This window comes from Phragmites australis, chromosome 11 (assembly GCF_958298935.1).
Source record: "Phragmites australis chromosome 11, lpPhrAust1.1, whole genome shotgun sequence".
In the NCBI taxonomy this organism is placed as follows: Eukaryota; Viridiplantae; Streptophyta; class Magnoliopsida; order Poales; family Poaceae; genus Phragmites; species Phragmites australis.
Genome location: NC_084931.1, coordinates 2,405,284 through 2,477,372, shown reverse-complemented (window position 1 = coordinate 2,477,372; position 72,089 = coordinate 2,405,284). Strand labels below are relative to the sequence as shown.

General features: G+C 45.3%; 2 protein-coding genes, 1 long non-coding RNA gene and 2 pseudogenes across 3 annotated transcripts; 2 read left to right on the top strand and 3 right to left on the bottom strand.

Annotated features, from left to right (window-relative positions):
- Positions 1 to 6,136: 6,136 nt before the first annotated feature.
- Positions 6,137 to 6,730, bottom strand: LOC133885039 (agamous-like MADS-box protein AGL80). Its single transcript, XM_062324669.1, has one exon. It carries the CDS (start codon positions 6,728 to 6,730, stop codon positions 6,137 to 6,139), a length of 594 nt encoding a protein of 197 aa, XP_062180653.1.
- A 15,156-nt stretch (positions 6,731 to 21,886) lies between these two features.
- On the top strand, positions 21,887 to 23,548 carry LOC133885228 (chitinase 10-like). Its single transcript, XM_062324905.1, has 2 exons — positions 21,887 to 22,480; positions 22,800 to 23,548. The coding sequence occupies exons 1-2, from the start codon at positions 21,960 to 21,962 to the stop codon at positions 23,167 to 23,169; spliced, it is 891 nt and encodes a 296-aa protein (XP_062180889.1). The 5' UTR covers positions 21,887 to 21,959; the 3' UTR covers positions 23,170 to 23,548.
- A 12,812-nt stretch (positions 23,549 to 36,360) lies between these two features.
- Positions 36,361 to 37,965, bottom strand: LOC133885033 (uncharacterized; annotated as a pseudogene).
- A 1,604-nt stretch (positions 37,966 to 39,569) lies between these two features.
- Positions 39,570 to 40,445, top strand: LOC133885702 (uncharacterized). Its single transcript, XR_009903252.1, has 2 exons — positions 39,570 to 39,687; positions 40,175 to 40,445. It is a non-coding gene; the product is annotated as an uncharacterized LOC133885702 (long non-coding RNA).
- Positions 40,446 to 52,604: 12,159 nt separating this feature from the next.
- Positions 52,605 to 54,294, bottom strand: LOC133885809 (chromatin structure-remodeling complex protein BSH-like; annotated as a pseudogene).
- Positions 54,295 to 72,089: the final 17,795 nt, after the last annotated feature.

Below are 72,089 nucleotides of genomic sequence, written 5' to 3'. Positions count from 1 at the left end.
ACGCTGAACCTCCTTGAGTCGAGCCGGGGGTCACATCTGCTCGATGGCCCGGATTTTCTCTGGATTGGCCTCGATTCCTCGGCTGGAAACCAAGAAACCGAGGAGCTTGCCCGCAGGTACCCCAAAGACACACTTCTCGGGGTTGAGCTTCAGGCGGGTGGTGCGGAGACTGTTGAAAGTCTCGGCAAGGTCTTCGAGCAGGGTGGCACGGTCTCGGGACTTGACCACGAGATCGTCGATGTAGGCCTCGATGTTGCGGCCAACCTGCGAATCAAGAGTGATGCGGATAGCACGCTGGAAAGAAGACCCAGCGTTGCGCAAACCAAAAGGCATCGACACATAGCAATAAGTCCCCACCGGAGTGGTAAAAGCAGTTTTTTCTTCATCCTCTACGGCCATACGAATCTGGTGATAACCAGAGTTTGCATCTAAAAAACACAAAAGATCACATCCCACGGTTGCATCTACAATTTGATCTATGCGGGGCAAAGAAAAAGGATCCTTGGGGCAAGCCTTGTTTAGATCGGTGTAGTCCACGCACATGCGGAGCTTGCCATTGGCCTTCAGGACGATAACTGGGTTTGCCAACCACTCGGGGTGGAGGACCTCTCAGATAAATCCGGCGTCAAGGAGCTTGCTGACCTGCTCCCGGATGAACTCCTGGAGCTCGGGGGCCTGCTGCCGGACCTTCTGCTTCACCGGGCGTGCGTCCGGGCGCACAGCCAGGTGGTGCTCGATCACCTCCCTAGGGATCCCGGGCATGTCGAATGGCTGCCATGCAAACACGTCGGTGTTAGCCCGGAGGAAGGCGACGAGCGCACTTTCCTATTTGCCACCCAAGTCATCGCCGATTCGGACGACCTGGGAGGCGTCTTCGCCCACCACGACCTCCTTCGTAGAAACGGAGGCGTTGGCAGCGAGTCGGGGTTTGGATGAAGAGGGGTCCCGGGCCCCCTGGACAACCTTCGGCCTCAGCTCGCGCTGAGACCAAGGCCGAGTATGACTGCTCGGCGCAGGAGACGGCGCTGCTGGTCTCGACGAACACGGAGATGGGGGCCCGCTGGGCCCGGCATCTTGACCGTGAGGTACGCGTAGTGTGTGACCACCATGAACCGAGCGAGCGCCGGGCGCCCGAGGATGACATTGTAGGGGAGGGGGAGCTCCACGACGTCGAAGATGACGTTCTCCGTCCGGAAGTTGTCCCGGCTCCCGAATGTCACGGGCAACTCGACCTGCCCGAGGGGCAGGGAATGCCCGGGCGTCACCCCGTAAAACGAGAGCAACGGCTTTAGGCGCTTAGAGGGCACCTGTAGCTTCTCGAAGGCCTCCTTGGAGAGGAGGTTAAGGCCCGCTCCCCCGTCGATCAGCACTCTGCTGACCTTCACATTACAGATGGTGGGGGACACTACCAGGGGTAGTCGCCCCACGCCTGCAGTACTGGCGGGGTGGTCGGCCAAGCTGAACGTGATCGGAGCGTCTGACCACTTCAGGGGCCTTATGGCCTCTTCGCTCGGGGTCGCCGAGCACACTGCGGCGGGAGGAGGGCGTGTAAGCGCCTCCGTCGATAAAGGCAACGGTGTGCTCAGGCTCCTGGAAGCCGAGTTCTGTGTTGTTGGGGGCGGCTTCATCGTCGCCATCCCCGCGGAGCTTGTCGCGCTCTCTTTAGCGCTGCTCGACGAGGCCCTTGACTGTGCGGCACTCCGTGAGGTCATGTCATCTGATCTGGTGGATCGGGCACCATTTGCCTGGCTCGGGCCCTGCAGGAGCGGGGGCCCTTGCTGGAGCGGGAGCCCGGGCGGGAGCCGGAACCCTTGCGGGAGCCGGAGCCCTTGCGGGATCTGGAGCCCTAGGAGGGGCTCGGACCGGGGCTCTCGCGGGCGCGGCCGTCTGTCGGCGGCCGCCCGGCGTGCTTGCCGACGGTCGGGCTCTTGGGCCGGCCTATGGGTGAGGCCCTGGGCTGGCTCGACGGGGACAACCTCGCGCCTCCTTCTCTTTTTCTTTTCCCGCCTATTGGAGCGGGAAGAACCTAGTTGATCGGCGGCGGGGTGCTCAGGGCGCGGAACGTGCCAAGCCCGAGCTTCCGCCGCCTTAGCGCACTTGTCGGCCGTCGCAAAAAGTTCCGCGGTGGTCTCAACCTCGTGCGTGCCTAGCTTCTCGAGCATCCGCTCGTCACGGACGCCCTGCCGGAAAGCAACGATGACAATGTGGGGGGTTATCCGCGGGATAGTGTTGCAGACCTGGCTGAAACGCTGAATAAAGCACCGCAGCGTCTCCCCCTCCTACTGCTTGACGGCATGGAGGTCGCACTCCAGACCGGGGCACGTGAATGTACCCTTAAAATTTGCCACGAACTGGTGGCAAAGATCATCCCAGGAGCTGATAGACCCTGGGGGTAAGTTCATAAGCCAAGAGCGGGCGGAGCCCCTCAAGGCAACATGAAAGTAGTTGGCCATCACCTTTTCACTGCCACCTGCCGCCTGGACAGCGGTGGTGTATATCTGAAGGAACTCGACGGGGTCGATGGACCCGTCGTACTTCTCTGGCAGCTCAGGGCGGAACTTGGTGGGCCATTTGACCCGGCGGAGCTCACTGGTGAAGGCACGGCAGCCGGTGCCGTACCCTGTGGCGCGAGCGGCGCCCTTGGGCGGTGAATGCCGGCGAGCCGAGGAGCCCCGACGATCGCAGGCCGGCAAAGAGGAAGCCTGGTCCTCAGCTTTAGCCTCCTGCCGGGTCTCCAGCTGGCGCTTGAGAGTGACGCGCGCGTCTTTGATGCCCCTCCGCTCATTGAGGTGCAAGCGGAGGTCGTGGGCTTCGGAGGCGGCCAAGGGGGCGGCGCTCCGCCTAGAGGCTCCCCGGACAGCACGAATGCCACCTGACGATGGGCCGGTCCCAGCGGCGTCACGCTGGGTGGTGGCACGGGAACTCCCAGCCAGCACCTGGCGGCGGGCAGTGTTGACCAAGGCAGCGACTTCCTGGAGCCAGCGGCCCTCCGGGGTTTCCCCCGCCGCCTGGACTGGCAGATGCCTGAGGAGAGCGTGCGCCGCAAGCAGCGCACTCCCTGGGCTGGCCTCGCCGAAGGTGAGCCTACGCCGGAGCGGTGCCCGGCGCCGCCCGAACGCGGACCTGGCGGCTGGAGTTTCGGCTACCGGTAGGGGGTCGAATGGTGCACCGGTGATGGTTTTTTCTTCGTTGCCCTTGGTTTTTTCTTCGGCCCTCGGGATGTATTCAGCTATATCTGCTTCTGTGCCGCCGGCTGCTTTAAGTACCCGCCGGCAGCAATGTGCCCCGAACGGGAGGGAGGGAGCACGAGTTTCGAGACACCATAAATGGAAAGGGCGTCATCATTTCCTCTGGGTGAAGTGACCGGGGGTGGAAAATGCGTCACACGCTTGGTCATCCGTCACAATAAAGGCCCTGGCAACGGACTCCGTGGGGTGGGCCCACCGGGCAGCCGCAGAGCGACCCGGCGTGCCCGCCCTGTCTTGTTCCCCTGCCACAGTAGCGCGGCAGATGGAATGCCTCGGTCCTTCCGACGTTATCCTGAGACGGGCCGGATGGCACGGGACGGGACCTGTGCAATTAATGACCCCACGCCTCTCTGCCAGAACGGGGCAGGAACTGACGCTGAGCGCGGCGGGAGCAGTTGGAGATGACAGGCCACGCACGCTCTTTAAATGCGGCCTCGGGCCCTTGACTGGCTGACACCTCATCGGTCGGCCCCTCGGGGGCCTCTGCTAGGGGGCTTTCTGGGTCGTCGGGGTACCGAGTGCTCGGGGGTACTGTTCACCTCCCCGAGCACTCTCTCCCGAGAATGCTCCTTCTTGTCCTCGGGGAACCGAGTGCTCGGGGGTACTGTTCACCTCCCCGAGCACTCTCTCCCGAGCACTCTTGTACGGATCCTCGGGGAACTGAGTGCTCGGGGGCTGCCGCACGCAGCCCTGAGCACTCTCTCCCGGAACTTAGTTCTCCTGGTCGTCGGGGGACTAGGGTGCTCGGGGGTGACCGTACACCTTCCCGAGCGCTTTCTTCCCGGTACTTAGATTTCGTGGATCATCGGGGAACTGGGGTACTCGGGGGCCACCGACTACAGCCCCGAGCGCCCTCTCCCGGGACTTGATCTTTCTCACCTCGCGGGAGAGACTCTGCGGGATGGCGCCATGTGGCGGATGGCTGGCCTGGCCTCGGGATTTGGGGACCCCCGGTTCCTGATACACCGACAACTGCTGACTGAAGGCTTTAGCTGGCAGTGATAATCGGTCCCCGATCGACATTTTTTGCCAAAAAAACTAATTTTTGGCCTGACCAGACACACTCGTGCTGTCGCAAGTCACAAGTCACAAGTCACAAGATTTTCGCTTGAAATATACACGCATGCGGTTCGTGGTACTCAAACCCGGGACCTCTCAGCTTACGCAATATATCCTTACCATCCCACGATAGAAGTACTACTGATAACTATAGCATATGCAATCTTTTTATCTCTTATGTCTGAAACTTCAAATGATTATTTGGATATCTAAATGACTTGAAATGAAAAGTTTTTAACCACAAAGTTGTAGATCTCATCAAGGGCTATAATTTTCATATAGTCTCTATCCTTTTCTTATGAAAAAGTTATGATTTTTTAAAATAAATTATCGTCCATTATCGCTGTCAGTTTGTAACATGTTATGAGTTATGAACCGATAGTGATACCCATTATCAGCGTCGGTTCATAATACGAATCGACAGTGATACTTGATAAACTATCTCTATCTGCTTTAGCCACGAGCCAAAAATGATAGTGAAGCTATCATTGCTACTATCATTGTCGGTTGTTAGCTTTAGCAGTTAGTCATGATTGAGCTAGGCATCTCTGCCAGTTCGAGCCATTGACCGGTAGTAATGATCCTTACCACTGTCGGTTCATAAGTTACATTAGCTGATTCTTCCCACGTAACTTATAAATTGGTAGTGATGCTTTATAACAGCTGGCGTATTAGGAACTGGTAGTGATGCTCCATTACTGTTGATAGGCTGACATATAAAACTGGTTTTGTAGTAGTGAGGTATTTGAAATAAGAAAACTTGCATGTGTTAGACTGAAAATAATATGGTTGTAACGTTTTTTTTAAAACCCCTCAAAACTGCATTTTTTTTAATTTTCTCTAAAAGGTATAACTGATCTGTTGTCGCTCTGGACACACTTCCACAGTTCCACTACTATCTTTCTTTACGTGTTCACATACACCATCGTATGACATGTGGGACCGACCTCACCACTGTAAGAGTTTTCTTGTCATTTCTCATTTTTTTTCCGGCTTCCTCGGTGTAGCCAAAACACTAGGGCTACACTTGTGGTTGCCACACTTGATAGGGCACATAAACTTCACCATTAACTGGACAACAATTTATTTCATTACTTGTAACAGAGGAGTACACCTCAGTGTTAAGTGTAATCGACATAAAATGGTGTGGAACAAACAAAGTTCAAATATTTGAAAATTATCCCGCTCATGCAATTTATATATATGCATAACACAATATGCATATTATTGGTAACACTTAAAATGAAGTAATAAACTTCACCCTTAACGTGGCTACACTATATTCCATTAATCATGAATAGAGGAGTACACACCTCAACATTAAGTGTAATGAACATAACATGCATGGTGTTGCACCAACTAATCAATTTAAAAAATAAATAAAAATCGCGCTCATTTAAGGTGACAACACGTTAAAATCCCAACCTACTATACTGTGGAGAAAACTTTGTAAAGCATAACTTCCATATAATTCAAATTCAAAATGCATAAAGCCCTATTCTAAGGACCCTGACTCGATTATTGATAACGACTCCGGACTGGAGTACTGGACACGACCCTTATCTTGGGACTCTCACCATTAATACGGAATGAACTAGACTAAAGCATAAAATGGACTGTTATGCATGCGTAACAGGTAGGCGTGCATGCAGCCCTTCATTTCGGAATTCTGGCAGGGAGAGCTGAGATCGAAGCCCTTTTGACATGGACACGGATCCTCTGCTGTTGCTGTATAGAGGCTGACACTAGGTCAGAACTTACATGTTAGCTTCTGTATATTACTGCAGAGGATTCCGATGCATGGGCTTGAAGAGACAGTGCTTGCCGTCCTAGTCCATGGGCGAAGAAGCTGGAGCAGAAGGAGGCGCCGCGGTCGGCAGCGCAAGCGGCGCGCCCTCCACCATCGGCGCCACCACAAGTGGTGGACACATTGGTGGTTCTTGCGATGCCGTCACCAACTCAGCATCCCGCGGTGGCCGCAGAAGCTTTGCCGGTGCACCCTCCGAGCAGAGGAAGTTGATGCGGTCGGTAGCGACTTTCATGCGCGTCTCCAGTACCGAGTTGATGTCGGCAAGGAGCTCAGGGGACATGTCGTCGATGTTTTGGCCGCAGCCCAGCATGAGGTCGTGGATGATGAGGTTGATGTCGCGGTCGCGGTTGGCGATCTTGTCGTTGTCCACCTCCTTCCTCAGCTTCTCGATGCGCTGGCGCAGGTAGCCCTCGTAATCAAGTGTGCTCCTGTCCTTGGAGGAGTCAGGTAGGTTTGCGTACCTGTGCAGGATGTCCGTGGCCTCCGGCACCGCCGGCCAGACCGTCGGCTCAGTCTCGCTGGGGCCGTGCATCACCACGGCCACGCGGACGTCGCAGAGGGCGGCAAGCTCCTCCGCCTTCGCGAGCAGCGTGAAGCGGACCTCGGAAGTCATGGCGCAAGAAACCCTCAGGAGTCGGGACGCAGGAAAAGATTGTGGTTGTTGTGAGAAGGATGAGGGAGAGGGGCTCGTTTTATAGCTGATTGGGCTGATAAAAATGGAAAGGTGTAAGGGCTGAGATATCAGATGATCCGAGCATAAATGTGCAAATAAAAAAAATTCTGGCTGGATACAACTGGATACATCTATCTACATCTTAGACATGGATGCGTGGTACACAAAAGATGTTCATGTCACGTGAATGTGTCATGAAAAAATTATAAAAATGCTAAGACTGTTAATAGAGAAATGCTCCTTGCACTCATAGATCGACTTATGTGTAAGTGTGTAAGACATACTACCACTCATCCATCATTGGGATCGACATGTCCCATTTTCAGCATCAACTTTTTTATCTTGGTGCAATTTTTGTTTGTCTTAGAGAACGACCCTACTTGATGAAAATGGAAAGGAGTCGTGGCTCAAAAAATGGTAAGTTGTAAGAGGCTGAGATATGAGATGAGCACAACATGATTGTGCAAATAAAAAAAGCTTTTTTTCTGGCTGGATACAAATGGATACGTCTACCTGCATCTTACCTGGACACGTGGTACACAAAAATGTTCATGCCACGCGAACGTGTCAAGAAAAAAACTTTGAAAACTGTTCAGACTGAGAGGAGCGAAATGTTCCTTGCAGGCATATATAGATCGGCAATGTGTTGGTGTGTGTAAGATCACACGACAAGCTGCCACACACATCCATCCATGAGGCCGACATGTCCCATTTCCATCCATGAGTAATTGGGTACCCTTTGTTACCTTGGTGCAAGATTGTTCGATTTTGTAATGACCCTACTTGTTGAAACATTTGGCACAATGGGTTAAACTAAATGTGTCATATATGCTCTGTTATTGATTTTAACGGCTTATGACATAATATATATTTTTTTAAGTAGAAACAATCTCGGGTTATATGCCACAGTAAAAAAATTCACAACTCTCTAATATGTCATCGATATATCTATGACACGTGAAGCCCACCTCAGTCACTGACAGTGGCCTATTCGGGATTTAGGTTTTATTCAGTGGTATGAATTAATCTCTATGAAATAGCATCCCTGGTAGCCGACTAGCATCTGGAATCTTGCTTGTCGAATTATGACGCTGATAAATTAAAGTCAAATTAGAACTACTTTAACTAGAAATACTTTACGAAGCTGTATTAGTAGTGATTTGGAAATTAAGACAATTTGCCTAAATATGTTTGTTATTAATTATGGAAATAGCACGGGAGCCTAATTGTAACCGTAACAGCCCATCGATAAAGGCTTTGTGCATCAAAAATGTATTTGATTGCGTAAGAACTATGTACTACAAATCTTTTCTGCATATCCTTTAATTGTTAACATGCATTTTGCAGTCTATGAGTCTATGACCAGTATGAATTTTCTAGTAAAAATAAAACCTTACAAAATATATATCAAGTGAGAGTTAGTTGAGCTGAAAAAGTTAGTCCCATATGCGAATTTTGTTTTCTGTTCTCCTGTTACTCGTAGTGTAAAAGGTCATACGAAATTACGCGTGTAAAAGGTTATTTTTATAAACAATTACTTATGTGAACCATCTCTGATAATGAGATGATTATCATAGACATTTTACATAAGAAATTGTCTATGTAAAATGTCATTTCTAGAAACGATTTCTTATGTGAACCGTCTCTGATAATGAGATATCATTTCTAGATGCGTGAACAGCCTCTGATAATATATAATAGTTTATTTTAAAAAATTCATAATTTTTTATACGAAGTTGTATAGGCACAAACTTTATATAAAAATTATAGCCCTCGATGAGATCTACAACTTTGTAGTTGAAAACTTTTTTATTTAAAATCATTTAGATCTCCAAATAATACTTTAAAGTTTCAGACATAAGAGATCAAAAGGAGTGCATATGCTATTGTTACCACACGTCCTATTAATGCAAGCAACTCAAGAACAAGGAGAAGAAAAATAATACTACCAACTCCACCATCTCCAACAAGATCAACAAGAAGAAGAAAGATGACAAGGTAGTGACCTACAAGGTTGGAATGCAAGATAGGTGAGGGACCAACTATTTGGATGCCCAAGGATTTCATTGATACATGCATGTCCAAACGACTGCATATTGTATCGCAAAGATTTTATAGAATTGGATGCATGTCTAGTGTGCACACCAACACAATACAATTGGTGCAACAATGATGATGACGTAGGGGTGAACCGTACAAAGAAAATACCCCCGCTAAGGTGGTGTGGTATTTTCCTATAATTCATCGTTTGAAGCGATTGTTTGCAAACAAAAGACATGTCTAGTTGATGAGATGGCACGTCGAAGAGCGCAAAAAAGACGGAATACTCAGACACCTTGCTGATGGTATGCAATGGAGGAATATCAATAGAAAATATAAGAAGACATTCGCACATGACGTGAGGAATATAAGGTTCGGTTTGAGTACAGATAGGATAAATTCTTTCAGCAACATGAGCAATAATCATAGCACATGATCTGTGACTCTATGTATCTACAACCTTCCACCTTATATGTGTATGAAACGAATGTACCTTATGATTTCATTGCTGATTAAAGGGCCGAGTCAACCTGACAACGATATCGATGTATATCTCAAACCATTGGTTTAAGATCTTCTTAAAATGTGGAACGATGGTGTATGGTATGTGATGAGTACAGACGTGAGAACTTCACCCTACGCGTAATATTGTTCGTAACAATCCAAGATTGGCATGCTCTTGGTAACCTATTGGGACAGTCGGTAAAAGGATACAATGGATGTGTCTAGTGCTTGGAAGATGTGACCAGTGGCTGAAGAACTCTCAAAAAAAAATTACATGCGTCATTGTAGGTTTCTTCACCCAGATCACCCGTACCACATCAAGGCAAGAGCTTTTTAAGGGACAAGGGACACTGGTCAAGCTTCGAAGATTCGCATAGGAAAATAGGTATTTGAGTTGATAAAGAATATTAGAGTTATCCTTGGAAAGGGACGAGGTAGTACAAAAACAGTTCCTATGTGGAAAAAGATATCAATATTTTTGGACCTACCTTATTGGTAGGACCTGGAGGTCCGACACGCACTCAACGTCATGCATATCGAGAAGAACTTGTTTGATAGCTTGATTGGTACCTTACTAAATATACTAGGCAAAATAAAAGATACACTCCAAGCACAGATGCACTTGAAATATATGAAACTCAGGAAGGACCTACATCCTGAAGAACCGGACAACGGGGGAAAGTGGCTACCTACGGCTTGCTACACTCTGAGCAAGGAAGAGATACACAGCTTGGGAAGTTGGTTGCATTAAGTCAAAGTTCTGTCCGGATACTTCATCAACTTAAGGAGACTAGTATCGATGGAAGATTTAAAATTAGTTGGCATAAAGTCTCATAATGGCTACGTGATGATGATACAGTTGCTTGCAGTTGCAATAAGGGGAGTTCTACCGGAGAAAGTCCGAGACCCGATCATAAAGTTGTGTTCTTTCTTCAACGCGATCTCACAAAAGGTCATCGATCCGTTAAAACTAGAGAAGTGCAGGATGACATGGTCCGTACTCTGGCTTGGGATGTGTTTCCCTCCATCGTTTTTTGATATGACCCATCTTGTTGTTCACATCGTAAGAGAGATAAAGATCTTTGGCCCCGTATTTCTTCATCAGATATACCCTTTCGAGAGATTGATGAGGATTTTGAAAACACATGTTCATAACCGAGGTTAGTCGAAAGGTTGCATTTCCACTAAGTGAGGAACCGAGGAGGTCGTTGAGTTCTGCATCGACTACATGAATCTCAAACCGATTGGTGTGCATATATCTCGCCATGAGGGGAGGCAACAGGGGATAGGAACGATAGGTGCAAAATTAATCCGTACCATCGATTGTGTTTCCTTCACTCAAGCACATTTCGTAGTTCTGCAATAATCAGTTGTAGTGGACCCATATGTCAATATGCACGTGAACATGCTACACACCACAAGCTTAACAAAGTCAAAGGATTGGATCGCAAGAGAGCACATAGATCATTTCGGTGATTGGTTATGTAGACACATGATGGGTAAGGATACAGAGGATGCTCAGCTGAAACTGCTTGCTCATGGACCGTCAACTACAATTTTGGCATTCCAAGGATACGACATCAATGTATATACATCTTATACGAGAGCACAAGATGACAAGAGCACAAACCAAAATAGTGGTGTACTTATCGATGCCTATGACAGCAATGGCAATAGGGAGACCTGCTATGGATTCATAAAGGAGATTCAGGAGCTCCAGTATGGACCGTTGAATGTCCCTCTTTTTCGGTGCCAATGGGTCAGACTCTCAGGAGGAGTGAACATCGACAATTATGGTATGACTACTGTGGACCTCAAACTCGTTAGTTACAGAGAAGAATCATTCGTAGTTGCCAATGATGTTACACAAGTCTTCTATATAAAGGATCCAACTGACAAGAAGCACCACGTGGTTCTTCAAGGAAAAAGAATGATTGTCAGAGTTAAAAATATCGTCGACGAGGAGGACTATAATAAATTTGACGACCTCCCTCCTTTTGGAGAGAATGTCGACCCAAGTCAAATAGAAGACACCGAGGAAGCTATTTACATACACCGTCATCATAACAAAGGTCTAACCGTTAACTGAAATTTTTTTTGATGTATTCATTAAGGATTTGCTTAAATTTGTATTAACTAATGACATGTTGTTTTGTACTATTTAATTAAGGATATATAATTTAATGTAAATACTATTTTAATAAACTATATCAGTACTGTAAAAATACTATACAAAATATTAAGAATATGCTTTAATGTAAATACTATGATTCAATAAACTACATGAATAAACTTAAAAAATACCTCTAAATATTATTTTACTAAACTGTAAAAAAATACCTGCAATCATTGACAGTTGTAATATAGAACCGGCAGTGAAACTTTTCAGTATAAATTTGGCGCCCCCAACCCTTAGCCACAACACCCAAAATTTCCAACTCTCGCCGCCCCGATGCCCAGTGCCCAGTTGCCCCGGTGCCCCGCCATCCTAGTTTGTGGCTGCCCCGACACCCATTCATCCCGGTGCCCCACCTCCCCGATGCCCGTCCGCCACCACAATGCCCTAGTGCTCAGTCGCCCCGGTTGCCTCTCCTTCACCCCTGTAGGATTCTAGTGAGGTATCTTCTCTTTGTGGACTTCGGCCGAGCTATCCCGACTTCGCACAACAAGATGTGATTTAATAATATGTGAATTGTATGAAATTTGATTCAATGAGGTCAATGTGATTCAAATTTGGAGAACTGAATTGGAGATCTGAAATTATCTTCGAATGTGATGCTTAGTTTGTACAAGTCTCATTCATTGAAAATTTAATTTGATATTGAATTTGCACCAAAAAATTTGGAGAACTGAATTGGAGATCTAAAATTGTCTTCAAATGTGATGCTTAGTTTGTACAAGTCTCATTCATTAAGAATTTAATTTGATATTGAATTTGTACCAAAAAAATTGGAGAACAGAATTTGGGATCTGAAATTATCTTCAAATATCATGCTTAGTTTGTACAAGTCTCATTCATTGAGAATTTAATTTGATATTGAATTTGTACCAAAAAATTTGGAGAACTGAATCAGAGATCTGAAATTGTCTTCAAATGTGATGCTTAGGTTGCAAAAGTCCCATTCATTGGGAGTTTAATTTGATATTAAATTTGTACCAAAAAATTTGGAGAACTGAATTGGAGATATGAAATTGTCTTCAAATGTGATCATTGGCCTTAATTTCATATTTGTAATTTATGTTCACATTTAACACAATGGCATGCATATATCAAGTGAAACTCCCTGTGGACATTGTGGTGTCAATCTTTAGTCTTAGTTTTTATAAATATTTTTTTTTGCTATCATGAAGAAGTCCATAAGATGGAAATTTGTCTGTAGGAATGGCACCTCGAAAAGCAAGTCGCCCCTCCTCGGACAAGGGTGCAGCCTTGGATGGAGATCGGCATGCGAACATGGAACAGATGAGAAATGAGAGCCCAAGTAGCGGAAGCCTAAGTGAGTATCTCAACTTGGATCACCCTGATGATCTAGAGGTTTAGACCTCAACTGATGCTACAGATGGTCAGACATCACAAGATCAAAGAAGGCATGGCTGAGGTCCCAGCAAGTTGCCTACAGGACGCTTTGTCATCAGTGAGATTGGCAGAGCAGGGAGCCTTTGAAGTCATCAAATATAATGAGGCCTGAGAAAATTAGTGTCCGACAATATATTCATAATTAAATAGGGGTACCTTCGAGATCAGAGATCGGGCATGAAACAAGACACACGATGTATACAAATTTGGCCCCCGATTGGAGTAATACCCTGTGTTATGTGTGGATGTTGTCGTATATTGATTATCTTGAGTATGATCAATGTGGCTAGACCTATTACAATAGAGAAGATTAGATTTAGGCTAATCTAAGGTTAAAGTCATTGAGCATCTCCAATTGGTAGGGTCTTGGTGTTGCTTGCCTTGAATTACGTACACGTGGATCGTTCCTTCCTTCCTTCCGGGGGTCTAGGTCCCCGCTTTATATAGGGGTCGACGTATCATCTCGGATCTAGCCGTAGTCAATAGGGAATCCTTTGTCTTGTCGGCCAAGGTAAATCAGATGAATCCAACCTAGATACTAGTTGTACTCGAGTCGGTTAACCCGATCAAGAACTTCCTAGTATATGTCTTTAAGAACTCCAAGTATACCGGGTCCCGCAGATTTGAGTCTACAATATCCAAAGTAATTATGGTGTACTCCTTATGCATATATACTCTATAGTTAGATATTCGACAGTATCCCCCTAACTCAGCTCAGTAGGGAGAGCTTCCACAAGTGCCCACTCTAGTACCACCAAGTCTAAGCTCGATCGAGTAAGATAGATCTAGCTTGCGGATGAAAGAATCGAGCAGGAAAGGCCCTATTCCAAATATCAAGTGGAAACAAAATTGGACCGAGCGCCCTGCTGTTGTCCGCACTCGAGACTCAGAAAGGCTTGAAACTTGACTTACCGACAAAGAGAAAACTCCAAAATTTGAACCATTGGGTATAGGTGCATTTAATGTGCACGGATGAGCATGCAAAGATTCACACGATGCCATCACCCCACCTTTCATGATGAATGAGGTACCACAGTGAAGGGAGTGGTTACCAAAGAGATAGTAAGTTCCTGGTTATGTATCCGTATGAAGCTGGATTTTAGCCATTCTTTCATCCTCTCGCCATCAATCTTCTCCAACAAGCCTTCATATTGCTCTGACCAAGCGTGCGATGCCTCACAAAAACCTATCTCCATGGCTTACAGCCCCTCTGTGAATGTCGCCACTCCTTCTTCGCCTGAAAGGAACCTCGACATGATGGCCAATGACAAGACAAAGGGATCATTCCTCCTTGCGTGCTGGGCAATCTCGACAATTGTGGTGTGGCCATGAAGCTCCTAATAGATGCCTGGTCAGTCTTGATAATGCAATAGTTGAAGCTCCAGGAACTTGAAGCTGAAGGGATCATTCCTCCTCGCGTGCTGGCCAACTAGAGGCCGGCATCGGGTGAGGAATTCCCCTCCTACCAATTTGATCATGAGATTGTAGTGTTTGAATCATTTTTCCATCTCTCAAAGCTGACTTGAAGATCAAACTCGAAGCTCTCAATGAGGCAATAAAAGTCATCAAGAAGAAGGATAAAGGGTTGGAAGAACTCAGGGGTGCTTTAAAGAAGGTAGAAACTGATTGGGACACCATGGCTACTAGTTGGGATTCTGCGATTTTAGCACTTCAAAAGCTGAGGGAGTAGACCCTTGACCACATGAACCAGTCAGCTTCCATCAACGCTAAGACTATGCTTGATCTCCTCAAGAGCTACAACCCCAATCTCGACACATTAGTGGTGATGGTGGGGTTCGAGTGCCCTACAGAGGAGGCAGCGGACATTATTCAAAGCGTCAGGCCCCCCTATCTTCATCGAGTCTTTAGTACTTAGATTGCCTGATGATGAGAGTGAGGGCATTCCTTCTAACTGATCTCCTACAGTTCTCAACTTGAAACATTTGAAAACTTGTCCGGTGATTTGGGGATATCTATAACATTACTACTTGCTTGTCTAGTATGTTATTGCCTACTATTTCCTTGTCGATAAAATAGAGTTAGCATAAGTAGATGCAATACTGATTAGTATGTGTTACGACCATCCTCGGAACTGGCTAACTGCATATCTATTGGCACCTTAAAGCTCAACTGGAGACATCATTAAACGTATTGGCCTTCGAGTAATCACTCGAGGTAACCAAAAGAGTAAGGAAAAGAAAACTAATGCAAAACTAGAAAAAGAGATAACATGATGGTTTTTGCAAACTTTATCCGACTTGCGTACTTAGCCAGTATGCGAACATGAACTCAATAGAGAACACATGTGACCGACTAGAACTTCAGAACCTTGTGGACAGTTAGGCGTGAGATATGGGACTGGCAATCTCTGATGCCGTTATGCCTTATGAGGTGTAGTTATCTGTCATCGACCTAACACATGCCTCGTTTGGTTTTATCCAGTAATATTTGCAAAAACCATGTATTTACAAAATATGGTATTACTATGTAGCCCCTGCCTCTCTGGTCGAGAAGAAGATTTCCCGATTGGAGAGTAAAAAAACATACCTGTATCATCAAAAATATATGATGTAGCCCCTGACTCTCTACTCGATGACTGGTTCGAGTGGAGACTAAAGCCATATCATCGGAAGTATGCGATGTAGCCCCCGACTCTCTATTTGATGTGATAATCAAGACATAGAGTAGAGCTATAGCATCAAGAAATGCCCGATGTGACCTCTGACTCTTCGCTCAATGACTGGATTGAGTAGAAAGTGGAGCATAAGCGCTGACATTATGCAATATAGCCCCCGGCTCTCTAGTTGATGTGATAATCAAGACAGAGAGTAAATCATAAGCATCGAAAATATATGTTGTAGCCCCCGACTCTCTACTCGATGACTAGATCAAGTGGAGTGCAGAGCATAAGCATCAACTCATTACTTTCGACCACATGCTCGAAGGCACCAGCCCTGAGGATATGGCTGCAATTATGTCATGGTCATTGAGTGAAGTCGAACATCTGGGTAGGTGAACATTAAAATTTCATTCCCATTTGTGCTCATTTTCACCGCAACTCCTGATTCGATGTTCCATAATGACGCAGCATCCTGCCTTGTAGGGATTTGACATGTCATAATGTCTTGGCGATGTTTTGGCTTCCACCTGATGCACTAGCCTGCGAATACCATGCAACCAAGGTGACCTCAAAATCATAGCTAGTGTTATCAGATCTTGACAGTTTCACGTATACAGTTCGACCCGTTCCCACGACTATAAATAGAGGGGACCCGAGGATGTCCGTGTTCACCCAAATCTCCTTCCGTTCTTCCTTGCGCATTGCTCAATAGTGCTTGTAGATTTTGAGACCAGGGCCTCCACTCCACCATCGTCTCCCAAGCAATGCCAGGAAAATGAAGTAGTACCTCTTTCTCCAAAGCCTCTCACCATGGTTTCATCGGGAACCATCATCATCTCCTCTGACGAGGAGGAGTCGAGTGTGGGACCTAGGAGAAGAAGATGCAGAATATCCGTCGGAGGTCATCGACCCTTCACTCGGTGTCGAATATCAAACTATAGGGTATATACGCGTAAGGAGTCGAGTGAGGGACCTAGGAGAAGAAGATGCAGAATATACATCAGAGGTCGTCGACCCTTCATTTGGTGCCGAATATTGAATATCAAACTATAGGGTATATGCACCATATACGGATAGGTACCCCATACACATGCTTAATAAATCCGGACCTGAATCTACAGGACTTGATACACTCTGAGATTTGGAAGACACATACTAGGAAGGTCTCAATCGGGTTATCCAACTTGAGTATTACTAGTGTTCAGGTTGGATTCATCTACTTTGCCTTGGCCGACAAGATGAAGAAATCCCTATTAACTATAGCCGGGACTAAGGTGGTGCCAGGACCCCTTTATAAGGTAGGGACACTGACCCCCGGAAGGGGAACAACTTATGAACCACGAGATAATCTACGCGTACGCAACTCGACGCAAGTAAGACCAAGACTCTAGAAATCAGAGATACTGGGTGACTTCAACCCTAGATTAGTCTAGATCCAATCCCTTCCATTGTAATAGGTCTATCCATATTGCTCATACTTGAGACAATCAATATACAACAACATCCACACAGGACGTAGGGTATTACTCCAACCGGAGGCCCGAACCTGTATACATCATGTGTCTTGTTTCCTGCTCGATCCCTGATCTTGAAGGTACCCTAGTTTAATTATGGATATATTGTTGGGTACTAATCTTCAATAGTTGGCGCTCCAGGTAGGGGACTTCATCTATTTTTTAGAACCGATCATGTCTAAGGTGTGCATCCGTGTCGGATTTTCTGACACCGACTTCTACGATCTCTTCGAGTCGGCGATAGTCATCTTCGCATCACCGCGGGTCTGAGATCACCTTCAAAACTATGGTGTACTACTGGGACGATCAAGGTGGACTAATCCACACTAGTATCATTTAGTTTAGCCCATTGGACATATACCGCGAGGTGGGACAGCTCGACTGGGATCCCAAGGAGCCTACGTTCTTGTTGAGATAATCAGGTAAACCCTAGTATTCGACAATGACTTGTTGTTGGGACGCATCTCGATCAGGTGATGCCTCCACCAACAACAGCTCCAAGATCGAGGAATGAACTCCCTCGGAACAGCGATAACAGAGCGACATCAGCTCAGCCACAGCCAAGCATTGCAGTAGTGTCTTTGGTACTCCAGAACCCAACGTTCAAGGTGCTCATTCGATTCTAAGATCCTTTCATGGATTGGATATGAAGAATCCTTTAACCCAAATGGTCAACCAGTTGAAGACTTTGCTCAATGCGGCTCAAATCTAGGCTACTCGAGCAAACAACCCTAGCGACTCTAGGCACCCTAGCTGACAAGGTGCTTGTTTGAGGAGCCACGAACGCAGACATCCTTGGGTCGAGGGATCACAAATGGGAAGCTCGGGTGGTCGAGCTCGAGCATAGCCCTGTAGGTAAAACTATAACTGCCCCATCCATAGGGGCAAGAACCAGGAAAACTTGAGGATCTGCATCCCTCATGATAGGCGTGACTTACGGCAAGTGATTGACAACCATCATGAGGAACACCATGAAGACGATCGTCGTTATAACGACCGCAGATATCCAGGATAGAACGGTTGATGTGACTCCCCTGTTCAAAGGAACATGCATGATAGTCCTCCCCCATCTCCTCCTGAAGACTTCGACGGAGGCTGCGAAGCCTTCGTACCTGAGTTCCAATCGCTACGATGACCCAAAAAATTCAAGGTGGGTCTGATCCATAAGTATGATGGAAAGATCAACCCCAACAAGTGGTTATAGATTTACACTGCCGTTATTCGAGCGGTTGGCGCCGACAACAAGGTAATGGACAATTACCTGCTAACCACCCTCGATGGACCTGCAAGGTCCTAGATGCTGAACCTACCACCCAACTCGATCCGATCATGAGCTGAGTTGAAGGATCAATTCATCGGCAACTTCCAAGGTATGTTCGAACGCCCGGGAACACGACCTCCACCAGCTGAACCAAGGCAATGATGAATCTCTTTGGGACTTTATCTGAAGGTTCAACGATAGGATTAATACGACCCCGGACATCTTCGATGGGTCAGTCATCATCGCCTTCAAGAGAGGCATCAACGACTGGGATTTGGTCGGGAAGCTGGCTAACCAAAAGATCCAGATAGTCAAAGAACTCTTCGAGCTAGCTGACAAATTTGCAAAGCGCGTTAAAACCCAAGCACATGCTAAAAACCCTCAGCCTATCAAAGACATACCCGAGTCTTTCAAGAACCGAGGGGGTGAAGAGCAAATCCGGTGAAAAGCATAAGGGTCCAGACATGACCATAGCCGCGGTCAATAGGAGCAAGTCACATAACACCGAAAACAACAAGGGTCAGAGCCACGATGGCAGGAAGTGGTGTCCCATTCATCGGTCCAACCAGCACGACTTTGACGAGTGTCATGTTACCAACAAGAAGCTTGAAGAGAAGCTCAAGGATGTTATTGATGACTATCATAGCAAACAGGCCAAGCCAGGCTCTAATGAGGATGAGGCCGAGTTCCACAGGGCCGATCAGAACTTAGCACACATCTTCGGAGGATCCACCATGTACAAGTCCAAGAGGTAGTATAAGGCCGTCGAAAGGGGAGTTAACCTGGCTCTAACTGGGCCTCCACGGTATCTTAAGTGGTCGAAAGTCCCGATCACATTCGATCAAGCCGACCACCCAGCTATGGTTCCACACCCAGTTTGGTACCCAGCCATGGTCTAGCCTACTATCCTCAACATCAAGGTTTTCCAAACCTTGGTTGACGGGGGCAGTTCACTCAACCTCATCTTTGCTAAGATGTTAGACAAGATGGGAATCCAAAGGTCGGAGCTCAAGGAAGGAGCTGAGCCTTTCCATGGCATAACTCCCAACTCATCGACCATGCCCCTTGGTCAGATCGAGTTGCTGGTGACATTCGACGGGCCTGACAACTTTCGCACAAAGAAGCTAACCTTCGACGTTGTGATCTTTGAGATAGCGTACAATGTGATACTAGGCCATCGAATGCTGGGCAAGTTCATGACCATGGTGCATTATGTGTACCAGATGCTCAAAATCCATGGTCCCAAAGGGGTCATAATTGTCAAGGGAGATCAATGTGCAGCGGTCACATGTGACAAACAGAGTTTGGAGTGGTCGAGCACTTATGCCGAATAACGACTACCTCAAGAGGCATAGAGTCAAAGGCGTCAAGCCACCAACAAAGGCAAGGATAGTGCCAAGGACTCCAAGCTCTTGAGTCTCAGGGATACTCCTTCTAATGTGATGGGGAAGCATTTGGCCATGGTGGCATGCGTGCCTCTGTTAGCCTCGATGGCAAGGGCGTACGAGCGAACGAACTCACTCGAGTCCGAACCGCCCTTAAACTTAGGGAGCTTTGGGGTTTGGAACCTGTCTGGGAAGGGCTCGGCCTACAGGCTTGGCTATAGGGGTGAGTTGGAGTCTGGGAACAGAGCCTCACGCCAACAGGCCCAAAGCTCTGGTGCCTACAGACTGACCAGAGGCGGTACTAGGGGACGTCAAGGGGCGAAGATGACGCCCTCGCTGGCCCCCGGAGGCCGGGCCACCAACAACGTTTGTCGTTATGGGAGCAGCCCTAGTTACAACCACAGTCTGCTATGCGGCCCGCAGGGCAACTTGCAGCTCCTCCAGTTGGGCCTGAAGAGCTGCCCCATGTGCCTACTAGCTTGTCGTGGTGACATGTACAGCTGCGGCCTCAGCCGTAACCCCCTAGGGTGCAGTAAGGTTGTCGCCATACTACTGCTGAAGGACTTCCAAACCAGCGAGAGTGGACTCGTCATCTCCCCCGGTTGGGGCACCGGCATTGGCATAATGCATGTTTGGCCGCAGCTGCCATGCAGACTTCCACACAGGCGTCGCCATGGAGCCAGCCATTTGGTTCGCCGCCTTGGTGGTTTTCTTATTTGTGGCATCTTACCTCTCCGAGTGCTTTGCTCATGATCCCCACGAACGACACTAGCTGTTGACGGAAGAAAATATCTTCCACGAACAGGGTGCGATGAGAGCAAACCCACTGGAATGACTCAAGCTTGGAGAGCAAACCAAGAGGAAGAGAATGCCTAAGGTGATGAAGAAAAAATCCCCCCTTGGCACAGTGGCTATGGTCAGTATTTATATTACTATTCAAAGTGTAAGTGTATAAGCATACCCCTACAGGGTTGGTAGAGACATAAGTCGTCACCGCACCGCCGGGCCCTAAGGCTAGCCTGGTAAAACATTGTCCAAGCCCAGGTAAACCTTCAACTACACTAATGACATCACTCAACCGTGGCAGTGACCCTGACCAGCATGTGATTGCAGCGCTCGGTTGGTTATCAGTTACAGTGACTGTCCCATCCAGTTTGAAGGGTCGACCTCCAACTGCCTTGACATTAAATACCGATCACTTCATGGCAGGTAGTTGGGGACCGGTGGGCCCCCCATCCCGCTGGTCTACAGAGGGGTCGCTCGCTCCCCCATGGCTCCAAGGGTCTTCGGCCTCTGAGGTGGGCGGCGGGGGGCCCTGATGGCGACCCCCAACATTTGTCAAGACTAATTTACATATATCATTTTCATATTGCCAAAGTAATATCTTAAAAGTTATTGATAATCAAAGCTTCATAAGTTTGACCCTACCTTGTCTAAAACATCAAGTACATGTGACTTTATGGAGTAGTTAACTGTTTTTTAAAGTCTCTCAAAAAAAATGTGTAAGGTACGTAATTGCATCGATCGTTTGGATATGTTATGCTAAATAAATGCTAATTGAATCACTGACACTTCCGTGGCAAGATATGATTGCCACAACATGTCACCTGTTAATGGCTTGTTTGGTTTGAGGAATGGGTTGGTGATGGATCATTTGATTTTAATTTTGAACCTAATTTTCTTGTTTTGTTTGAGGAATGGGATGGATTGATCCACCGTCACCTCATTCCTCATAATCACATTTCTAGTGTCATCACGAGGAATGGAGGTCATCTCACCTAAATTCGTGATATAATCTCATGATTGGCCATTCCATCATGAATGAATTGACTCCTCAAACCAAACACTAACATAAGTTGACCATACAATCAACCGAGCAGCCCATGCATGCATGCCGGGACGCCATTGACCTAGCCCAAATTTCAAGGGTCAGCATTAGACTTCATATCGCATCGAACCAATTCAATCAGGCAAAATATTATTCTGGATCGAGATCAAGTCAACTTTGCGTTGGAGATTAGCCAATGGCGCGCGCCGCCGATAGTACGTAGCCGTTATCTCGGTCCGGCCGCCTCGCCCCGCGCGGCTGGGATGCTTCCACGCACGTGCACGCCGTGTTCTCAACTAGATCGTGCTAACCACGCATCACTTTGCATTTGCAGCTGCATGCGTACTCTTCTCTATATACACTCTCACCGGCACGTGCGCACACACATACATGAACGCATTAAACACGTCCGCCGTGTTCGTGCCCTTCAGGACTTGCTAATGGCGCGCCGGGTCCTCCCTGCCATCGTTCTGGCCTTCACGCTGGCTGCCTCGTCGTTCCTCTCCAACGCCGGCGTCGCGGAGGCGGCGTGGTGGAGGTGGGATCGCTTGTTCCCTATCTGCGGCCACGGCCACGGCCACGGCGACGGTCACAGCCGGGTCGCGTCAATCGTGACGGAGGACGTATACCGTTCCTTCTTCAAGCACAAGGACGACGCCGAGTGCCCTGCCCACGGCTTCTACAGCTACACCGCCTTCCTCCGCGCCGCCGAGAGGTTTCCCAAGTTCGGCGCCGACGGCGACCAGGCCACCCGGAAGCGCGAGGTGGCGGCCTTCTTGGCGCAGATCTCCCACGAGACGACGGGAGGGTGGGCGACCGCGCCGGACGGGCCGTTCGCGTGGGGGCTGTGCTTCAAGGAGGAGATCAACCCGCCGATCAACTATTGCGACGCCAACAACACGCAGTGGCGATGCGTTCCCGGCAAGTCGTACCACGGCAGAGGACCCATCCAGCTCTCCTGGTACGTGCCAAAAATAGTCTTCCTCCGCTTTTCTTTTCCGGCGACATGACGAACACTGCAACAAAGAGAACTGTACAGATATTCTGAATACGAGTGAAAAAGAAAACCCTTTGGGCTTCTGCGGAACACGAGAACTTCACAGGGTTCTTATGGAAATTGTTTTCTTTTTGTCAAATTCCTGCATTCCAAATGTGGCCTTACTTCTCTGCTAGATCATATGGCTGGACTCGAGCTTAAGATCTGGCGTAGTGTCATCGTTGACTTTTTATTTAGAGCGTGTCATCGTTAACTATGTACATGGAAATGGGTTGGGGTGCAGGAACTTCAACTACGGGCCAGCAGGCAAGGCCCTGGGCTTCGACGGGCTCAACAATCCGGAGCTGGTGGCCAGCGACCCGGAGGTGTCGTTCAAGGCGGCGCTATGGTTCTGGATGACGCCGCGGGCGCCCAAACCGTCGTGCCACGGCGTGATGGTGGGGCGCTACCGGCCCAGCGCGGCCGACGCCGCGGCAAACCGGACGGCGGGATTCGGGCTGACCACCAACATCATCAACGGCGGGCTCGAGTGCGGCCGCGACGACGTCCCGCAGGTGAACGACCGGATCGGGTTCTTCCGCCGGTACTGCGGCCTCCTCGGCGTCGACGTCGGGCCCAACTTGGACTGTGCTCACCAGCAGCCCTACTCCTAGTCCTAGCTTGTGCTGTGCTACTAGACATGCATGTCTCTCTCTGTTTTACTTTCTCTTACCAACGATAAATAAAGTTGGGGCTGCTTACAAATCGGATGAAGAAAAAAAAAGCATTTGAATCCAATCGACTTGAAAGAACGTGCTATGGAAGCATGAGTGCTCAGGACAGGTGAGCATACATCTGACGTTGCCACATTGAATATCAGAGTGGCCGACAAGTGCCATCCATGCAGGTAATGCCCTGGTACTCTACGTAAATAGGGTATTTGGTTGAGGTGATGGATCCTGGAGCCAAACAACTTGGTTAGGTTTGGCGTTAGGATAGGACGATGACCTATCATCACTCCACTCCTCAAACCGAACACTCTAAATATGTATGTCTCGGTTTTTAGTAAGTATGAACTCGGTTTCATGTGACCAAAATGAGGCCTTTAATAGACCAAAGTCATGGCCCCCATTTATAGAAAGCAGCACAGTACACATTGTATTCATCATACAGATAAACCATAAGCAGAGAGAGATCAGAGGAATAAGACGACCTCTAACTCACAGCTATAAACCACAACCAACGAAAACTAAAGGACAACAAGCGCAACGGCAAAGATCTAATCTGAAGATCACCAAAAAGACAGATAGACTAAAAAGCACTAGGACTATCCAATCCCAGCAGGTAGTCTAGCGACCAAGTGTTGCTGTTGATGTGCGTCCACCTCCACCTTGATTCTTTGAATCATATCATCTAGCTTCGCACGATCAGACGCCTTGGCCAGCACCTTCCACCTCATCATGAATGAGATTGCTCGGTAGATGATCGCCTGTGAAGAGGGGTAGATTTTATTGAAAAACAAAATCATTACGAGTTAGCCAAAGAGTCCAACATATAGTGCCAAGAAGAAAAATTCGAAGCATATTCTCTCTAAAACTTCTATAATCAAGAAATAACTCTCTAAAAATCACCAAAGAATCTGGCACAGAAAGCCAATGTAAAGCATCTCTGCAGACACACCAAACAAACTTTGCAATAGGGCATTGGAACATAATATGGTCTGCAGTCTCTCTAAGACCATAAAGTTCACACTATTCACCGCCCTTCCATCCTTTATTGATCAGCAGAGGGAATCATATTTTTGTGAAGGGACCGAAGAAAAATTCTAATCTTTAAGAGAAACTTGCATTCCCAGATCTCCAACATCCTCTTATCTCTAACTCTGAAAAAGTAAGATGTCTGTAAAGAGATGAAGTACTGAACTTCCCAGAATTTTCAAAAGCCCAAATGAGTGAGTCTGGTTCATCAGACAAACAAATACTACTTGTGAGTGCAAGCAAGGTATCCCATTCTTTCACTTCTTGAGGGCCAAAGGATCTTATAAAAGTGAGATTAGTGAAATCCTGTACAAGCACATAATGAACTGTTGCTTCTTGTTGTAAACAGATATTGTAAAGCTTCTCACATTTGATTTTAAGAGGACATGAGTCCAACTAAACATCTAATCAGAATTTGATTTTCTTTCCATCCCTCAAGATGTAAATCAACCCCAAGGCTGCATAACTTTTAATAGAATGCAAACCCTTCCAGAACTGTGAACCTCCAAACTTACTATTACCATAAAACCCTCTATCTCCTAAATATTTCTTCCTCAAAAGATCACAAACTGGGTCCCTATCACCTCTTTCTAATTTCACAATCCATTTGGATAGAAGGCAAATATTCATCACTCTAGTATCAGTAAAACCTAGTCCACCAAACTCTTTTGGACTGGCTAACACCTCTCACTTGATCATATGATACCTCTTCTTCTGACCCTGATCATGCCAAAAGAAATTTGATCTCGAAGAATCCATCTTTTTATGAATAGCATCTAGTAACAGATATAGCCTCATAGTGTAATTAGGAATAGAACTCAAACAGGATTCACTCAGAACAGTTTTACCACCAGAGGAAAAATACATGCACTGTCATGTGCATATTCTCTTTTCTACCTTCTGACCTACAAACATCAAATCTCTTATTCTAAGATGATTATCACTCATAGGAATTCCCAAGTACTTTATAGGTAATGAACCCACTTTACAGTTCAACATGTTAGCCACTCTAGTTTGTTCCCTACCAGAATCACTCAAAACTATCACCGCACTCTTCTCATAATTGATTTTCAATCCAGACATACTCTCAAAGTAGTACAACAAAAACTTTGTATAAATGATTGATTGATCATCCAACTCTAGAAGAATAATTGTGTCATCTGCATATTGTAGGTGAGTAATTCCCCCAGGAACCAAATGAGGAACCAGACCTTTTATTAGACCCTCTTTTTTGGCATTATTGAGTATAGTGTCCAGAGCATCTCCAACCAGATTAAATAGCAGAGGAGAGAGGGGATCACCCTGTCTCAACCCTTTGAAAGTTCGAAAATAAGCTCCAGGGGAACCATTGATATTAATCCCAACTCTACCACCCTCAACAGCTTGCTTGGTCCAAACAATCCACTTATCTGGAAAGTTTTTCCTTCTCAGCACTTCCTCTAAAAAACTCCATTGCACCTTATCGTAGGGTTTTTCAAAGTCTAGTTTCAGAATAATTCCAGATTTTTTTGGTCACTCTAAGTTCATGCAAAACTTCATGCAGGATGACAATCCCATCTAAAATCTGCCTCCTAGGAATAAAAGCAGTTTGAGACTTGCTAATAATTTTGTCAGGTTGAGGAGTCAACCTCAAGTTCAAAACTTTAGAAAAAAATCTTATAATCCACATTCAACAAGTAGATAGGTCTATATTGTTTAATATTATTGGACCCTTTTAATTTTGGAATCAAACTAATCAAACCATAGTTCAATCTATGAAGGTTAAATTCACCTTTATAGAACAAATCAAACATCTCTACCAAGATATATTTCAATTGCCCCTAAAACTGTTTGTAGAAAGCCACTGAGAAACCATCAGGGCCAAGAGCTGAACTTGATTTCATCTCTTTAATAGCCTTCTCAACCTCATCAGCCAAAAAAGGTTGTATAAGACTAGCTGCCTCCTCAGGTGTTAAGGCTCCAATATCAGACCAAATATATGTAGCTAGAGTCAGACCATCTCTATTTTCCCTTCCAAGATGTGTGCCATCCCCGACGCCTTTTCCACCAAAGTATTGCACGCCTAACGAACGACTGAACCTAAAGACTCAGCATGAACTCGCATGCCTCAGTCCACTACGATGCGCATGATCAGGAAACAAATTGATGGTGCTCTGATAAAATGGAACACCGACACCAAACTAAAACATAAGCACAAGTTTACTAACAATTTCATCCCCTAAACCTTGTGCTTCTCACTAACCTGTGTGATTCCAAGTCGAGCACGTTGTCTCTGAAATTCCACATGCCCGAGTGGTTTGGTCTGGATATCTGCTAGTTGCCCTTCACTCTCCACAAAGTCTACCTCAACTTTGCCCTCCTCAATGCATTCCTAAATGAAGTGATACCTTGTTTCTATATTCTTGCTTTGGTCATGAAAGACTGGATTTTTACTGAGGGCAATTGCAGACTTTGTTGTCGATCTTCAGAGTAAAAGCATATGGTTTCTCGTCCTTCAGCTCAGCAGTAATTGTGGTAGCCAAACTCCTTGACAAGCTGCTATTATCGCTGCAATGTATTCTGCTTCGCATGAGGACAATGCTACAAAATTATGTTTCTGAGATTGCTAGCTCACTGGATTTGCGCCGAGGAGGAACAACACACAGTTTGTGCTCTTGCGTGTATCAACATCCTCAGTGAAGAGATCGATGACGTCCTAACAGAGAGGGGGTGAATTAGGACACTTAGAAACTATTCGGCTCCAAAAATAACACAAGATAAACCTATATCAATTTCTATCTAAATTTGCTCTAGGTTTATCTAGTGTGTCTACTCTACCGATAAAAGCGCTTGCAACTTATCTAAGAAGGTAAATTGCAAGTAAGTAAATGTGGAAACGTAAATAAGGTAGAGAGAGCAAACTCTGCACAAGTAATTTTTATCATGTGGTATCGATGGAATGAATGCCACCCCTAGTCCACGTTGGAGCTCCACCAAGGATATGCTCTCGGTCGGTACCCAGTCACAGCTATTGAGCCACAAAGTTACAAAGACAATATCTCAACTCGGATGAGCCACCAAGCCATCAAGGCAAGGCCTCAACACAAGCCTCTCTTCTTGTACCTTACCGCCGTGCTCAGTTCGGAGCTTGAGCCACCAAGGCAAAGATCTTCGCGTCCCTATACACGTGTCTTGCTGCCGTTCCACACCAAGTCGAAGATCAACAAGTTTGCTGGTGAGTCACCAAGATTCCAAGGTGCCGGCGTACCAAGAGGTACAAGCTTGGATCACTCCTTGATCTACTCTCTAGGCAGCAATCACCTAGCAACACTTTCTCTATGCCTAATAGCACTAATTACTCCCTAATTTATGTGCTAATTGTCTTGAATGATCACTTTTAGCACTTTGATGGCTTGGATGTCTTCTCAAGTGTATTAGGGTTTCTCTGGACTCTAGCAGCATACCACACCTTCAAATGACTGAGTTGAGGGGTATTTATAGCCTCAAACCCGCCAACTAGCCATTTTTCCAACGGCTCAGAAAAGCTGTTAACATCGGATGATCCGGTGAGAACATTGGTACTATACTGGATCATCCGGTGAGTACATCTTCAAAAACTAGCTGTTGAAACCCCCACTCAAGCCTCTGTGAACACCGGACACTCTAGTGTATACTTCATCTCCATCACCGGACTATCCGGTGAGTTATCCTGAGCCAAACTACGCCACTTCTTCTTTGTGAAAAATACTCCGGTGTAAGCCTTCGGTGCACTTCCTTTTGACACCGGTCCATCTGGTCAGTTCATCTTTGTTCTTCAACACTTGGAATCGCCTCTGCAAGAAATGCTCCGGTGAAGCCTCTGGTGCACTCACTTTCCATCACCGAACTATTCGGTGCCCTAAACTTAGTTCTTCAACATTTGGCACCCTCTCTGTGTAAATTAGTCTGGTGTTAAACCTCCGGTGTGTACAACACATATACCGGACCTTCCAGTGAGGTCTTCATCCCTCTCTCCCCCTTTGTCTAATATGCTCCAGTGAATTCAACACCCAGAGCACCGGACTATCCGGTGAGGTAACTCTTCCTGGGACTTCTCCAATTCAGTCCAACTTTATCCCGGTTGTGGTGGCTTCTTCATGTATTGCATTCATGAGACCTACTAATATATATTCTTGATAAATATGTTAGTCTCATTGACTATGTTATCATTAATCACCAAAATCACAAAAATAGCCTAATAAGGTCATTTCGCTACACCTGGCCAAGTCACTGTCATTGTAGCCGGTTAGCAATATTTCACTATCCACCCTCCGAAAATGGCACCCATAGTGAACTGTCCCACCAATATAGCGAAGGATTTGCTTCACTGCTACTAAATGTTCAAAGGTGGGATTCTCCATGAACCTGCTCACATAACCGACTATAAATGTGATGTCAGGGTGTGTGTGCACTAGATACCGCAGGCTCCTGACAATACCGTGATATTCAGTAGTGTCCACCGTAGGGGCTGAACTTGATCTGCTCAACTTGAATCGAGGTTCTGTCGGCGTATGGCAAGGATTGGAATCGTGCATACCTGCCTTGTCCAGAATGCATTGAGCATATGTTGATTGGATCAACTTAATTCCCTCCTCGGTTTGCTTCACTTCAATACTGAGGTAGATACTGAGTAACCCAAGATCACTCATCTTGAATAGCTTCTGCATTTATTGCTTGAACTTGCCAAATTCAACATGATCCCCACCGATGATAATAAGGTCATCAACGTAGACTCCAACTAGCAGCCGTGACACTCCATGACCACGCGCATAGATGGCATGTTTAAATAAGCTGCTCTTGAAGCCGAGGGTGCAAAGACACTGATCAAGCTTTGCATTCCATGCGTGTGGCACTTGGCGCAATGTGTACAGCACTTTGTCAAGCTTCAGCACTTTGTCTTCTTGACCGTCGATGATGAATCCTGGTGGCTGAAAAACATAGACATCCTCGACAAGTTCACCATTCAGAAATGCAGACTTGACATCAATGTGGTGCACCAACCAGGCTTTTGAGCAGTAAGCGCAGCAGGACACGCACGAAATTGAGCCGCGCCACCGAAGAAAATACTTCATCAAAGTCAACTCCCGGCTTCTACACATACCCTTTTGCCACCAACCGGGCCTTATGCCTCACCACTACACCATTGTCATCTTTCTTTACCTTGTAGACCTACTTCAGCCTAATCGGCCGATGTCCTGGCGGCAGATCAACAAGATGCCATGTCTTGTTCTCTTCAATTGAGCCCATCTCCTCGATCATTGCACGATGCCAGGCTTGATGTCGCTCAGCTTCAGTGAAAGATGTTGGTTCTTCTATGACCTGGAGAAACAGCTCGGCGGCGTTGAGCTGCCGTAGAGCAAGTCCTGGTGGTGTGGCGTCCCCGATCACATTGTCGATGGTGCGGAATAGAGCTAGGCAGTCATCATGGTCAGCATCACAACGGTCGGAGTGGTGTGACAGTGGCGTTGCAAACACCAGAGCCGGACCCACAGCAGGGATTCCACCCCCTTCTAGTCCAGTGCCCAACGCCAAAGTTTGGGTAACCGTCGCCGACGCCTGATCGCCTCGACCTCCCCAGTGCTACTCGGAAGTATATCATTGTGCATTTGTGTCACCATGTGCTCGATCGTGAACTCAGATTAGCTGTCGAAAGGGTCACCGCCCTTTGTGCTCCAATCCCACGTTGTGCTCTCGTCGGACATGGCGTCGCATGACACGAGTACATGTCTGGAGGAAGGATCGTAGAGATTGTATGCCTTCGAGCCAGCCTCATATGCAATGAACACCACTGGTTTGCTCTGATCTTCAAGCTTGCTCAAGTGCGGGCGCGTGTTCTTGACATGGGCCACACACCCAAATGTCCGCGGGAAGTGCACCGCTAGCTTTCGCCCGTGCCAAGCTTCGTAGGGCATCATGCCCTCGACACTCCTTGTCGGAGCTCAATTGAGAAGAAACACAGCCGTCGTGACTGCCTCTCCCCAGAATTCAGCCAGTATGTCACACGCCTTCAACATGCTCCGCGCCATGGCTAGCACCAATTTGGTTTCTTCACTCGACAACATAGTTCTGCCGTGGGGAATACGACGTCGAGTGGTGATGTTGAATTCCAAGGTCTGCACAGTATTCGGCAAACTCGACACAGGTAAATTCCCCACCATGATCTGTCTGAAGTACTCGCCAATTTCATCCGGTCTCCACTTCCACTGCCTCCTTGAACCTCCGGATGGCAGTTGGCACCTCACTGTTCGCAGCCAATAGCGTTGACCACATGTTCTAGCTCCGGTCATCCACGAGGAGTAGGATGTAGTGCCAGGCGTTTGGAGTCATGGGTGTGATTGGCTCACACAGATCCCCATGGACGAGGTCCAGAAGGCCATCTGTGCTATAGCGCGCCTGTGCAGGAAACGATGCTCGATGTTGCTTGGCAACAATGCAGCTTGATGGATATGTGTCGAATAATTATACAGAGTTGGTTACGTAGAGGATCTGGAGTTGTATTAGTGGTACATGATGGAATCTTAGTATGACTCTAGTGGAATCCTAGTAGGACTCTTGTATCTAGGCCTCCTCATAAATATGATAGGATGGCCGCTATTTATAACCATAATGGTATAGCGACAGGTTCGTAAGGGGCGGCGGTTCTATTGAAACCCTAAGAAATGGCTAGTGTTGCTAGTTAGGGAGGAGCATCCGTAGTCATGCTCAGGGGATGCAGGTTTCGGCTGAACCTCGTTAACAAACACCCTGCCTCTGGTGTTGTCTGTGATTGTGTGTATTGTCTCGGTAGATTGATCTGTTGCCTCTGTCGATGCCTAATTTCCTAAAAAGTGGTATCAGAGCCATGGTTGGATTAGATCTAGAGGTGGTGCATGGAAGATCACGTGGAGGCGCGAGAATTATGCTTCTAGAAGGCGTCGTGTAATGCATGGGCTGTGCAGGGCAGACACAGCGTAAGGTGGAGTATGACGGCAGCTGGTGCACGCGGGCGAGGCACGTATGGTCGCGGCGGGTCGACATGAGTGTCGGCAGTAATTAGGATTGCTAGTCGAATGGCGGCGACACAGATGCGTGGTGCAGAGATGTCTGCATTGGTGGCTGGTTCATTGTGCTTGGCGGGTACCCGATGGAGGCTCCGGCGAGGCGTTTGACCCTGTTGCGGGGTCGTGGGAGGTGTTCGCAAACCCGACCGTGGAGGGCATCATGCTGTGGAGCTCATGCAGGGCGCTCGTAGGTGACCTAGTCGGTGACGGGTTCCGCCGTGACGAGACGGATGAACTCCATCATGAATCGGACACTGATGTGTTTGTGGCCTAGAGGTGGTGGATTTGGTCGCTTGGGCGCTGATGGAGTTCGGATCGATTCAGGTGGGCGGCTCATGTTCGTATTGGCGCCGGAGACTAGCTGGAGGGCGCTTGGTGCATGGGCGCTAGGTGTTGTGCTTGGCCAGAGCAACATGGCTCGTGGGCGGCTAGGTCTGGTGAAGCGCCGCGGCTCACACGCATGGGCTGGAGCCGCTCGGGGGCGCCCAGGTGCTCAGCTTGTGGGCTGTCATAGTGGCGTAGCTGAGCTAGGCCGACAGGGCGTTAGTGGCCCATAGGCGGGCCAAGACACAGCTCTGGAGGCCGGGCGACCTGACGCTCGGGGGTGTCCATGTCAGCCCGTCAGACGTGTGGCTCATGTGGTACTTGTGGAGCAGGCCGAAGCAGAGGGCGGCCCAGAGCAGCAGGCTGGGGAGGCCAGTGCATGGCGTGGGCCGTCGGGCGCTATTAGGCCCAGGAGGCCGGGCGGCTCGGGTGCGACAGACAAGGGCCGCTGGGCTATTGGGTGCGCTGGAGCCTGGCTGGGCACTGATCACACAGTTGGTCTTCCATGAAGCTGAGGCAGCTACGTTGGCCGGTGATAGAGTTGGCTATGCTCTCAGCCATGTTGGGCATGCTGGGCAGAGATGGCGCGTGCGAGAGGACGACGATGGTGGGCCCAGGTTGGCAGGTCATCCAGGGAGAACCAGATGGTGTGCGGCGGTCTTTTTGTGTGTGTGGGTGTTTTTTTTCTTCTCTTTCAGGAGAAAAAGGAGTCCATGGCTCGTGGCTCGTGCTACATTTTGACGTCGGTAGCGGGTTCAGTGATGAATCCAGACAGACAATTCATGGCGAGAGCGAATAGTCTGATATTCGGTGATGAGAGATTAAGATTTTTGTCTGGTGCTGAATGGGTCGATGTATATGTGACAAGGTGTGTTGTGTAGATGTGCACGAGGTATGTAGGTGTTAGAGTGCGACAGTAGGTCGCAGACACAAGGTGCGCAGGCACTGAAACATGATAGGAGGTCGCATAGACACTGATGAATATTGCAACAGGCGAAGGAGTAGAGGTAGTCGACCGATTGACTAGACCTTAGGCTGGTGTTGTAGTGCTTGGTGATGAGCATGGGTTGTCAATGGTGTTTAGTCGTGATGCGCATGGCGACTAATAAGAGTTCGATAGTGATGTTCAGACAGTTTGCGGGCACATGATGGACAGTACAGAGAAGGGTGACGGACAGTTTACTTAGAGGGTGAACATACCATGGTGCAGAGTGAACAACCTAGCGGCGATAGGCCAACCATACCGCGAATAGCAGAGATGAAGAGACTAGAAACAACGACATAGGAGTGTGTGGGCTAGTGGTGATTGTTCTCTGTGGTGGCGTGGCAACACGTGGTGTGAACTCAAGATGCAGGTTTGCATTGGAGATGGCTTGCGCGCTTCCAAATCAGCAAGGGCGCGGATCGATACAAATTGTGGCAACAGGTTTCTAAAGTGTGGATCGATGGGCATGAAGATGCTTCAAGGGCTGAATTGGAAGGAAGTAAAGATGTTCTCAAATTGCAACTAAAGTAATCTGGTTGGTCTGGGACTGCAGGAGACTATGGTGTAAGACGTTAGAGAATCGTAACCTAGACAGTTAGGTGAAAGAGCAATGCTAGTATGGCAATTTTTGTGTGTGACTTGGAAAGCAATAGTAAAGTTCTTAGTATCAAGAAGCAATCAATTGTGAGCATGGGTATCAGATTCAGTTGACTTTTTCATGTGACGCCCAACAGGGAGTTGTTTTTAGGCTATCAAGCTGTTAGAGTAAGGTACTATCAAAATCAAGATCCATAATAAGTTGTGTGCTTCGGGGAGTCAGGCATGTGTCAAAGCTAAAGAGGAATCAGATTTCACTTAAAGAGGTTGTGTTGATAGAAGAGAAAAGTGCTCAGTTGCAGGTGGAGTTATGTAGTCTGAAGTTGTAGGGATAGCAGTGTCTCTAGAAGGTGGTGAGTCTCAGTGAAACTCATCAGGCAGCTCTCGTTGAGCGGCAAAGTCGACAACTCAAGTCTGGTGTACAGGGAGGTTTGCGCATGACAACTTCAAGGTGGCAGATTATTTGTCATGGTGGAGTTTGTTGGATATGTATTGAATAATTGTACAGAGTTGGTTACGTATATGACTTGGAGTTGTAATAGCGGTATATGGTGGAATCATAGTAAGACTCTAGTAGAATCCTAGTAGAACTCCTGTATTCAGGCTTCCTTATAAATATGAGAGGAGGACCACTGTTTGTAACCATGATGGCATAGCGACAGGTTCGCAGGGGGCGACAATTCTGCCGGAACCCTGAGAAGCGGCCGGTGTTGCTAGTTGGGGAGGAGCGCTCATAGTCATGCCTCGGGGATGTAGGCTTCGGCAGAACCTCGTTAACAAACATCGTGCCTCTGGTGTCGTCTGTGATTGTGTGTATTGTCTCAGTAGATCGATCTATTGCTTCTACCAATGACTAATTTCCTAACATAGCTCTCACATATTTGCGACATGTGATCGACTTGAGGCAGACCACGCACCATCCCGGCACCCTAGCTTGCGAAGAGCATTGAAGTGTAGATGCTCGAATCGCTCATGCCACAGCCACGCTTGATCATTGCTACGAGTGGAGAGGCACACAGGACGGGCAATGGTGAGCTGCAGCGTGTACAAGCGATTTATCGATCGTTGTACCCTGGCGATGAGACATCACTACTGGTCATGAACGCGCAGAACTCCACCGTAAATGAGGACTTGACACCCTCCTTCGTCCAGCTGGCCAAGGCTCACTATATTTGTGGTGAGCTTTGGGATGTAATACACCCTCGTGAGAGTGTGGTGTTCGCCGCCCTTTCCCTTAAAGAGGGTGACTCCACACCCTTCGATGTCGACCATCGAGCCATCGCTGAATGTGACGGTCCTGCGAACTCCTGTGTCCAGCTCAGTGAAGGCACGCTGCGCTCCCGTCATATGATTCCTTGCACCCGTGTTGAGGTACCAGACGGCGACATCGCACTCCTCCTCGTTGTTCAGGTGTGCAAACACCTTGACCTCCACTAGCTTGAGTGGAGTATGTGACGGTGATGGTGCGACGGTGATGACAAGGACCGTCACATTGTTGTCGGTGACTAAGGCTTTCTTTGCCAGCAAAAGTGTCTGCTCCACATCATTGCCTTGAACGAGGTGAACCTTAGCTTTCTTAGGTTTGCTCTGGCGATCTCTTGCCCAATGGTTGATCTTCCTACCATTGCGATGATTATCCTTCGAAGTGTCCCGCGAGGTGCCAGTGACCGAGTTGGTGTCACTGTTCTCGGCCGCTTTCCTCCGGGGAGGATGTCGGCGCATACTGCCTGGTGCTCCTTCTCCATGTTGTTGCTCCTGCATTCATGCGACCCACTCCTCTTTAGTGAGCAGAAGTTTGCCACCAGTGCCGGCAAACAATGGTGGTTCAAACCGATCCTTGGCTGCTTTTAGCCGGCCGGTCACCTCCTCCACTGTCAATTCTGACAAATCAAGCAAGGTTTCAATTGACAACGCAAGTTGAGAGAACTTGGATGGCACGACGCATAGATACTTCTCAACGACCTTGTGTTGAGGCTCCGGATTTCCAAATATCTCCAGCTGATTCACGACGCCAGTGAGCCACATGGCAAAGTCATCCATAGATTCACCATCCTGGAACGCAATGCTCTCGAATTCCTTGCGGAGATTCTGAGCACTTGCTTTGCGCACTCGGTCTGAGCCAATGCGCATAGTCCTCACCGTGTCCCAAGCTTCCTCCGCAGTCCTCTTCAGGACCAATATCAAAATATTCTCCTACAGGACCGCACGGAGAATCGCTTCAACGCCATGCGATCCTCCTGCAGCTCAACCTCGCCGTGCTCCACTGCATCCCACAAGCCACGCGCCTAGAGCATGACCTTCATCATCAACACCCCAAGTCGTCGTAGTTCATCTTCGTGAGGAGTGAATACGACGCAGACCCGCTGACTTCCTTGACGACACGTTGGACGACGACATCTCGCCCTCCGCTGTCACAATGTCACGGTCGACACAGAGATGGAGATAGTGGGCGTTGTCAGCGCGGGGGAGTGCGAGACCCTACACCCGCTAGAGCCCACGATGAAGACATCGAATCACTTAGGTCGTGGATGGACATGCTCTGAGACCCATTGTTGGAAATCGCTCAGACTCCCTCACACGCACAGCCGCTAATGCTCTGACGAAAGTCTGAATATTTTCGTGTGTGCTACAGTAACTGACGAAACTGAATAAGAACACGCCGAGATTCAGAGATCAATTTTCGCGCTGTGTGAAGCTGCAGCCTTTTCGGAGTTTTCTCAATCTATTTATTGACTGATTACACTACTAATTTGCCTCCATTCACGCCATGACCAAGCAAGACGTGCACTATCCCCCACGCCTTTTTTGCCAGTCTTGCGTGCCTGACGAATGACTGAACCTGAAGACTGCATGAACTCGCATGCCTCAGTCCACGACGATGCACACAATCAGATAACAAATTGATTGTGCTCTGATCAAATGGAACACCGACACCAAATTAAAACATAAGCACAAGTTTACTAACAGGAAGATGGAACAATAGCCAGCTTATTCCTTCTCTCATAATATATACAGTTACAACAGCCAGGATACATATATAGGATGCTAATTGATGAAGCCGCAGACAATGACATGAGTGACATCACCTCATTTGTCAATGGAAAACATAGTACTAGAAGAAGAGTTAAGCACTAAGCAGTAACATGGTTAAGGCTTAGAGAGGTTCTGTAGGCGCTGGACTTGTGGTCATTCTGATTCAGTTTCAATCTGTTGTTAGGAGCACGCTAGCCTTGCAGTATGGGCAGTCGCCGCGAGACTGCAGCCACAGCTCCAGGCAGGCCGAGTGGAAGACATGCTTGCAGTGTAGCTGGATGAGTCTGTCTGCATCGCCGCACCTCTCCAAGCATATAGAGCACTCTGCTGAAGGTTCAGAAGTGCCTTCGCCTTCTTCTGCTCCTCCCCAGGCTGAGTGTTGCAGCTCAAGGATAGGTTCCGAAAACATTGCGGTGGTTGTAAACCTTTCTGCATTGCCGACGGGCTCCACCATGCTTTCTTGAGCTTTGCAGGTGGCGATGGATGAACCGGGCTGAAAACAGTTGGTTAGACTACCCAGTATGCTAGCTACAGTGGTAGGGATGCCAAGATCAGCAGGGCAAGTTAATTCAGCCCAAATGGTTTATGAGGACATGTATTACGCCTGCAACAACAGGATAACATATGTAAATGACTAAATGCAGATTTGGTGCAGGACGAGGAGGAACGGTGTGCTGAGAGTTGATGCGCACCTTCTTCCTGATAAGTCACACTATTAAGGCCTTGTTTATTTTTTATTCTAATTATGGATTTTAGCCCCAAAAGCAAAAACAAATGTCATAATATAAAAGCTTATTCTCCCAATCCACAAGTTAAGTTGTACTATAAAATCTGATAATCCACAATCTATTGGGAAAGATCTTCCACAGATTGTACAAAATGGACTGGATTCTCATAATCTAAAACTAAAACAAACAGACCATAAGCCTCTGAAGAAGACTTTCCCTAGACTACTGGATAACATCAGGAAGCCGGCCATTATCTGATATATTGTGGTCTATTCTTGCTCTGAAAACTATGATACCTACATGTTTTGTTATGTTACCAGTCAATCTCACAGACCTCCCAGCATCTCTTTGCCTTCCCCATGAAGTACCTTGGGCTTCCTCTAACTGTACGGCGACTGAAGCAGGAACACTTCCAGTCGATTCTTGATAAGGCGTGGCCTCTCTCGCCGGATGGAAAGGGAAGTTTATGGTGCTGAGTGAGAGGCTAACCCTTGTCAGGTCGATTCTCTCCTCTCAACTGATCTTCTTCCTTTCTGCCGCTAATCCTCCAAAGCAAGTCCTTAAGGCACTGGACAAGATCAAAATGTGCTTCCTCTTGAAGGGCACAGAAGAGCTAACAGGTGGCAAATGTAAAGTCAATTGAAAGCGGGTATGTAGACTGACAGGCCTAGGTGGTCCAGGAATTCTTAACATAGAGAGTTTTGCTAGAAGCCTACGACTCAAATGGCTTTGGCAATAATGGAAGTCCCAACCTCTACCAGGGGTGGGGTTGGAAATCCCTTGTAATGATATGGATGAGCTCCTCTTTGCAGCGTGTACTACCATCACTATTGGGAGTGGTGAGCGCATTTCTTTCTAGCGATCAGCTTGTTCAAGGGCAACACCCAAAGGATTTAGCTCCTCTGGTGTTCCAAAAATCAAAGGCCAAAAGTTGTACCCTTCTAGAGGCCATTACAAATAATGCTTGGATATTAGGCCCTGAGTCCATGGTGGGAGTCACCGCTCGCTTTATCGCGGAGATGGTGGATCTTTGGACAACAATCCAGTAAGTTGTGTTACATCCAAACGTATATGATGACATATCCTGGAAGCTCATATCTTCAAGGGAATATTTGGCTGTTTCTGCATACAAAATTTTTATGGTGCCTCTGACACTGAGTTTCAGGCAATCATTTGGAAGGTCTGGCCCCCTCCAATTTTTTTTTTTTTTTTTTTTTGCTTGGCTGGCTCTCCAAAGCAGACTTTGGACTGCTGACAGGCTTTCTTGTAGAGGATGACCTCACAATCCACGCTGCCCGCTCTATAGACGCACCCTGAAAAGTCATTACCATTTATTCGTGGGGTGCAAATTCTCTAGAAGGGTTTGGGACCTCATTGTAGATCGGATTACTCAACCAGCTTTGCATTCTTCCTCGTGGATACACTCAACCTCCATGCTTCAATGGTGGATATCTCTTTTAGTCAGCCCAAGCATCCTTAAAAAAGAGTTAAAATCCCTTATTGTCTTTACCTGCTGGGAACTTTAGAAAGAGCGCAACGAGCGGATTTTCAAGAACATCGAGCAATATACGCTTACCTTAGCCCAGAGAATCAGAGATGAGGCAGAAATTTAGGCATCTGCAGGAGCACAACGCATAGAGTGCCTATTTTTGGGAGAATATGTCTTTCTGTCTTATCCGACTGGCGTTTTCGGTCGGCTTTTTTATCCCTTTGTTCTAGCAGCTTTGTAAACTTTGCTTCTCCTATTTAATATAACAAGCAGCTCTATTGTCGGTTCGTCTTTAAAAAAGTAATGGGAAACCTAGTCAGTAATTTGGAAGAAAGGATGGAACGAAACAAATGTCTGTCGCAATGAAACTGACTAGAAAAATGGCAGCTTTGTTCGCAAATGAAAATACAGGAAACAGACAAGCAAACTAGCACCTTCAATTTTCCACAATCGTGCAGGCCCCCACTTAAAGTCTTGGCCTAATAATCTGAACTAAAGGCTGCAACTCATTGTCATTCTCTCATGGTTTTATCTTAGATTAGTCAGCATCTCCTTTCTTGGGAAAAGTATTCTGGTATGCGCTGTGAACGCAAGCAAGCAACCGACGCCACGTTGATCTTCTTAGATCATCTGACATTCGCCTAGTAGAATGCGTATGCAGAACGTGGACCACATGTGCAGCAGCTGCAGTGCAACCGTACAACATTGGCGAAGGAGATGAAGGGCCAGCCACGCCGCCGTCGCCGGTGGCGGCAGCCTCCACCTTCTCGATCGGGCTGGCGTTATTCGCCTTCTACTTGCTTTATTTTTCAGGCCTCCGCAATAACTCTATAAAAACATTTTCAACAGATTTTTTAAAACTCATCTTCTATAATTGTATAGAAAGTCATATCTAAAAGATTCTCTTTAAATTTTCTCGTTGTTCTTAAACGACACTTTATTTCTTGTCTTATATACTCTAATAGCCTGATATTTACTTTTGTACCTGGGTTGCAACAACTCAAGACAGCCTGTCTATAGGTTGGCCCATCCGAGAGAAAGAACAGGATCGAATACAGGACAAGCACTCGTTGTCGTCGTCGGCCTCAACGGCCGGAGTCAGAGGTCCACCAGAGCTGTACACCACCTCGCCATGCTGTTCGAGCAAATCCTCGAGCAACTTGTCCGCATCATCCCCTCTCCCAAAGTTCTACTCGATCAACGACCAGAAAAGACATCAGTGTACAAGAGCTATCACACTTATTTCTTGTTCTTATTTTTTTTCTCGTTCGCATCATTCTTTTTCTTGTTTTTATTTTTTATTCGTAAAGAGAAATAAGGTAGAATCCTATTTTGGAGGAATGACTTTGAGAATTTTTCGGGAAGGAAATCGCAAAGATAAATGATTGAAACGTTGAAGGAAACGAAAATCCCTTCGTGAAAGTATTCTAGACCGCGAAATAAATCCGTTGGGCATGATCTAAAGATAGGTAGACAGGAGTCTGTTAAGAATAATTTTAGTTTATAAATTTCTAAATTTAGTTATAGGGAGTTAAATAAAGAGGTTTTTAAGATGCTTAAGATAGTTTTTTTCCTTCGGAATTCCTGCTGGAAATGAACTGTTTCGTGTGAATTTCCTCGGAAAAGTCTCTAAGCTCAAGGTAATTAATGTCTTTTCTTGGCAATTTCTGCTAATAGGTGATCCGTTGTTGTGTGTAATTGTGTGCAGGAGCTGGAGTTGGACAGGTTGATCACACACGAAGTCGGCCTGCAGGACATCAACACGGCCTTCGACCTGCTCCTGCAGCAGAAGAGCCTCAGGTGCATCATCCGGGTTGACAACTAATGGCAAGGAAAGGGGAAAATTCGGCAGCTGAATATGCAAATCTGAGTGAACTAAAATTGACGGCGGCCGAATCTATGGGTTCTGAATTCTGAGTAAATTAAACGGTGGTGCAATCAGTTGATGAGTTGAATAAAATTTGCTCTGTTTCTGGTCTCGTGTGTGTGTTGCTCGAAACCAATGAACTAGCTGTATGGTTTCATGGGCGTCTTCCCGTTCAGGGAAGGAAAAAGGACATACAAGTCACTCTGGCTGCATCATACACTTGAACTGAAACACGGCAATCAGTTCTGAACCTTCCAATGATCGATCAACTAGATGAACACCTTAACAACCACATACGAATCACAGTTTCACACACATACTAGTACACAAGACACATGTTCACAGAATCGGTGTCACGCCACGCGACGAGTAAACAAGAAAAGAAGAAGAAGATGAACAAGGACAGGGTCACTCAGATTACATATTCTTCCGATACATATTTACGATGCCACGCATCAGGCACCAGCATCCCTGCATCCAGAAAGAAGAACAGAGGAGGAAGCATGTTAATTACTAGTAGTACGAGAGCATGTAAGCTAGCAGAGAGAATTAGTAAAGCTGAGGGATCAGGAAGCAGAAGCTAGCAGCTTGCCAGGGCGGGCAGTCACCTTGGACCGGCAGCGATCTACTTGGTGATGGCGTAGACGGCGTAGATGATCCCGGGGATGTAGCCGAGGAAGGTGAGCAGGAGGCAGATCCAGAACTCGTGCCCGCACCCGAACTTGAGGAAGACGCCGAGGGGCGGGAGGATGATGGCGATGAGGATGTCCAGGCAGTTCGCTGCCATCGCCGATCGATGGGTCAGACCCGATCCCCTCTCTTGCTTTTGCGAAGCTCCTCTCTCTCTCCCTCTCTCTCTCACGCTAGTGATGGAAGCAAATTTGAAGTGCAGTGCGGCACAGCTGCCCTGGTATCAATCGTTGGATTTATAGAAGGCGATGCTTAATTATTTCCACGGATGGCCTGATGATCTCTCTGCTGACAGCAGCCATGCTGAGAGAACTCCACGCGGCGCGCGCAGCTAACTAACCAGCCGACGTACGTCTCTCTCTCTCCTAGTATTTCATGTCGGCGACGGCGACTCTTTGGTCATGGCGTGTATTCAGCAATTGGCCTGTATGTATGCAGTGTACTACTAGTATACTCCCGCGTATGCATGTACAGTTTCTTTCTAACATAAGAGTATTATTTTTAGTCCTAAAAAAACATCATGGTATTATATTGGAAGCTTTATATATACGCTAGCTGCTGGCAGACCTCGCTCTAATCTGTTCCCCACAATATGTGGACACAGAAGCGCATATATTCTCCTCGGGAAAAGAATATCTTTCCCAAAGTAATCCACGAACAGGGGCCCTGATCCAAGTGAGTATGCTGTTTTTGCTACGAGGATCAAAGGATGCCCGTAGGGTTAATTCACCGCCAAACCTAAAAGACATAACACGAGCTCGAGAGAGATGTCGTGTTTGACTCCCCCAACCAATCTAGGCTGTATATATACCTGATCCCAGGAACAGGTGTGAGGCAACCAGGGCATGCGTGTTGCACCGGCTAGCCGTAGTCAAATTGTCAAGAGGCGTCGGGTCGGGCCCGGCGGAGATGGCCCATGCCACGATCCATCGAACACGTAGCCGCCACTCTAGCAGCCCGTCGTTTCCCTGACTGCGCCCTCATAAACGGGAAGCCTTCTGCCCTGCAGTCACCGGCTGCAGGAAGAACTAACGACTCACCCATCACAATTAGCTCTAATCCAATACTGATCCAGTTGACGAATCAACGAGAGCAGCGAATTTAGCCAGCAAATTAAAGGTTTAGTGTGACGCCCATTTGTATTACTGCACCTCGTCTCCTCGCGCAGCGTAGCCCGGTCCAACCCACTCCTCCCTCTCTCGCGCCGATAGCCTTGGCCCGCCTGTCATCCCCTTTCCTTCGCTTGGCCTGTGCCGCGGCAACCACTTCCCGTGCTGTGCGAAACCGCCGCCCACGTCCCCACGCCCGCGCCCACGACTCCGCAACGGACTGCTCCCCTGCTCGCGCTATATAGATGCCCTTGCAGCACACCGTGCCCCCATCCCGCACTCCCTCACCCGCCCAAGAGATCGCAGTCCCGTCGCCGAGCCACCATTGTCGTCCGGAAGCTCCGCCATCGCTGACCGTCGTGCTCGAGCCTTCTACGTCTCGTCTAAGGACGTCGCTGGCACCGTAGGAGCACGGGAAGTCTTCTCTGTCGCTCCTCGACGTCGTCCTGCCGCTACACAACCATCCCACCAAGCTCCGGTGAGTTCCGCCGCCACCTCGCCGTCAATAGCCATTCCTGTTGCGCCCCGAGGTCCACCAACCATCTCTCCGGCATCGCAGGGTCCCGTGAAAGCGTCTCCGACCGTCAATTTTGAGTCTCTATCGCTGTAGCTGAGCCTCCGTCAAGCACCGATCGCTGTCACCCCTTTCCTCCGTCGTTGACCACCATCGAGACCTCTCAAGCCATCGTGAAGCCCTCGGTGAGGATCCCCATCGCCTCCTCTTTCGATTGCACCATATCTCGTCGAGTTTGGTAGGCCGTAACTCAATCCCGCACTTCGTCGGTGATGTTCCGGCAATGTCCGAGGCGGCGCCACCGTGTCCCCACTACCGCCGGCCGCCCTTTCTCCCCCAACCGTCGTCGGCCATTCGTTTTGCCGCTTGCGATCGAGATTAGAAACCGCGTACCCCTTCGCCCCTTTTGAATAGTAGCTGTCGGTTTTGAGGTCAACGGATATGATTTAATTAGAGGTGGCACAGTCAGCCTTGCCACGTCGAGGCCACGTGTCGCAGCCACATCAGCAGCCCTATCCTACGTGGCAAGCCGCGTTAGCGCACCTAAGCCCAGTCAGCCGCCTAGTAAGCCACTGACGTCAGCATGACGCAATAATTAGATTTTTCAATTCAAAAATAAATCCTTAAATCTCTGAAATTAGGTAATTTTACATTAAGGCCCCTAAACTTTTCTGTTTTTCAAAAAAACCCTTTTCAGCCCTTATAATTTTACTTTTAGCCCCTGTAGTTTCATTTAATTACATATAGGTATCTAAATTTTACAAATAAGCCCTGTAACTTTCTGTCTATACAATTTAGCCCTTGTTCTTTTTCAAAAAGGCCCCCAAAGCTTCAAACCGTTATAACTTTTCTGTTATAGCTCCGTTTTAGGCGATTCTTGTGCTCACGCAATCGTAACAGCGAGTAATATCCGTTAGTAGGATTTTCTTAGCTCCTTGCTTCTGTTTAGTGTACTGTTCTTAGATATTTGTGCTTACTTATTTCCGGTGTGCACGATTGCAATAGGAGACGAGCAGTACGTGAGCTTGCAGGACTAGATCTTTGAAGAGTTTGAGCAACCCACTGCTGAAGGCAAGTATCATTGATCATATTTATTCAATTGTAGGAAAGTGTGTCTCCTAATTTCTAATTGCATGCTTTTGTCAATACAAATCTCATGTTTAGAGTTTATTAGTACTTTCCATGATTATCTTTATCGCCGGTGTTATAGTTGGGTGTCAAGAGTAGAAATGCTTAGTTGTACTGTCAAGTCGGGTAGGATAAATGTTAATTTGATTAATGGTCTATGCAACATGAACCGGTTTGGGTAATCTTTTGTAGCAACATGGAACATAGGGATCTATGCAGGTTGGTTTGATTGGTATAGCTGTTATGTGCGCATTGGGTGATGTGCAAGGACCTGCTTTAGATCTTAAGGACTGGTTCATGGACATGTAACCTGGCATAAAAATGCAACAACGAGGCTTATATGGTACGACCTGGTCGATTAATTGGATGTCCTTATTCTGTACGTACCAGTGGACGGTTGAGTGGCACAAGAGGGGGTCTCTACAGTGGATGGAATCTCTGTTAGCTGTAAAACCTTAGTGGGTGTTTACGGATTTGGAGGCACCTTGTAAAGGCCTTTGTCGGTGTATCAGGAACCGGAGGTCCCCGAATCCCGAGGCCAGGCCACCCTTCCACCACATGGCGCCATCCCGCGGGGTCTCTCCTGCAATATGGGAAAAGATCAAGTCCCGGGAGAAGGCGCTCGGGACCACAGTCGGTGGCCCCCGAGTACCCCAGATCCCCGATGATCCACGGAATCCAAGTATCGGGAAGAAAGTGCTTGGGGGAGTGTACGGTCACCCCCGAGCACCCTAGTCCCCCGACGACCAGGAGAGCTAAGTTCCGGGAGAGAGTGCTCGGGGCTGGGTGCGGCAACCACCGAGCACTCGGTTCCCCGAGGATCCATACAAGTGTGCCCGGGAGAGAGTGCTCGGGGGAGGTGAACAGTACCCCCGAGCACTCGGTACCCTGAGGACAAGGAAAGGCATTCTCGGGAGAGAGTGCTCGGGGAGGTGAACAGTACCCCCGAGCAATCGGTACCCCGACGACCCAGAAAGGCCCCCGAGGGGCCCACTGATGAGGTGTCAACCAGTCAAAGGCCCGAGGTCGCATTTAATGAGCGTGCATGGCCTGTCACCTCCAACTGCTCCCGCCGCGCTCAGCGTCAGTTCCTGCCATGTTCTGGCAGAGAGGCGTGGGGTTATTAATTGCACGGGTCCCGTCCCGTGCCATCCGGCCTGTCTCAGATAACGTCGTAAGGACCAAGGCGTTCCGTCTGCCGCGCTGCGGTGGCAGAGGAACAAGACAGGGCGGGCACGCCGGGCTGCTCTGCGGCTGCCCGGTGGGCCCTCTCCACGGCGCCCGTTGGTAGGGCATTTATTGTGACGGATGACCGGACGTGCGACGCATTTTCCACCCCTGGTCACTTCTCCCAGAGGAAATAATGACGCCTTTCCATTTATGGTGTCTCGGAGCTCGTGCCCCCCCTTCCGTTCGGGGCACGTTGCTGCCGGCGGGTACTTAAAGCAGCCGGCGGCACAGAAGCAGGAGAGACAAAAAAGAGAGCTGAAGAAGACGGTTGAGAGGCAACGAATAGACAAGAGCACAGCGCAAGAAAAACACGGCAGGGAAGGCTGAGCCCTGTCCCAGCCGAAGAACAAGGAGCCCCAAGCTCTTAGATAGACCAACATTCTTGTAACCAGCAACATCCTTGAGGGACTTTCTCAGGACAGTTATAGTATCCATACAGGAGTAGGGTATTACGCCCTCGCGCGGCCCGAACCTGTCTAAATTCCGGTGCATTTACTTCTTCTTGCACTAGGTCAACACCCCCACCACCGGCCGTTGCATTCATTCCCAATTATTTCTCCGACGAACGTATTCAGGATCATCCCCCCGGCCGAATCTCTAAAAAGGGGTCTCTCGGGATCCCTGCGACTGTAGTTAATCCTCCGACAGCCTTGTAGTGACCTGTCGGTGCACACCTCAAAAGTGTGTAAGGTACCGAAGGGTACCGGCAAAAAAGTTGATCACAACTCGTGGATAAAGTGTGCAGACTCTGCAGAGTATAAAATTGATTGATCAGCTGTGCTCACGGTTAAGAACGGGCTTGGACTTCTTTATGATTAGTGGGGATATTGGATGGTTGGTTTTGGGTAGTCGGATGGTGGTACCCCGATGAGTTGGTAGCCGGATATGAGATATCTGGTGAGTCTGGTAGTCGGATGGGATCCGATGAGCTGTCCCATTAATGTTGGTGTCATCACACATAGTAAATAGAATTGCTAAGTTATTTTTGAGTCCTAGATTAGGATGGTATAGATGCAATAAACTTGAGTCAAGCCTTTCTTGCCTTAAGCCTTCATGTCATGTTTTTTCCACACTTGCTGATTACTCCATGTACTCACGCTCGTCTTCTCCCAACCTCTTGAGGCTGCTCAGAATATGAGGACTTTGAAGACATCCCGATCGATGGAGCTGAGTTCTAGGTGAAGGAAGTTTTTGACCTGAAGACCATATTCTAGGTTAACGCTCCCCCGGATAACGCATGTGGATGGATGGAAGACCCGCTACTACTAGAAGTTATCTTAGTGTTTTGTTTAAGACCTACGGGTCCTTTTGTAAAGAATCTTATCGTTATGTAATGACACTGTTATGTTATCACTTGTGAAGTCACCGTATGTATGAAACTTAATTCTGGTATACATGTGGAATGTGTCTGTTTTGTTCTTTTGAAACCAGGTGTGACATTTAGTCTCATGGACAAACAAGATGGGTTTAGGTTTCAAACACCTCATAGGAGTTAACATCAAGGTCAAACAAGAGTTTTCATGAAAATATAAGGACATATTCCTTAAACAAGTGATCATGGAGTTAGGAGTATTACTTGTGTATATAGGCTTGTTCCATTTGACCATACTACAAAGAAGGGTTTAGATTTAGTATATTGATCTAATGTTTTTAGGCTAATAGTATAGTGGTGATGCATACTAGATTTATCTAGTCCTAATAGACTAAGAGAAAGACTCAGAACATCAAGAATTGAGGCCGGAACAAAAATAAGTGAAGCCAGGACAAAGAGATGATTAAATTAGACTTGTCCCATGAATTTTATTTTAATCAAATGGTTTTGAACTCAAGTTTTAGGGGATACATGTAGAGCTCTTCATAAGTTTTCCATAGAGTCCAAAGGTTGTCAAAATCAGGGTACGGAGCGAAAAGTTATGACTGAAATACATATGACAATTTTTTATTGCTACACTCACCAGATGATCCAATGTGCATGTGATTTTCACTGGATATTCTGGTGTTAATTTTTAAGCAGTTCTTCACAAGCTTTTCATAGAGTCCAACATCATTAAAATTGGAGTCCGGATTAAAAAGTTATGAGCAAAATACAGATGACAACTTTTCTGAAAATATACCCATCGGAGAGTCCGATGTGCACCTCAAAATAGTATTGGATATTCCGATGCTTAAAAAGAAGTGCATCGGATGTTCCAGTGATCAAAGAAGGATTTTGATGAAGTGTTTGTGTAGAGACGTGGTTTAGCCATGAGTTGGGATGATATACACGCCGGAGGTCCCGGTGCTAAGAGCAACTCCAGCAAACTAGCCAAATTTGGTTAGCCATATCTCTATTTGGCTACCCACTCCAAAAGATTTCCATCCATATTTTTATACACTTCAGCATACTAGCCAAATCCCACTCTCCATATCTCTTACAACGGCTTTATTCCAACATTTATTTTGTTCAACGACTATATTCCAACAGCTATGTTGTTTAACGGCTATAAAAAAACTTATTTTTTCACCATATAACCTAGGGCTAGAAATATAAATTAGTCCATCACAGTACGAAGTTCTAGGATTTTTAGAGCAACAGAAGACCACTATTTTGATTTTTTTAATTTCGGTACTGTTCACATGAAATGATAAAAATGCGTAAAAATAAAGCATTACAAAGAACTCACTTTTTCACCATATAACCTAGGGTTGTAAATAATTTTAAAAATTAGTCCATCATATAAGAAGAATATTAGTGAATTGTTTCAGATTTTTGAAAATTTATTTGAGGCCCTAACAATTATTATAATTTATAAAAGTAGTTTTTTTGGGAAAATTTTAGTTTAAATTTTATACATGCTTTTTAGGTGAATTTTAGTTTAAATTAGTGACATGTTTTTTTGGAGAATTTTAGTTTAAAAGTAGTCTTCTATTGCTCTAAAATTTTTATTTTTTAGGCTAAAAATAATTTTAGAAATTAGGCACATGGATTATGGAACACGTAAAAAAAGTTTTAGAATTTTCGAAGCAACAGGAAACCACAATTTTGATTTTAGGGAATTTGGCACTATTCATCCGGTCCTGCACAGTAGAAAAAACTTGCTGCTTCTATCCTGCACGACGTTCACAGGAGATAGCGAGGGACTTTCAGCCCGCTACATTTGCCGATCGCTGGGGTGGGGATAGCGTGTCTACAGGGATGCCAATCCAAATAGTATGTCTGCTGGAGTCACGTATTTTTGTGTAAAAATGCCGATGGCCAGTCGGATAGCGTCTCCGCCGGAGATCTCTAAGGGTTGAAAAATCAACCCTTCACAAGTAACGACTATTTCATAACCGTTAAAGTTTCGCTCGCTAAATGATTCGATACACTCATCAGAGTATTCACAAGACCATCCTATGTTCTGGATTGAGGGAGTTGGAAGTGGCGGCAATAGGAGCGAGTTGGATACGCCACTTCATCACCGCTGCACCATGGGTACCCCATTTCCTCAACGCCATGCACCATCGGCTCCCCCTGTCGCCTTCCGCTCGTGTACAGCCCCCCTCTACATCCCCTGCTGTCGCAAGCTCTTCCAACATGTTGGGCCACCCCCATCCACACCGATGTCCGGCACCAACGCGTTGCCCCTCCACACCCTCACTCCAACGTGGATGTGAAGCATAGTAGCTTAAGGTGAAGCACCTTCTGGTTAACGGTGCTCTAGGCCAGCACATCATGGGAACGGGACGGATACATCCCAGATTTGAGCAAAGGATTGCTAACTATTAAGCTTATGTAGCTACAGTAAAATGATCTACAGTTCACTAAACGAATCAAAATGAGTGAGGGCCTATACTTCACTCGATATATGTTGGATCTGCCCCTATATGGGAATAGGACGACGGAGGTAGGAGGGAAGGGCATGAAATTCAGCCCCAGCCCGACGGAGGAGATGAAGGTGCTAGCGGCGGAAAGGATCGATCCAAGAGCTCACCCACGCCGTGGTGACGTCCAAGGCGCTACCACCTTGCATTGTGCCCCCATGCAATGCTGACATCCACAACGCCACGCCATTGAATGCTTATATAATTCTTACAATAGTTTATATCGATTATGCTTCACACCATTGGCTAAATTTATGTGCCACAAGCAACAAAAATAACTTGGAAATAATAAACTATATGTGATCGTATAAAGCTGAGATGGGTTAATTTATCTTTGATAATGAGTTCGTGTATAGGTGCCCTCTCTCATGCAAAGCCGGGGCTATGTATATGCTACATCATGTAACTATGTAACTTATCATCATATTTACATTTAAAACTCTGTTTAGTTTAATAACTACCAATATATGTTCTTCTATTTTAAACCTAGAGTCCAGGGACAAGATCTATCAGGCACGGAAGCGAATTTCTATAAGACTCTATACAGAAAGACCCTCGTGAGACTCTATCCATACCATCTATCCCGTGATCTAATGGCTAGGTTGAAGATGAGAGGAAAGAAATAGACACGTGTTATCACAGGAAATATGATCTTTTGTAGAACATGATCCTATAAAATTTATAACCACTACAGTAACATTATGATCTTTCTAGTGATATGATTGTAGGTTGTCATGATTACCCTGGCTTTTTTTATCGTGCGTGTGCTGACCACGAGGAAACTTGCTCTACTGAGTTGATTTCATGCTATTTCTTCTGCTATAGGTATGGACGAAGCTGGAAGGTATGGACGAAGCTAGAGAAGGGGATGATGTAACGGGAAATAACTATGAGCAGCAAGGATGGCCGACCCAACATGGATTTGAAGATTGTTTTGGGCTGGAACAATTCTTTTTCCGGAACGGATTCTCCTCGAATTTCATTACTACTGTAATGAAATTACATACTGACTCACTGTTCGGTCTACGTCTTTACACGAACTAGGACAAAAAAACACAAAAGAAACGCCCAGCATCAGAGTTGTAGCACAGATGGCTGCCTCTAACGTGAGCCTGCCAAACCAACCAACTTAGAAGTTCACCAAAACAAACGCGTATGTGGCCAACAACAAAGTACAAATCACAAGACACAAAAGGAGTGTCAATCCAAGACGTGAGACAACAGAAATCTGACGGAGAAGGCTTCAAGAGGTGGTCCCTAGCTTTCATGTGCCCGCCATCACCTCTCCTTCTAGCTGATCTTGATGATTGGACCAGCTTGAACACTTCTCTCGCCATGTATCCTTGCAATGTTTTCAGCTTTATGTTCCGGTTCTTGGGAGTAAAGATGAGCATGGTCGCCTGAAGCGCAAGAACGCCTGTCGGTGTATCAGGAACCAGGGGTCCCTGAGGTCCGAGGCCAGGCCAGTCGTCTGCCACGTGTCACCATCCCGCGAGGTCCCTCCCGCGGGATGAGGAAAATCTAAGTTCCAGGAGAAGGTGCTCGGGGCCACAGCCTCTGGTCCCCGAGAACCCCAGTTCCCCGATGACCTGCAAAGTTCAAGTACCGGGAAGAAAGTGCTCGGGGAGGTGCCCGGTCACCCTCGAGCACTCTAGTCCTCCGACGATCAGAAGAGCTAAGTCCCAGGAGAGAGCGTTCGGGGGGCTGCGTGCGGCAACCCCCGAGCGCCCGGTTCCCCGAGGGTCAGTGCAAAAGTGCTCGGGAGAGAGTGCTCGGGGTTGCACGTGGCAGCCCCCGAGCACTCGGTTCCCCGAAGGTTCGTGCGAGAGTGCTCGGGAGAGAGTGCTCGGGGAGGTAAACAGTGCCCCCGAGTGCCCGGTACCCCGAGGGCAAGGGTAGGCATTCTCGAGAGAGGGTGCTCGGGGAGGTAAACAGTACCCCCGAGCACTCGGTGCCCCGACGACCCAGAAGGGCCCCCGAGGGGCCTGCCGATGAGGTGTCAGCCAGTCAGAGGTCCGAGGCCGCATTTAATGGGCGTGCGCGGCCTGACATCCCCAACTGCTCCCGCCGCAATGTCAGTCCCTGCCATGCTTTGGCAGAGAGGCGTGGGGCCATTAATTGCACGGGTCCCGTCCCGTATCATCCGGTATGTCTCGGGATAACATCGCCAGGATCAATGCGTTCCGCCTGCCGCCCTGCCGTGGCAGAGGAACAAGATAGAGCGGGCACGCCGGGTGCCTCTGTGGCTGCCCGGTGGGCCCTCTCAACGGCGCCCGTCGCCAGGGCGTCCACAGTAACGAGTGACCGAACGCACGCCGCGTTTTTCCACCGCCCCAGTCATTTCACCCAGAGGAAATGATGACTCCTTTTTCAGTCATGCCGTCTTGAAACTTGTACCCCTTCCTTCCCGTTTGGGGTATGTCGTGGCCGGCGAGTGCATAAAAGAGTCGGCACACCGAAGGAACAAAAGAGACACCCAGACGAAGAAGACGAACCCCACAACGAACCAAGCCAACAGACGAAGACATTGCAAGCAAGCCTGAGCAGAGCTCCTGCCGAAGAACAAGGAGCCTCAAGCTCTTAGTTAGACACTATATTCTTGTAACCAGATACATCCTTGAGGGATCCCCCTTAGGATAAGTTATTGCATCCATACAGGAGTAGGGTATTACGCCCCCGTGCGGTCCGAACCTGTCTAAACTCCGGTGTATTTACTTCCCTTTGCACTAGGTCGATCATCCCCCACCACCGGTCGTTGCATTTACTTCCACTTCCATTTATTTCTCCGACGAACTTATTCAGGATCATCCCCCGACCGAATCTCTAAAAAGGGGTCTCTCGGGATCCCTGCGACAGGAGTTAATCCTCTGACAACGCCCTCTAGTAGCATTTCCTTGTGCTGACCAGTTTGCAGACCTGCCCAATAACGAAGAAAGGCACAAGCACAATATATAATCTCAGTAGAAGATCTAACTGGTTTGTTATAAAAAACAACTCTATTTCTCAATCTCCAAATCACTCAGACTATAGCAGCTAAGACTGTCATATAAAGATTTTCTCCTCCAGGGAGAAAATGTCTGACCAAAACAAAGTATTGGGTTATGTTAGCTGGTCTGCAGTTGGCCCCCATCACCATCCCAACTAAACTCCAGATAAATTTAGCCATGACACATTCAAAAAATAAATGGTTGATACTCTCCTATTCACAACAGAACATGCATTTGGGATCCCCTTCCAATTCCTTCTAAGCAAATTATCTTTAGTGAAAATGTCATTTTGAAAAACCAACCACATAAATATCTTAATTTTCAGAGGAAGCTCACTGTATCTAGGTTACTCTCTACTCTCTAGTGGTGTAAGCTGTAGTTTTCAGCTTTTAGTCAAAGTGGTTATAATCGTTCCATATCGTACTAATCACCAGCATCCTAGCCCGTAATTTGTCACTACATTTACTTATATTTCGATTGAACTGCAGTGTTTCAGGTTTGTAGGGCAAACCTGCATCACCTCTGTCACACGTTCGCAGCCGAGAAACCCTCTCACTCACACTGCATACATACTGCTAAAGACTGAAGTACTAGTATACAACAATGGATATCCTAAGACTAATTGGCAGTCAGCATTCCCCACGGCACGGCAAAAAAGTTCCCAACAGTCGCGAAATCCTTCCCGGTTAGGCTACATCAATCAGCAGTTTGTTCGACAATCTTCTTCAGGATTACAGTTCCCAGTATGAAATTCGAGTTCTACATCCGAATCAGAGGGACTGAAGACTTACATCTTTTACGTCTTCCAGCTTCTTCTTCGGCCTGTGAAAATAGTAAAAAGTTGTATTTTCCCTTCAGCTCAGCTGTAAAAATGTTCCTAGGGATCGTAATTCCTCTTCCTATTATAGCAAGCATGGAGTTAAGAACACAAAATAACAGCTGAAAGAAGAAATGATTAGTATAATTCAGTATAGTAAATTGACTTCTCCCGTAATCAATGTCCAATGCCGACTCTTTTCCCACCTAGAACTCGAATTAAGCTCCTCTTTTCCATTGAGAACTCCAGCTTCCTCATTAGGTACAAGATCTACAACAGGCTCGTGCAGGTACCATTCCTTCCTTTTCCTGATACACCGAAAAGGAAATGCAGAATCAAGGTAGTTCCAAGACCAAACAGTAGTAAACTAGTGATGATATTACTTCAACAAAGATAACATTGTCAATCACAACAATTCCATGCCTTGCTCGCTTATCAATGTGAGATAAACGATACCATCATGACCGAACTATAATATCTTGACGAATGACGCTCCCTTTGCTCCCGAAATACTTAAACAAGTCCACTGCATTGTTCATGGCTTTACTGCAAAACATGGCCACATCAATTTCACATATCTGTATGCCTTCAATTCCACTAGATTTTTCTTGAAAAGAGAAACACTAAATTATTGCACGAACCTATTCGAAGAAAATTCTGGTGCTCGCCTTCCCTTTTTTGACAATTGCTTCTATCTCATAACAGAAACGCTCTGACTAGCAATCTGCAAAATAACAATATTTCCAATTTTCGAATAGAAGACCATATCCAACAAGGGGTTAGCCACATATATTTTTTTAATCATATATGTGAAAGAACTGTAGCCAAACTTTTCAGATTACGCCTTTTAGAAACATCAAAATGATTTGATAGCATTGTGAACTACAATTTGCAGGAAAAAGTATATCTAACCTCATAAAGCTGCTCACGGATGGAAACAGCTATTGCAAGCTGCACATCAAACAAAACTCTGTCAATGTAAAACAAAGTTGCAGAAAGTATTTACACAAAAAAAAAACGCAGTGCAAGAAATATTCAAATAACAGTAAATTCACGAGTAAACTCATCATAAGTTTCACACCACAAAAAATTACTAAGGTTAAAAAAAGGTTAATAATAGTAGCAACCGATATTCCATCAACAAATTAAACCGGTGGAATAGGTACCCCCATCAGCAGCATCAGTTAGGGAGCTTTTTATTTTACTTGTAAGACTAATAAAGTTAAATGCAAGTTCAGAGAAAATGTGACAATCTTCTTATCTGGTCATCCCACCTATATTATTTGGGGTAATTATAAAAGTGTAAACAGGGGCCGGCTAACATGGAAAACTATCACCACTAAAGATGATGCTTTAGTTGAATTAACAGTTCATTAAACTATTCACGAATTCAAGATTTGAAGTCATACCCCAACTTCAGGATCCGTGATGTTCAAATCCTTACAAAGCGTCCTTGCGAATTCCTCAGGATCACTATCAAGGTTGCCTATATCCTGGGCACCAAAAGTAAGTTGATGAAAAGACTTTACAAACATCTCAACATGAGAACTCCTGAAACCTACAAATACACACATACATACCCACAGGAACTGATCTCTGATTACAGTGTTATTCACTCGGAGGTCAAGCTGCAGATTCACCATAAACTATCACTTGAGCACACTCCTCCATTCATGTGATTAAAAAGACAAGGCACAGAAACAATCTGCAACAATTAGCCAGAGAAGCAATCCAATCATTTTCGGCAATTAGTTTTTTTCGGAAACAGGAGGGTACGTAGACCCCTACTGTGATTTTCTATTAATAAAAAAGAGTGTATGTGAAGAAGAAAAGGAGAAAGAATGTAGGTGACTACTTCAGTTGATAGTATTTTACCTGCAATGGTCTACCGTCTGTGTAATGTTGGGTCAATTGCATTGGAGGTTTCAACAATTTGCACGAGTCAAAACTTATAGATTTCGAAATTTGCTCAATAGATCGCTAAGATTGATGTATAGGTAGACTTGTCACTAACATGTGTTACTCGTGCCAAGTCCGGGTGACACACAGGGTCCACGTAAGCATCCTGAAGTATATTTGTATGGTAGCCAGTCATGTGTATGTATCCGGCCTGGCACGATGCCCCTCGATGCAAATCTTCTTCTTTCGAGATATACAATACGTGCAACCAGGAGGACACACCTGTCAGGAAATGTAATCCCGGGGTAACCCACATGTGGTTGTGAATAAACCGCAGGCAGTAGAGTACAGTGAGCACTAGCAGGAAGCAAATTTTATAAGACTCTGTCTAGAAATATCCCCATAAGATCTCATCTATATCATCTATGCTGTGATTCAATGATTGAATTGAAAAGGAGAAAGAGAAAGTTGACACATATCATCACAGGAAAGATGATCTCTATGCTGAGCAGAGCACAAGCACTGCAGGCTCGAACGGTCACCTAGTGTCCTTGTCAAACTGAGCTATGGTTTGTCCTCAATGCTATAGTATTTAGGCAACTTTGCTAATGGAGATTCAAAGTAGATATTCATATTCATATACTCTACCTAATCCATGTATATCCAAATGTTAGCCCAAGCTTTACCACTGAATGCAGCCGGGCTATGAGAAGGAGAATAGTAGACTTACAAATGGGAGAGCAATCCCTTACTCCTTGGGGGACCTCTTATCTGTCTGATGGCCGGTCTGTGCGTTGGCGCAGGTTGGCCCATGTAGCCCATTGACGGCCCATTGCAATGGCCCACCAACAAGGTAGGTTTTTTTTCTTTATTTTTGTTTCTTCATTTTTTTTCCTAATATTTCTTACTAACTAGATTAATACCCATGCGTTACAACGGGAGAGGAAAATTTACACATGATAATATAAATAAAAATAAAAAATGCAAACCATTTGAGAAAATGGTTGCTGCACCGCCCTCATAGAACCAATCAAGCTGCTTTTTGTATCTGCCAAAAAAAATGCAAATGAAATCCAAAATTGTGAAATTGATGAGAATATATATAGGATTTGAATTTAGATAGGAAAGTAGATATGCAAGTAATTACATAAATCTGAAGGTTGACTGAGAAGCCTTTATCAATCTGACAAACTGCTTTCAACTGGAGAGCACCTCCAATATTCCCATTGCCAAATAGTGCCTCCCCCTTTAGCGACCCCAACGCACTAAATGACCAGCACATCACAAGAACCCTGCACATTAACAAACAAACTTAAAAAAAGGAAGCAAGAATCGCTGGGATGGAATGACGAGATCAAATCTTGGCAAAATACGATCCTGGCAACAATGATCAACCAGTCCAAGATTGTAACAATATGATGTAGCCTAATCCGTAAATAAATATTGACCTCCTTGATCCAAGCTATCAAATGGATAAAAATGAAAAGTAACAAAAAAGAAGATTATACTTCCAAGCCCAATCTGCTAAAGCTAACACAAATGTTGAAGGGAATCTACTCTAATCTTTTAGAATTAACTGCATTCAGATATATAGAACTATCAGAATTATGGCAGAGCAGATAAAGCACACATGATCTATTCATATTATATCATGGTGTCAAGAGGATGCAAAACCATTTTCATATGCCAACCACGCGTTTGTAATATGTACAGTTAAACATCCATAGATTCCCTTTCAAGAAAAACATCCATATATTCAGTATATCAAGACTTCACAGTTTCCACGAGCTCAGACGACTTGCCTTGGAACCATGGAAAATGAGCAACTGAATGCATCTTGAATTGAAAGACATGCCTAAAAGAAGAGAACAAACATAATACATTGTTTGCAATATATCTTAATTTTTTTATATTGATTAATTGATCATTAATTTTAACCAAATACCATAAATCATTCTCAACAATTTGTAGAAAGAAAGCCACACATATCTCACCGGAATTATCTTTTATACGTCTCAAATCATATCTATTCATTATCTCTAGACAATATATGCATCTCGTCAAACAAATTGGTGATCACTGATTACTTTTGATAGGCACCAGATCGAACTGGGGTGGCAGGCCTCCGGACTCTAGCGGCCCAGTCCAGGGAGGGAGACCGGCGCGAGCCCACGCGAACGCAATGGAGGCGCTTGCTAAGGTGGAAGAAGCCCGCCCGCCTCATGCATGTGGCGCTCATCCAACCGTCGCTCCTCCGCCTCCGCCCGTCTAGCCGCCAGATCTAGCCACCCCAAGGTCAGGAGACACCGGATCTGACCACCCCTAATGCGCGTCATGGGATAGAAGGAGAGAGGGGGCAGAGGAGAGGACCGGCGGATGAGGGTGGATCGGTGGAGGAGATGGTCGAGGGGAGAGAGTCTGAAAGGGAAAGAGTCGGGGAATGAAGGGAGCGAGAAGGGGTGGGTATGCAAGCAAGGAATCGTGCGATTGATCGACGTTGAGGAGGATGCGAGCGGACGAAGGGCATAGGTGTTCAATCAGGCAAACGCACAACGATCAGACGGATGGACGGAGAACGGGTAGAGGAATCTGGTGGACGGAATATGACTTACATCTTTTTTAAGTAGGAGAGATTTATCATTTTCATTGATTTGCGATTTGTGTTTCTTATATGCATTCAACATTTTTAAAACCTTAGTTCAACATTTTAAAAAACTTGATTCAACATTTCTAAATTTTTGGTTCAATATTTTTAATGCACAAGTTTACATTTTGAAAAACTCGATTGAACATATGTTAAAACCTAGTTCAACAATTTTGACACAATAGTCCAACATTTTATGTGAAAATTTTAAAATATTATATTCGAACTAGTAAATTCCATGTTGAATTTTAAAAAAATAAAAAAGTTTTAAAAATCATATTTGATTCCGTTTTGCTGCATTAATTCTAAAAAACAATGGTTCAAACAGATTTAAAAATGAACTCACTATTTGAGAGAAAAACATGTTTAAAGTTTCAAAATCACGAACCAGATAGAGACATGTGCCCCTCCCACTCCGCTTCGTAGCCGCACCGCGCCGCGGCCATCCTTGCCGTGTATTTTTTTTCTTCGCACCAATCTTAAAGTGGCATGCTCCAATGCTCCAAAAGAGCTCCTGAAATATAAGGCTTGTTTGGCGTAACTTCATCTCCAAGCGTTTTTGAAGCTAAGACCCGCTCTAAAATTTTTAGAACCGGAGCGGTAGACAGATTGAGATATTTTTTAATATCTTATTTTTATTTTAAATTAAAGATAAATATTTAAATCACTTTATTTTATCTTATAAACTTTAAATCATATATAGATCTTAAAGTTGAAGCTTGCCAAATAAAATCCTAGATCCCGGCTCTTTGGCCATCATCGATCTTCTCGTTCGTCCATCAGAAGATGACATAATCGATTGCAGAAGCTCGAGCTGGGCGCAATCTATGTGGGCCAGTGGGCGTGATTGATTTTGCATGTCATCATTTTGGCTATGTCAGAGCTAGATGGGATTTGGGTTCGTGTTCCCATCTGTTTTGGGCTTCACCAAACCCAAAACTATGTGGTCAATGGGAGCCGTACTCTAGTGTTGTAATGGTACGTCCAAACGGAGAATAATCTCATCTTTTCACAGAGTTTTAAAAGCACTTGGATATTGAATACTCCATCTATTTCGTAATATTTGTCTATGATCTCAGAAGTATCTGTCTCAAATTGTTTGTCCATTGCGGTAATCAAAGATATTTTATGATATATTTTCTTGTTATGTCCTTAAGTGCATGCATGCATTTACTCAAATACTGATGAGTTACTTGCTCTCATTTTTAAATTTATTAGGGGTAGCATGGTCATCTCACTGTATTTTTTTACTCGATTTTAATATTTCTTGTTTTGTACGTAATGGTGAGCGTGAACAAACATTGCGAAAAGGAAGTAGTACCTACATGTTATTTATTATTCATGCCTCGTCTGGTGCACGGAAATTTTATTCTTCCGATGTAACAGTTATAGGTAAGATCATTTCTAACAATTTTTTATTTAGTTTTCTTCTTGATTTTTCTTATCTGTTTTTATTTCCTTTATTTCTTTATCCCTAACAGTTTATCTTTAAAAGAATTTGTAAAAGGAAAGGAGAGAATCCTATCTTAAATAAAATGAGCTTAAAAATCTCTTTAGAAAGAAAAACCGTTAGAACACTGAAAAAAACGAAAATCCTTTCGTAAAGAGATTCTAAATCACGAAGAACTTCCGTTATGTACGATCTAAGATTCCCACGAAACTATCTGTCTGTTTTCGAACAGGGCAGGCTATCAGTATGTGTGTACCGTGTGTGCAGATACAGTCATATCTGCAAGAAATTCGATTTGGAAGATAGTATAAAGCCGCCTCCTACACCGTACGCTTCAAACGTTGGACCGAAGGCGACAAGGGCGGGCCGGTTGGGACCATCCCGGCACAGGCAGAGGACAAGGAGTTGTGGGGGCTGATCAGGATGCTGGCCGAGCAATCACACCACAGCTGCAGTGCGCCGCTGTTGCGTCGACCCACGGCGGGGCCGTCTGCTGCTGTCCTGGCGAGAGCTAGCGATCTAGCTATAGCACGTGAAGCCGCCGCGAGCCAGCTGCCGGCGTCGCGCCACGGCGCGCACCTCGCCTGCGATATGATGGAGGGGTCCAGAGAGAGAGAGAATCGAAAGCCGGGTGCGGACGCGGTTGGGGACGCTGCGTAGTGGGCAGGCGGATCTGCTGATGAATCAAAAGCTAGCTCGTCTACGCGTGGCGCTCATGCTCGCTCTGTGGATTAACTCGAGTCACGTGGACACTTCACCAAGAAGCTACAACCTCTTTGGACACCACAGGTTCCAAATCATGACTTTAACTACTTCTTTAATTTACTACTTTTATGCTGTGAGGTATATATATTTACAGACCACAGCAATATACAGTAAGAACCTCTCTTTCTGCGACTGTGAGGTATATAGGTGCAAAAGCCGGAATATTGTTATTCCATTACAGCAGCTTACATGATACCCATGAGTTCATGTAGTAAGAACCCTGAGTGAGGATTTTGCACCTATATTAGACTTGTAAGTGATACTTTCTTCAATTATAAATAAGTATCGTTTTAGATTGTGTGTAGTCAACCGTATTAACCTCATATGTATGTTAGAGTATATGTGTTTGGTCTATTATATTTGAGTAATTTTAAATAAATCTCAATTAAATAGAGGTAACAGTGTATCCTTTAATCCTAACTTACTAGTGGAGGTGAAGGAAAACTAACTTATAAGGAATTGTCTCATCCACCCGTTTAGCATGTGTAGATGAGAGTACTAGAAGAAGACACGTACGAGCTCGCTCGCCTCTCCGGGTCGGGCATTGGACAGGGCCAGGGTGAAGGGCGCAGGCGCATGACACTTACGTGAATGGTCCGCGAAATCGAGTCCAGTAGCTGCACAGGTGCAGCCTTCTTTTACAGTTTTATTCTTTTGTTGCGTGAGCAAACTAATATATATAGAAATCATGTCGGTTAAGAATTCGATCGTGGCACGTAACCAAATCCGATCTTGGTGCATCTCAACCTCACAATTCTCTCTATATATATTTGTCGGCCGCCACCACAAAGAATATAGTAATTAGGGTTTTTGTCTTTTTTTCTCAACGTTGTGCCGACATAAGTAGTATGCTCCATCCTGCTGCACCAGCATGCATCGACAAATAGAAAAGCAGATATTTGAAACCCATTGCTCTTGGGATCCTGCACTGGAAGATAGCGAATAAGGTTTTTTTGGAAACGCTCGGTGCGATTGCTCGCCATCTGCTTTCTCTACAACATCACGGTCTGCTTCTTCTACATCATTTTCGTCGTCGTCTACTGCGTCACTATCACGAAGGCTTCTGCATCTCACGCTTCCGTCGGGTACGTTCACTGCGATCAATTATATATATTAGAAAATTTGTTGGAGCTAATCGGAGCTTGTCGAAAAACTTATCGAAGCTAGTTGGATGCATCTATTCTTATTCATGTTATATTTAGAAATTAAATTAAATCTGAAAGTGGGTTTTTTTTTTAACAATCCAAAAATCTTATTGTAGTTACTTTGATTTAATGATGACTGATTTTGCCGATGCACTAAGGCCAGATAAGTTTACCGGTTTGCAGTTTAAGAGATGGCAGGTCAAAATCACTATGTGGCTTATGGCTATGAACTACTACTGAGTTGCGCCTGGTAAGTCTACAGGAACTTTTTCCTCTGATGAGGAGAAGAATTTCGAGTAAGCCAACATACTCTTTATAGGATGTATTCTTAGAGCTCTTGTCAATCATCTCTATGATGTGCACATGCACATAAAGGACGCAAAATAGTTGTGGGAAGCACTGAATGTAAAATTTGGTGCGTCAGATGCAAACAATAAATTATATGTCATCGAGTAGTATCATGACTATAAGATGGCTAATAATCATTCAGTAGTCAAGCAGGCTTATGAGATTCTATGCATTATGAAGGAACTCGAACTCCTAAAGTGTGAATTACCCGATAGGTTTGTGGCTGGGGCATCATTGCTAAATTGCCTCTCTTGTGAAGGAATTTTACTACTGCTCTAGTGCACAAGAGACAAGAAATTTCTATTGAGAGTCTAATCACACCAAAGGAGGCGAGAGATAGTCTAGAGCAAATGTTGTGCAACAGTTCTCTAATGACAAGTTCAAAGAGAAAAATAGGAAGGCCAAACAAACCATCAAATTCAAAAAGAAGAAAATGAACAAAGATGATAAATCTTATTTCGTATGCGGCGAGGTTGAACATTGGGCTAAATATTGCTACAAAGAGAAAAATGTTAATCAATGAAATAACATCAAATCTATCAACATGACCATTGGCAACACTGAACATGAAGCTATTGGGTATTGTAATTAAGGATGGCAATCAGGTATGACGGGTACAGATAGTGCTCACCCGTACCTGTCAGTTTTTCCCACCCGCTGGTATACCCACAAACGCCCGCAGGTGAAGAGCCAGCCCAAAACCCGTTACCCGCGGGTATACCCGTTTACCCATAGGGCGGCGCGACGAAGTGGCGTGACAGGGTGGAATGGCGGCGGCGGCGGCAACAAGACAGGGTGGTGGGGTGGGTCGGGGCGAGGCAGGTGGCACGGGGAGGCATGTGGCGGCAGTGGCGAGATGGGGTGGGCCAGGGCGGTGGCAAGGCAAGGTGGGTCAGGGCGGGGTATTTATATGATGTAAATTGTTAGGGTTGGAGGTGAGATATTTATATAGCGAGTATACAGGTTTTGCGAGTATGGGTATGTCTTACTCATACCCGTACTCGTTTACCCGTTAGGTTGTATTTTTTACCTACGAACATACCCGTGGGTACCATTTGCTACCCATACCTTACCCTATTCGGGTATTTACCCATGGGTAATGGGTAATCAGGATAAATTGTCATCCCTAATTGTAATTTACCTATTATTCTTTTAGTGAATTAGTCTACTAGTTGGTGGATTGATATTGGAGTTGATATACACGTTTGTGCTGATATTTTAATATTCTCTTCTTATTATGTCGCTTGGGATTCTTCTGTTCTAACGGGGAATGGGACACATGCTTATGTTCGTGGTGTTGGCACGATATATCTGAAGTTTAATTTGAGAAAGATCGTGTAGCTGAAGAATGTGCAGCATGTCTCTTCAATAAATAAGAATCTAGTTAGTGGTCCCTTCTCTGTAGAGATGGATTTAAGGTAGCATTTGAGCCTAATAAATTATTCGTGTCGGAATATGAATTTTTTATTAGTAAAAGCTATGAGTGCGGAAGCTTGTTCCGCTTTTTCCTTTTTTTATTTCTATAATAAACATGTGAATCATATTTGTGGTAATGTTAATAGAGACGAGGCTAGCATTTAGCACTCATGATTATTTCACATAAATTTTAGTTGCATGTCTCAACTTTCCAGCTTGAACTTAATTTCAAATTTTTTCATTAAAGGTTCCAAGTGCCAAAGCTGTGTACAATCTAAGCAACCTCGTAAGCCTTGCAATGCTGCCAATGAGAGAAATTTGGCACCACGGGAACTCATACATTCAGATCTTTGCGAAATGAATGGTGTGTTAATGAAGAGTGAAAAAAGATATTTCATGACTTTAATTGATGATGCGTCTAGATTCTGTTATTGTATCTATTGAAGAAAAAAAAGATGAGGCTCTAGACTAATTTAAATTTATAAGGCAAAAGTTGAAAATCAATTGGAAAGAAAATTCAAAAGACTTGGGTGAAATCGTGATGGAGAGTATTTCTCTAGTGATTTTAACTTATTTTATAAGAAACACGGAATTATTTATGAGAGAATGCATCCCTATTCACTCCAATCAAATGAGGTTGCCGAAAGGAAGAACTGCATCCTGACTGACTTGGTTAATGCTATGTTGGATACTGTGGGATTATCTAAGGCATGGTGGGGAGGCATTGTTGACTTTGTGTCATGTTCTAAATAGATTTCCTACTAAAAATAAGGAGAAAACCCTATATGAAGAATAGGAAGGGAGAAAACTATCACTTTTTTATTTGCGCACTTGGTGATGCTTAGCAAAAGTCAATGTACCTATAACTAAAAAGCGCAAGCGAAGACCTAAAATAGTAGATTATATCTTTTCAGAATATTCTCATCGTAATATTACCTATAGGTTTTTAGTAGTTAAATCTAAGGTACCTGGCATGCTTGTCGATACTATTAGGTAGTATAGAGATGCTTCTTTCTTTGAGAACATATTTCCCATGCAGGATATATATAACACTTCTAGTCAAACCTCTGAGATAATTCTTGAACATATAACACCATTTGAGGATTCTGAACAAACACATGAGCTAGTTACTGAGGAGGATGACAGTGGGACTCCAATGAGGAGTAAGAGACAAAGGACAATACAATCATTTGGTGATGATTTTACTATATACCTTGTGGATGATACTCTCAAGTCTATTTTAGTAGCATATGTATCTCTAGATGTAGACTACTCGAATGAGGTAGTTCGTAGTGAGTTAGATTTCATTCTCGCCAATAGGACATGAAAAGTCACAGATCGACCTTATAGTTATAAACCTATAGGTTGCAAGTGATGTTAAAAAAGAAGCTTAGAACTGATGGTACTATCGAAAAGTATAAGACTCGGTTTGTGGCCAAGGGTTATACCCAAAAGGAAGGCATAGATTTATTTAATACTTAGTCACCTGTCGATAGACTGACCACGATAAGAGTACTACTTTCCTTAGCTGCCTCACATGTTTCCTTAGCTGCCTCACATGGTCTTCTCGTTCATCAAATAGACGTTAAGACAGCTTTGCTTAATAGAAAGTTGGATGAGGAAATTTATATAGATCAGTCTGATGGGTTTGTAGTAGAAGATCATGAGGATAAGATATGTAAGCTATTAAAATCTTTATATGGACTTAAACAAGCTACTAAACAATGGCATGAGGGGTTCAATAGTACTTTAACATCTGCATGCTTTGTAGTTAATAAAGCTGGTAGATATGTGTATTATCGCTATAGTAGAGGTGAGGGGGTAATTTTGTGCCTGTATGTTGATAACATACTAACTATTGAGATAAATTTTGATGTGATTAATGAGAGTAAGTCATATTTTGTCTCAAAATTTTGATATAAAAGATCTAGGAGAAGCCGATGTGATCTTAAACATCAAGTTGATCAAAGTGAGAATGAGATTACACTTTTGCAATCTCATTATGTGAAAAAGATCTTGAACCGCTTTGGCTACATGGACAGCAAAATCGTTCCAACACCTTATGATCCTAGTTTAATGCTTCGAAAGAATAAAATGATTGTTAGAGATCAACTGAGATACTCTAGATAATTGGACCACTTATGTATATAGCTAGTGCTATAAGGTCTGATTTTTCATTTGCTATGAGCAAATTAAGCCGATTTACTTCTAATCTGCGTGATGATTATTGTTGTGCGCTTGAACGAGTCATGCACTGCATGCTATGTACTATGAATTAAGGACTTCACTGTACTGGGTATCCATAAGTACTAGAGGATTATAGTGATTCAAACTAGATATATGATGCTGATGAGATCAAAACCACAAGTGGATACGTATTCACTCTTAGCGGTGCTTGTGTATCATGGATGTCTTGCAAATAGACCATATTGATGAGGTCATCCATGAAAGTAGAACTCACAGCGTTAGACACAACCACTGTTGAGACATAATGGACGCGTGAGCTCTGGATAGATTTGCTAGTTGTTGAAAAAATGATACATGTTATCCTTATGAACTATGATAATCAAACGGTTCTATCAATGTGAACAGTTCTAAGAACAACATAAAATCCTCAAGACATATAAAGAGACAATTGAAATATGTCAGAAAACTGAGAAACTCCGAAGTGATATCATTGGATTATATCCAAACGGCTAAAAACCTGGCAAATCAATTTACAAAGGAACAATCACAGAATGTGATAGATAATGCATCAAAGGAGATGGGTATGAGACTTGTGTGAATTATAATATAGTGGTAACCCGACCTATGTGATCAGAGATCATGTGAATTAGGATCTAGGAAGAACAAGATATTGGTTAACTGAAGGAGAGTACTACACAATCCACTCGAGTAAAAATATAATACTCTCAAAATCTATAAGGCATGTTGGCTATTGCCTTAATGTGTTGTGTTGACTTTAATTAGCGAAGATACTATCCTAAAAGAATTCTTAAAAGAACACATCTATATGAGCCTGAATGTTTGTTGTAGTCTGTGAGACTTGGGTAATCGCTAATAAGCTTATGAAGAGACCATGGAGCACAATTTATATGCTCCACCCGATGGGTAGCCTATTGCGAGTCAAGTATCAGCTATGACTTTAAGTGAAACTTATTTGCACAAAATTTACAATTCAATGCATAGTTCATTATCCAAGTTGTGTATGAGTGCAGCTTAATGCACTAGGTGGATGTTCAACCTTAACAGGTCTCCATTAAAACACTGGTATATTAAACAATATTGAGAAAAGGCAAATCACCATGAGACTTTAAGATATGGTGGGGGATTGTTAGAATAAATATGCTTGGTCTATTATATTTGAGTAATTCCAAATAAATCTCAAAGGCCCAACTAAGTGGACGTAGAAGTGTAACTCTTAGTCCCACTTTGCTAGTGAATATGAAGGAAGACCAACTTATAAGCAATTATCTCATCCACCCACTTAGCATGTGTGGATAAGAGGACTAAGAGGACACATACGTGCACTCGCTTGCCTCGCCTCGCTTGGCCATGACCGGGGCGAAGGGCGCCCGCGTACAACACCTGCGGGAATGGTTCGCCGAAATCAAGTTCAGTAACTAGAGCATGTTCGGCCTCTTTTTATAGTTTTCTTCTTTTGTTGCATGGGAAAATGGATATATATAGATGAAAATCGTGTCGGTTAAGAATCTGATCATGGCACGTAACCGAGTCCAATCTTGTCCCGTTTCAACCTCGCAATTCTCTCTATATATATTTGTCGACCGCCGCTACAAAGAATATACGCAATTATGGTTTTTGCCTTTTTTTTTTCTCTCTGGTGTGCCGCCAAACGTAGTCTGCTCCATTCTACTACGCTGGTGTGCATTGACGAACAGGAGACCAGGTCTCTAGAACCCATCACTCTTAGGATCTTACACCGGAAGAGGGCGAATAAGGTTTTTGGAAAGCGCTCGGTGCGACTGTTGATGATATGCTTCCTCTACATCATCGCGACTGCTTCGTCTACATCCTATTCATTGTCGTCTGATGCGTCGCCATTACGGGGGGTCTCTGCATCTCACGATGTCGTCTGATACGTTCACTGTGATCCATTATATGTATTAGAGAACTTGTCGGAGCTAGTCAGAGCTTATTGGATGCATCTGTTCATGCTCATGTTATATTGAAGAATTAAATTAAATATTTGAAAATGATATTGAAAATTACATGGGTCTATGCATCTCACGCTACTGTCATACGTCCAACAATATCTTGAGCTTGGATATTTGAAAATGATACAAGTAGATTTGTCTCGAAAAGTAGTTTTATAATAGTATACTTTTGATATATTTTACAAATATATTACAATAAAAAAATATTAGTCAAAGTTATTTTTTGAGTATCGTGCCGATGTCCAAAACGTTGCTTATTTGTGGCTGGAGGGAGTAAATACAACTATTTTGCTTGTACAAAGGTATCTACATATTGAAGTGACTTATACTATTGTATTTACAGTTTTCCTGTTTATAAAACATAAAAAAAATTATAAGACTATAAATCTTAGCAGCGTGTGTCCATTGCTAATGGTCATCATTATCAGGCTATCACTACTATAGAAATGGTTATCAGTGCCAGCTTAAAAACGCTATCAGTGACGGTTTTTGAATTAGTACTGATTACTTGGTACTCATAATCACGTCCTATCAGGGCCGGTTTATGAACCAGCACTGATAATGAGTATCAGTGCTGGTCCATAATAAAGAACCGGCATTGATGCTCAGACTATCAGTGTCATTCCATAAGAACGAACTGACGCTGATAGTCTGAGCATCAGTATCGACTAGTGTGATAAGCAGACACTGATACTTCTGTAGGCACAAATAAATTATGAATTCAATAATACAACATTCAAAATCTAATTTCAAATTTGTCTTCAAATATATGTAGTCATTCATTATAGGAAGATATATACATGGGTCACAAATCGTTAATTCACGTCCACACATAATCATGAGTTTATCAACATTTACACATAAACATTATCGCAGTTCACATCATAGATTAAATACATTACAAACGCACTCGTTCCTGATTCTATGGTGCACATTGAATCATATATTATTCATAGTTGACATCCATGATATCAACTCCATATATCTCATCCAAATAACGTAGTGCATAAAAGAGTACACTATCTTGAGCAAAAATGGCAGATCCATCATAATTCCATAAACAACGAAACCTCATCTACCGAACTCCACATAAATCTGATACCTACCTTCATTAACTCTCTTGACTTTCGGACCAATCATTGTGAAACTCAGCCGCTCCAAGACATAATGCAAGAGTGAACCCAAGCTAACATCTAAATGCATCATGTTGTTCCAGTAAAAATCTTACAGGAAAATAACATGAATATGAGGAGAAAATTTTATTATATATGAAACAATACTATAGACTAAAATTCGTAGCACCAACCGTGTCAAGTGCATGTAACCGCGATAGGCTGATAGTCATTGAAGCCACATCCTCTATATTTTGCTCAAGCGCTTTTAATTTGGAATAGGTATAGTCAGGTAAAATATACCCAACTTGATCCTCAACCTCTTGCAAAATTATTGCCACCGCGTTTTTTGAGCCACATGGATATCAAGTGATTGGATGCCAGAAATAATAATATTGATAAACTCTTCATTGGCCGACATCTGAAAACTAATTGATATCTTGCACCACTATCACCTATAGTGATAGTCACATCAAGTTATGTATAACCCTCTATGTGAGCAATCATTCTATTTAAGCAAACTAGAGGATGAATCACCTATATCAATATATACATATCTTTAAGAACTACATATTTTTTTAATTATTAGTTGTCCAACCAAAATAGATGCGAGGTATACCATTTTAATCATCCCTGAGGGCACCAGGGAGGGCGGGGCATCGAGTTCGTAGAGGAATATGCCAGGAGGACGCAGGGGGGCAGCAATAGACGCTACTTCGGATACATCCATGATACCTGCTAGATCCACGTGACATCTACAAAGAGTAAGACATATGTAAACTAATAAATTTTACTTCTTTGGAGGCCGGTCCTGGGGCACGAGCTACAGCGGCCCTCGACTGTGGCCATAACCGAGGAGGGGCAGAGCAGGTTCGGAGCGTGAGGGCGTTTTGGACTCGATGGCGGCACAGGCCGTGGGAATCCTGACTCGGCGGCGGGCTACATAGTACAGCCATGGCGTGGCGGCACAGCTACGACTGCGCGTGCGTCAGCCAAGCGGAGAGCGGCAACGCATAGGGAGGGAGAATGGAGCGACAACTCTCACCGACGTTAGGGACATCGGGGAGGCGACATCAACGACGGGGATGACGAGGCTCTTGGAGCGAGGACAGCAGGGCTCCGGGGATGGTGACGGGGATGGGGACGGGGATGAGGATGGCGGTGTTAGGGAGACAGCGGGGCTTCGAGGATGACGGCGATAGGAAGGCAGTACAATCGGCATACGCATAAGGGATTGAGAAGCTGTGGCTAAATCCTCGTATATATCGGGATCGAGTATCAGTGTCGACTCGCAATACGAACCGGCACTAATACTCAATATCAATGTCGGCTCATAGTTACCGACTGGCACTGAAAAATCAGTGCTGGTTTATTCTAAAAACCGATACTAATACTGAGTATCAGTATTGGTTCAATTCTTCTCAATCGATGATCGAGCACGAGAAGATATGAACCGGTACTGATGACCCAGTTCAAATGATTGTTTCTGTTACAGTGTATACCACTGCCGTCCACTAGCTTGAAAAATCAAAATCCAACTTTCCAATTATGATATAGATACCTTATAAAACCTGAAATCATCACGACATCTTGCACGAAATAAAACTTTTAACTCAATTTTTTTTACTTTCAACTCTCACGAGCATTAAAATAGAGAAATCTAAAGAATATCTAATTTTCAACACTAGTTCCAACCTTTCAACACAAAATCAAGATATTTCGAATCATGTCCCAATTTTTTGCTTCATCTTTGCACCCTCATTCGTGATGGCTTATCAGGATATCTGCCACGACGACGACATGAGCGAGCAACACCACCGGGGAGCGCTGTGCGGTGAACATGGAAAAGAAGAACATGATGGAGGTAAAGTCGTGAGTTCGGTCGAGAAAGCGAAGGACGATTTGACAGGGGGACACACGAAAGAGACGGGATACGAGGAAGCTAGCATGACTGGAGTAGGATGCTCGACTGCACTGAGGTCACGAGCTTTGTCGTCTGAACCCGTGGACACCGTGTCGTCCACGACGAAGTAAATCGGATGGTCGCTCGCGCCGGTACGCAGACCCTCTCCACAACGCAAGGTTCTCGTGAAATACGATCGGCGAGCGTTTTCTCAAGCCACTGCGTGGCGTGCTCGCTCGCTCTGCAAATATCGACCGCCGGCCGTCGTCCGTCCGTCCGTCCATCCGATCCCAGCTCTAGCTCCCAGGGTCGTACAAAAAGCAACCACATGGCAGGGCGCGTACGTGTGGCTCCGCGCGCGCGCCTTTCGCCTGCTGGTGCTGGACTCGCGCGGCGTTAGTCCCCATCGCCCACACGCGTCTCGCCGTGCACCGCGCGCGCGCAGCTATCGTCTCCGGCCGTCTCTCTCGATCTCCGTGCACGTCCCCGTCGCCCGCCGGGGTCCATGCAGGCGACGGGACGCGATCGGCTGCAGTTGCAAATAGCAACTGCATACAGCTACAGTAAAATATATTAGGATTCTTACTCAACCGCCAGATAAAAACGAACAGATTAGACAAGACACTACAGTAACTAATAAACAGTAAAAAGCATCACCACAGCATAACAGAATACTAAGTAAAATATATTGTCTTCTCCTTCTGCAGAGGATCGGGTCCGACGGATCGAGATCAGACCGATGGAAGACCATCTCAACTATATTCTCGTCATGTTATTTTTTTTCTCATTCATCTTCCCATTTACATTTTTTTATTTTTTTTCTCAACTTCAGTAGCTTTCTTTCGAATAAATTAGTAAAGTGAAATAAAAAAAAATTCTAATAGAGGTAATAGGAGATAATCTCTTCGTGAAGAGATTTATAAAAAGAAACTACTAAAGCGTTAAAAAAACAAGAATCTATTGATAAAAAGAACATAAGATCATCTCCAACGGTTTCCTTTTAGGGATCAGAATCCCTTCACGATGGGATTTTCGTTCCCTTCAGCGCTCCAACGGTTTCCCTTCACGGTTCCCGTCATGATAGGATTCCCAGAGTCATTCCCTCTAGGACAGGATTCTCTCTCCTTTCCTTTCGTAATTCCCATCGAGGGAAAGCTGTTGGAGATAAAAGAAAATAAAGGGAATGAGAACGAAAAAAAGAACCAGGAAGGAAACGAAATAAAGAAAATATGGTTGAAGATGATCTAACTCGGGAAGAAAAAACAGTAAGGAATGGTCTAAACTAGCGAAGGTGGTCTTCACCCGCGCACGTGGAAGCGGCACGCGCCGCACGCGCCCTCTCTGCATGCATCGATGGTCTTCAAGTACACGGTGTCCATGTATGGTTGGCCGGCCACACAGCGCTGATCAAGCTACCAAAACTACCACGTGTGTGGTCATCTAGTGACAACTCGGTCGGTCGGCACAAGTATGTATCCATAGATTCCACTATTAATTTCTAGTTCTGATGTGACGTTAGACTATTGAGTTTGGACTATGCACAGATATCCGTGTTTAAACAGGAAATTAGAAGATAGTGAAAGTATTTAAATTACAGAGCTAGTGCATGTACAAACATGAGAGATCGAAGTCAAGGTTGATCGGCACGGCCAGTTAATGTTGGTTAACATGGCATGCAGCACCACTCGATCGGTACTTACTCGCAATTAAGACACGAGGCCTCACATCTTCCACGTACGTTCCTTTTTTATTTTTCCGCACGACATAAACCACTCAACGTTTTACCTCAACCTTAATAAGGGTCTCGACCCAAATGAATTGAGATATCTATATATGTGAAAGTAAAAATACTCAACCTATTTATTATTACATTATTAATTGGTGCACAAAAGAAACCTCATCTTTTGCTCTCCAGCTCTAAAAATTACCACGTTAATTAAATAAAAAATAAAGTATCCATATACATATTTATAAATTACCACTATTATTAAAAAAATAAATCCAAATTACCCCTATATCTGCTTCTCTATTACACACACTTCTGCCATCATTAAAAACTGAAGCCACATGCAAAAAAAGATAATAAAATTTGATTAATGCATAAGTTCGCTACACCCTGCATGCATTAAAGAGTTCAAAGTTACAATTCAAATGATCTTTTGATGTAAAGTGTAATAGAGAAAAAAAAAGAAATAGAAACATGGCTCAATATGAATTGTGTAAAAAGAAAGAAAAAAAGAGGTACGACCTTGGATGACCAATCTATAAAGGTTGTGTAGAAAAGCATGCGTATGCTAAAAGAAAAGAAAACAATGTAACATATTCTCTTTCCCTCCCATACGATATAGACAAGTTGGCAATCCGATTGGCCAACATTGTTGCCCGCTTTGCACCAGTGGAAGGAGATTAGTGCAGTGTCAGACTGGAGGATATTGACACTAATGATGCCACAAAGCGTAGTGGTGTTGAAGCACGAGATAAGCTAGGACCGTGTATCCAATGGCAAATGATCGAGGAGATGCAATGAAAAATAGAAGCCTGGAGACTTGTACGGCCACCGACATCGAGAGAGACAATG

Excerpts from the sequence above, each read along its gene's own strand:
- LOC133885039 (XM_062324669.1), bottom strand. The coding sequence starts at position 6,730 with ATGACTTCCGAGGTCCGCTTCACGCTGCTCGCGAAGGCGGAGGAGCTT.
- LOC133885228 (XM_062324905.1), top strand. The coding sequence starts at position 21,960 with ATGGCGCGCCGGGTCCTCCCTGCCATCGTTCTGGCCTTCACGCTGGCT. Across the intron at positions 22,481-22,799 it reads GGACCCATCCAGCTCTCCTG|GAACTTCAACTACGGGCCAG; the intron begins GTACGTGCCAAA and ends GTTGGGGTGCAG.